The sequence below is a fragment of the Corvus moneduloides genome, chromosome 1 (assembly GCF_009650955.1).
Source record: "Corvus moneduloides isolate bCorMon1 chromosome 1, bCorMon1.pri, whole genome shotgun sequence".
NCBI classification, from domain to species: domain Eukaryota; kingdom Metazoa; phylum Chordata; class Aves; order Passeriformes; family Corvidae; genus Corvus; species Corvus moneduloides.
This window is the reverse complement of record NC_045476.1, coordinates 116,436,768-116,504,062: the sequence shown is the minus strand read 5'-3', so window position 1 is coordinate 116,504,062 and position 67,295 is coordinate 116,436,768. Positions and strand designations below refer to the sequence as shown.

At 42.1% G+C, this 67,295-nt stretch overlaps 1 protein-coding gene and 1 long non-coding RNA gene across 5 annotated transcripts; both read left to right on the top strand.

Annotated features, from left to right (window-relative positions):
• Nucleotides 1-10,999: 10,999 nt before the first annotated feature.
• On the top strand, nucleotides 11,000-23,903 carry AQP4 (aquaporin 4). 4 transcript variants are annotated; one of them, XM_032124066.1, is made up of 5 exons: nucleotides 11,008-11,517; nucleotides 15,720-16,134; nucleotides 17,058-17,222; nucleotides 17,576-17,656; nucleotides 19,374-23,903. In XM_032124066.1, exons 1-5 carry the CDS (start codon nucleotides 11,444-11,446, stop codon nucleotides 19,650-19,652), a joined length of 1,014 nt encoding a protein of 337 aa, XP_031979957.1. In that variant the 5' UTR covers nucleotides 11,008-11,443; the 3' UTR covers nucleotides 19,653-23,903. The 4 variants fall into 4 exon arrangements, with proteins under 4 accessions (XP_031979972.1, XP_031979957.1, XP_031979968.1 ...); XM_032124077.1 differs by lacking the exon at nucleotides 11,008-11,517 and adding an exon at nucleotides 11,613-11,692; XM_032124081.1 differs by lacking the exon at nucleotides 17,058-17,222 and having other exon boundaries at nucleotides 11,000-11,517.
• Nucleotides 23,904-35,432: 11,529 nt separating this feature from the next.
• LOC116450821 lies at nucleotides 35,433-55,256 on the top strand. The gene is made up of 3 exons (XR_004242983.1): nucleotides 35,433-35,444; nucleotides 39,996-39,998; nucleotides 55,171-55,256. It is a non-coding gene; the product is annotated as an uncharacterized LOC116450821 (long non-coding RNA).
• The last annotated feature ends 12,039 nt before the right edge of the window (nucleotides 55,257-67,295 follow it).

Genomic DNA, 67,295 nt, shown 5'->3' with positions numbered 1-67,295 from the left:
AACAGTCATATTACTTAGCTTAGTAAGACTCTCTTAGATTGGTTACCATAAAAATACCTGTTTTAAGGGAGAACAGTTGTGCTTTTGGCAGTGTAGCTAACTGCAGTGAGTCCCACATGTTTCTTCTATGTTAGATGTAGCTCTGCTTGTGGCTGGAGTGACAGACTTGGACTTAAGAGATCTGGATCTTCATCCAGGTTCTGTAACTTCATGCACTTGTTGGACAAACATGAAATGCTCTCTGTGTTGGGGTCCCCACTGGTAAAGTGGTCCTGTAAGTAGAAGGAAATTATAACATGTGCCTTCTCCTAAAATCATTAAACTATGTGTCTAAAGAGCAGTGGTTAGAAATTAGGTTTTAGTATGGAATTTAAATCATAGGATATTCATTGCCTTTCCTTATGTTTTACTTCCAATGGCTTGGAGGAAGCTGGGGACTTCCCAGCTTTGCTCCAGCTGAGAAACACATCATTCAGCTCTGTTCTGGGCAGTTGGCAGCCTTAAGAATGCAAGCTCTGTTTCAAAACACTGTGCATCTGTCAAGCCTATCCAGGCACTGCCTCAGCATAAAACCAGTGCCAGGATGTCTGACCAGAGGAAAGTGTCCCTCTGGTTCCTTTGGGAGAGCAGACAGGGTGAGAATCTCACTGTCTCAATTTATTCTGAGCCCAGATGAAAGAGAAGCTGTTGTATTTTGGTGCAGTAGCTGTAAATAAAATGATGCTCAGCGAGAGGGTTCCACAGAAGCAGTGGATCCCATCCAGGTATGCAAAATCCTGCCTTGTCCTAAACACCAGAGCTGCATGACCCAGTACCCAGGGCCATGCTCCCCCAGCCCTTTTTGAGGTCCTGCCTCCACTTGTGACAGTCTCCAGTTTACCTGGAATGCTATAACATCTCAGGATGTATCTCCTGCCAACATAGCCACTGTTTTTGTGACCCTGTGGAGGCTACAAATAACATGGGGATCGCATTGAGACAGACTATGTTGCTTTCTTCTTTTTGTCTTCAAAAAGTGATGTGATTAATAACTGTGAGAGAGGGAAGACTCCTTACAAAAAGAAAGGGAAAATCTCAAGGCTGTGACCATGATGGTTTTTTTAAATATATGTAATTGTCGCTTCCTTTCCTCTGTCTCCTCACATAGAATTTCCCTCCCTCTCTAATTATATCAGCACAACTGGGTGAGACCAATTGCCAGGTTGCTCCCAGCTGTCAAGTGTAAGCCACCTCCAGTCCAGCACATCTATGTTATCATGGCACTGAGGCTGCACTAATAAGCCTGCCTGAGAGTATGGTACTGTCAGCCACCATCTGTGCACACATATCTGTCTTGACCTTGTCATGTAGAAATTCCTTCTATCTCAGGGTTTGGGTTTTTTCTCTCAAATTCCTTCCAGAAGCCACAGTTTCCACAAAAGCTTACAATACTGCTCGTTTCCCAAGATTTGTAAATTTGAAGTGGCCTGTATAAATTGCATTCAAGAAAGAGCATCCTGAGACATAAGGTGTAGGAGCAGAGCAGGTTTATCTGGGCATTTCAGCACACAGAGAGGTAAATCAATACTCAGTGGATTGTAAATACATGTCAGGAGGATATGAAATGCTAAAGGTTTAATTTTCTGAGGGTAGTTACTTGGATGTAAAAGCTGGATGTCTGCAGAGTAGGACCTGCATATTGAAGTATCTCATTCTTGAGAAAAGCAGACACACACAGAGACAGATTTTTAAGTTCTAGGAACAATAATAAGTTACAGTTCATCTGAGAAACAATGTGTGTTCAGAAAGCTGAGTTCAACTACATAGTTCCCTCTCTACGAACTTTCATAAATGCAACATAAATGCCTGCACATGTTTTACAAATGCATGTGCACACACACAGTGTATGTATGTCAGTCTTATAACACCCAGACAAAGGTTTTGCAAAAACAGTAGTGGGAGCTACATAGCTTAAGTTCTGCATTTGACTTTAAAGACCTTAAATGTGCATGAAAACACAGGCACATAAACATTCTGTTAGCAAGTTGCAGAACCACGTTATTCCAAGCAAACCTTACCTACTTGCAGGGACTGTGAGTTTTCCTCTTGCACAGCCTTTTTGTTTTGCTTCTTTAGCTCGCTTGGGACAGGATGCTGCCAGGTCTATGGGTCTGCAGTTTGCCAGCTGTGCCTGCTTCTCATCATGGGTACAGCTACAGGTTTTGGGAAGAGGTTTCCTGGTGGGACACTTGGTGGGGGGGAAGTAGGCAGGGGTTTATAGCATCTGTCTGCTTTCAAGGAAGTTATGGTATTACCCCCTGTAGTGCACTCCCAGCCATAGACACAAGCTGTCACCTTTGCTATGACTTCTGCTATTCTCTTAAAAAAGAAAAAAAAAGTACAAGAGAAAAGGGACAGAGGAAAAACCTCTAATGAGAAGGGGAAATGTTAATTGTGGCTGGAGGTGACAATGCACAATAATAAATTGCTGCTTTGCTATTGTATCTCTGATCAAAGTTCTCAGTCTGCAGCAGAGCAAAAGCTCAGCTCCAAGGGAGGATGATGTTTCTCAAAATCCTCGTGATCCCTGCAGGTCCTCCTGAATAGCAGGGAAAACACAAACACTGAACCAAAGTTAGATAAAATTTTTTTCTGTCTCAGACCTGCTGCCAGCAAGGCTCCTGTTTCTCCCTGTATCTTTTTGTCTGTCTCCAGCCTAGTGGCTACAGTGGGTCCAAGACAACGCGCTGCCTCCAAGTACAGAAACTCCCCTAATGGAAGCACTCTTACCAAGCAGAATCTGGCCCAAATTTATTTTCTGCCTTGGTTTATTTAAAAGTTATGCTAAGACTGAAATTTTCAGCTTAAGCTCATGTATGGTAGGCTACTCAACCTGCAAGTTAGCAGGCAAAACTTTTTAGGCAGGCTGAGCCAGTACTGCTGCCAGGCACATCTCTGGGAGTTGCAAAGGCCACCTCTGAAAAGCAGGATGGCCCTAAGGGATACTCCTAAGAACCCAGTTCTTAGGAAGCCATGCCTAACAGACTTTTAGTACAAAAATATACCCTTAAACATACTTATATTTGGAAGAAGCAGAGTCTGTTTTGCCAAACCCATACCTTTCTGAGCATGAGGTGGAGAAAAAGAGGGAATATTTTGGTACATTTTGAGAGATTCTTTCTAGCATTTTCAATTTTACTTTCTGTGCCGCCCCTGGCCCCGAAGCACCAAGGCATTTCTTTAATTTACCAAAGGAAAACAAGCTCTACCCACTGACACATTTATAGCTAAAATCTGTTCTTTGTGCTGCCTTGGTTGCAGAAAACAGGCACAGGCTGAATGAGAGAAGCTGGAAACTTGTTATGTAAAATCTACAGCTTTTCTAGTGCTATTATGCCTTGACCCCTTATTTTGGCACAGTAACAAAACCACTGAGACTGGACAGTTATAGGGTTTCACAGGCTTTTTTTTTTTTTTTTTCCCTTTTTGGCCCCATCACAAAACCCAAGTGAATCAATGGTGTGCCCAAACTTCTGAAATAGTCTAGGACTTTCAGTATCTTCTACACACAAAGAAACAGTGGGGAAAGATTTGTCTTTTATTTATTCATTACTTAATCAGGGCAGACTACTGTCTAAAAATATCTTGCTCAGGATCACGATAGAAATCTCTCACACATTTTTCCAATTACTTGGGCTACACTATGATCCCTACTGTTTTACATTTGCATTGTTTTCTGTGTGTGGCTTAAAATCTCTGTTTTTCCTAATAAATTACACTTGCCCGTAACTCAGGCGATCATTTTCTCCTCTGAGACTTGATTTTTGTTCTGTCTCAGCATCATCACTTGAGTAAACAATAAAAGTAATAAATAACTAAATAAATGAAAAGGGAAGGGAAGGAAAGGGAAGGCAAGGCAAGGCAAGGCAAGGCAAGGGAAAAATAGCTTTTTTGGCTACAGACTACAGGGACTTTATATGCATTTTATACCTATTCATGATTTTGGAAACTTGGAAGTATCTACAATTTCTCAGGTATACAGTCAACTCTTTGAGGCAATGCACATGGGATCAGGGTGAACTTCTAAGAATGAGTTACAAATTTCTGACATTGCACAGCAAAAATTGCATTGTGACACTGTGCGGGAGCACCCTTCTGTGCCTTTTGTGCTAAACAGGTTTGGTTTGGAAGTCAAAGCTAATTTTTGAAGAGACCATCCTGCAAATTCCACCCTGCAGCGCTGAGGCCCAGGCTGGGCGGTTTTCCATCCCCTCCCACACCCCAAGAAGCAGCCAAGCCACAGTGGGAGCACGGGGGATAACGGTGCCGGTGAGGCGTGTAGCTGAAAAGAATCCCTTTCACTGGTGTGTTGGTTCTGCCACGCTGCGGGTAAGACAAACGTGCTCCCAGCAGTCGAGTGTGCTGGCTGACACTGAAAATCAGATAGGTATTGGACATGTTAAGCTGTACAATAGGGGCCACATTAAACCCTCAGAAATTTCCCTTTCTCTGCATGCATTCTTACGAAGTTACATCTGTTTTTAACAGGGATCAGACTATTTTGACCTGGCGAGGTGTCATAGAATCATAGAATAATTTGGGTTGGAAGTGGTCCTTGAATATCTTCTAGTTCCAACCCCCTCCTTTGGAGTCCCAACCTGCCTTGTCTCCTTTATAGATACTAATTCAGTACAATACCTGTCTGCACAAAAATAGTTTTCTCCACAAAATTATGAAATCCACTCTAAACAGCAACATATGGCAAAGCTATGTATCCAAAACATGAATGCAAGAAAAGAGATGAGTGATGAGTTTAAAGAGGTAAGCCATGAAGAATGATCTCAGACTAGTTATTCTAAATTAAGTCTGCAAATGACTAAAAGAAAAAAAAAAATCTTATCCCCAAAGTCTTCTGCAATAAATGTATTTTTGTGCTGTTCTTAGTTAAGGGGTTGAATAGCTCCAGTTGCCATTTCTGAGTTTGAAACCTTTCTCCTAGTCCAGTAAAAATGCAGCACCTGTATCACTAGCTTAATATGTTGGGGTTTTTTCAAGCTGTAAACACAAAAATCTGTCAGAAATAAAGTTACTGTTCTATAAAGGATTTTGAGAAAAATGTGCTATCAGGTTTTCTTTAGAAGCTTATGGACAAAAGAGCTTGGTCTTGTAAATATTCATATTCAGACATTCCTTTTTGGTTAGTTCAATGAAAGATGCACCACTGCATAGGAAAAGGATCTACATCTTCACATCTGTGCCCTGAGGTTTTAGCTTTTAGAAGGTATTAGTGTTGAGAGGGGAGACAACCCCTGTAAAATACATAGTATTAAGACAACAGTTACTATAGTAATCTACAAAGATAACCTGAATGATCTGAAGCAAAACCATATTTCTCAGAATGTGCTGCATAAGCCCATTCATGGCATACATTTCCACTAGATATATAAATCCTATTAATAGGAAGCTATGTATGTATTAAACATATTTTCATTATATTATATACAAAAAATACCTTGAACAAAGAACAAATTCCTAGCATTTGGCCACAAGTCAAATATACTACCCCACTGAGACTCAGCCTTTCCAAAGAAAAAAAAGAAAGAAAATGGACAACAACACAGGACAGATTTAATTCTTAAAATTACACAATTGTTGACAGAGGTAGCAGTACAGAGCAGTGTGTTTCAGTGTTTCTAGAGCCTTTGCTGCTATACCAAGTTAGATTTACTGACAGCATTACCACTGAACATTAGCCATGGAACAGTAAATGGGTTCAGACTTGGATGAGAGATCTCTGAAAGTACTTAATATACTAATCATGACAGCTGTTGGGGGATCTGAAGGGATCACTGTGAGGCCTTGTGTGCTTTAGGGTTTTCCTCAGCAGGTAGGTTTGGAAGTAAATATAGAATCACTGCCAGTAGAGCTTGAACATGTCTTAAATCAGTAGATTGAGAAAAGGATGGCCAAGCACAGCAGACTGGATTGTGCTCTAGTGTGATGCCTGTCAGACAGAATGTCTGCAAAATTGCATGCCTCAGAGTGAAACAAGACTTATCTACAGAATGAGGGCTATATCCCCAGAAGGTCTCAGGAGTTACTGTGGAAGAGCAAGAAAGAAGGCTTCCTCAGTGCAATACTGTGGCAAGAATGACTAATTCAATTCCCAGGTGTGCTAAAAGAAATGCCTTTACTTCAAAATATGCCTTCTGGGAGACCAGTATTAAATATGCATTTGAAAAAGCGTGTTGGAAAAGTGGCAAAGGCACAAACAACAGCTGAAAAAAAATAAAGTTAGTGAATTTTCTTTAGAGGGAAAGACTGAGAGCTCAGTCTGCTTAGCTTATCAAAAGGATGATGAAGAGATGAATTGCTCACATTATATAAGTATCTTCATGGGGAGACAGTAGAAGTACAAGAGGCTTTTTAATCTGGCAGATAACAGCATAATATGAAGCACCATATGGCAGAGGAATTCATACAAACTCAGTTTAGAGACAAAGACCATTTCAGGTGATGAAATTATTAGTCTTGGGAATAAGCTACCAAGGGAATGGGTGGATTTTCTCTCCCATGAGTTTTCAAATATAAGCAAGGGTGTTTTCTGCAAAATATATTTAACCAATTATAAGTTACTGAACTCATGAAATGTGTCTTGAGGTAAAGTGTAATGGTCTCCAAGATACGAAGTTAAAAAGAAAATGTTATGTTACTGTCTAGTCTTGAACCCCGCAATTCTTTGACTGAGGTTCAATTCTGAAGTGGTGGTGAGGGAAGAGGCTGAGCATTTCAAGCTGAGGAGCTTAGAAACAGCAGAAGGACTATAAGTGAGAGCAACACAGACTGGTCAGGAAAGCATGGCTGGATGTTACGGAGTGTTCAACAGTAGTGTTTGCCAAGCAATACATTTTCTGTGGCTGATAAAATCTGTGAGTGCTTAACTGAATTTCGGTGTCTCACCTAGCAAAGTTAGAGAAATCTCTTTGGTCCCTCTGGCTAAGGCTACACAGCCCCAGCACACAGACCACCAGTATGATGGACTGTCTTTCCCGCCGGCACATTCAGAGCTAACCGCATCCTGTCTGTGCTGCTGCTGCATGTCACTGCCCCCCTTCACAAGAGACCTTACTTCTCCATTTCCAGTTGACCTGGGGCTGTTCCCCTAATTTTCCTGTGCCCCCATGAGTGCCTAGAGCAGCCTCCCTGCCCCTTCACTCCAGTTCATCAAATCCTGCCTGGCTGTGCCACTGATGCAGATTTTTGCAACTGACATTGCAGCAGTTTGTGGCAGGAGGGGAGAAAAAGGTTTTTGTTTTGTTTTTTTTTTTTTCCTCCCAGCAAAGGGTCTGTCCATGCCATGTGCAAAATAAACTATTTCTAAAGATGAAAAGCCTCCAGGTGATTCCTGTACTACCTACCTCTTAATTTTGCTTTTCCAGCGGTAATTGAAGCCTATTGAGGTGGGGGAGAGGGCAAAGAAAAAGCAGTCAGTCCAAATTGTCTTGTGAGGGAGGTAATAGAGCAGGGCTAAGGAAGCTCAGCAGTCATTTAAGTGCAGAGATTCTTGTAAATCCTTTCTGAAAAGCCTGAATGAATCCCCCGAATGAATCCCCCAAATGAATGGCCATTTTGTCCCTTTTAGTTCTCCTTCTCTAGCACAGAACTCAATATGCAGCTTGTGGACAGACAGATTCCACAATAAATAGAGAAGGAGAGTAAAACTAAACCCACTGGAGCTTGGCCAGAAGCAATGTCAAATCTCTTGACTGATTTCCCAGGGAATTCTTGCTCTAAATGTCAGGAGAACATAGCCCTGCAGCCAAACCTGGACCAGACTGATACCAAGGCGTGACAAAATGAATGACCTAAGTAACAAGATTACACAGCAGGAAAATTAAAACTTCAGAAATGTGCAAAGATCACATTTCAGTAAGCGGTGTTTTATGTAAGATCCTTTTAGTGGACAAAGCTTAACCCAAACTTATAAAACATAAATTGGTGAGGGGACCGGTATTTATTAGTGGCAACAGAATGAAACTTTTCATCACTCAGAAAAAAAGCCTGAGAGTTTCTGCAAATGGTTTCTGAAAAGGCTCACAGCCCACTCTTAAACACTCTTGTCAACAGGAGCCACAGAAGGTCAAAGGAATTTGGTCTCCTAGGAGTCTGCACCACTTTGAAAACAGCAACTAAGTCTCCCATCACTAGGGTACTTCTACAAATCCTCTTGGAGTCTGCCCTGCCAGAGACAGCAAATGTCCCTTTTGCTGTGGTTACCTGCAGCCACTCATGTCCATGGGACTGGCAGGAGCCTAAACAGCTTTGTGATTTCTGATCCTCTATCAGCTGTAGTTGAAACTGGCTGGTGGGTTCAAGATCTGCTGAAAAGGGCAGGAACACCCAGAACGAGAGGGGAAGAGAGAGAGAGAAAACACAGGCATGTAAACCTCCTTGCTTTTGGAAACTAAAAGCCTGAAGTGATGCTGAGAGGAGTCAGGCAAGCTGAGGAGCTTAACAGCAACATAAGGAAGGATAGAGTCCAGATCCAGTGGGTAAAAGTGGAAAAGGACTAAGACACTGAGAAAACACAGAGTGTTTCTAAATTGTGTTCTTTTTTTAGGTTTTGGTCTTTCCTTTAGCCTGTTTCAGTCTTGTCTGACAAACCCCACAGCCTGACAGAGTTGCCCAGGATGGGTATCTATGAGATTTGCCATGGCAGCAAAGGGACTCTTCCCACATTGCTATTCGGAGAGGTGACAGAATCTAGTGCCGGGAGTTTCTCTGCCCCTCTCCCTCATACTGTTTTAGATGGAATTAGCTGTTTGCACATTCCTCTCTGACTTTGGCAGTGTGCCCTCTCCTCCATAACTGATCAAACTGAAATCCCAGATCCAGCACACTTCAACTGTCTGGGAAATTCTTGTTCACAATGGCGATGTCTCATGTGTTGCAGCATCTTCTCACCATGGCTTAAGTTCCTACAGAGATCTTTAATTCATGATGCCCTAGAAATTACTGTAGAAACTCAGACTTAGTGTTCAGTGAAGGAGAAGCAGAGGCACAGCAAGATTCCTCTGCACATTTCCCCCCACCCTGACGTGGATTAAGTTTTAACACCATCTTTAAATTTTTCATAATATTCTTTCGTAAGTTATTTCCTTAACTATGTTGAGCACAGTAGCAGGAGTATTTCTCTGTTGGATAGAAGTCCAAAACAAGTTAACACAGGTTTCATAAAGATGAAATATATAAGGGGGAAAAAAAAAAAAAAGCACTATGAACGAACGAAAAAAAAGAACCTATATGGTCCCAACTCCCAACACTGACGAATTTACCCCTGGACAAACTGGAGCAGCTTTCCTCTGATTTTCAGTGCCAGCTCAAGGGATGTTGTGCTTTCAGTAGAACATAGTCTGTTTGTTTGATCAGAGCTGGCACACTGAAGTTCGCTCCAGGTTTCTGCCTGAAGCATTGCCTTTCTCTGTTTTATGTGGCCACAACCTTTGTCTAATCCTCCAGAAGATCTCTCACAATAAGAATGGTAGCAGTGACAGAAGCTATTAATGTTCCGGCTTCTCCGTGTGGCAGTGATCTGCTCTGCAGATCAAAAAGAGCAGATATATGCTCTCTGCAAGTAAGGGAAAAGCAATGACCAGTTTTGCTAAGTGAATTTTGTTTGTGAACAAACAGACATGCCAAAAGAAGCAGAGTCTTCAAGGTGCCAAAGAACAAGTGAGGTTTTTTTCTGAAATCACTCTAGCAGGTTGTGAAGGGCTTAGATTGAAAAACCAAACACTGCAAATGAAAGAGCAGTGTAATGATGACTGTACAGAGCCACCTCCCCGCCCATCTCTTGACTAAGCTCAAGACATATGCAAATGAAGTAAAGCTTGAAAACAAAAAAAGCAAGCATCAAGCCTGCAGTTTCTCTTTTGCCATCAAATTGTGTCTTTGGGTATCCTTTTTGGCTTTAGAGGAGGAGCAGGCAAAACTGAGAGAAACACCTACATTTGTAGGTTATAATAACCTGTATTTGCCATAAACTGTTACTGGTAAGCATTTAATATATGGACATGACTTTTTTATTGCTGTGTCTACAAATTCGTCTAGGGCATCCTTAATTGATAGTGTTATACATTATACTTGCTTTTCACTGTTGTAAATTATTGTCTATAATCTCCTAGCAGAAGCCCAGAAGGACTTTCTGTTCATGGTTTCCCAGAGCAGTTCTTCAGATCTGACACTGTTTACTCATGGTTAGGATTATCTGGTACAATGTGTCTTGTGTAGGCTGGCTGATCATGCCAAAATTTGATTTTTCACTGTTGCTGCATGGATGCATGGCTATATCTTTAGTTTAACCTCATTTTACACTTGAACATGTTCCTTAAAATGTTTTCTATATAAATTATGCACAGATTCTTCCACTGCATGCAGAGGTCTGAGCCGGATTTTCTATATACTTTGTTCCATTCTCACCCATGTCTTCTTCAAGTGACAGTTTCTATGCATTCTCTAATGAAATAGCTGTGCCTAGGGCCTTAGGCAACTTTGTGTTTTTTCTTATTACATGAAAGGCTGTTTTTTATTGGATTGTTTTCATGCTGTAGAGGCACTGAGAAATGACCATGTGAATTTCCTCAACAGAGAGCATCATGGTCTAATTTAAACACTATTTTCCAGTGACATTCCACACTAGGCAAAACTTCATTGAATTTAGCAACTTCAGCAAACAAAACACAATATAAGAATTATATAAAGCTATTAGAAAACATCCAAGGGAGGGCTACAAAGATAGTGGAGGGTCTAGAGGGGAAGCCATATGCAGAGTGGCTGGGGTCACTTGGCTTGTTCAGCCTGGAGGAGACTGAGGGGACACCTCATCACAGTCTCGAGCTTCTTCATGAGCGGCAGCAGAGACACGGGTACTGATTGCTTCCCTATGGTGACCAGTGATAGCACCCGAGGGAACAGCATGAAGCTGTGCCAGGGGATGTTTAGGCTGCATACTGGGAAGAGGTTCTTCCCGGAGAGGGTGGTTTGGCAGTGGAACAGGCTCACCAGGGAAGTGCTCACAGCACCAGCGCTAAAGAGATGTTTGGTCAATGCTCTCGGGCACATGGTGTGATTCTTGGGGTTGTCTTGTGCAGAGTCAGGAGTTGGACTCCATCCTAGTGGGTCCCTTCCAACTCAGGATATTCTATGATTCTATGATTTTGTAACCAGTAGAGTTATAGTACGGTACTAACAGGCATTTTAGATGGATAAGACTCCCTGGCCGCAGAGCTACTAGGGCTTTTTTCCCTTCAATACAGCGAATGGCAGAGAAGAAACTGAGGAGCCTTTGAGTCCTTCGCATTGCGGGGCGGCCCCGCGCCGCAGGAGCACAGCGCGCTCGCCCCGTGCCTGGCCGCTTCCCTTTGCCCGGCAGCCGCGACGCCCCCGCGCTGCTCTGCAGGGGCACATGACCGCAGCCGACCCGCAGCCGGTGCTCCGGCGGCCGTGCCCCGAGCGCCGCCCGCCCGCCCGCCGCACCAGGTAGGGGAGCGCGGCGCGGCCGCCGCACGCTCGGGAGCCGTCCCGCCCCCGCCCCGGCCCCGGCCCCGGCCCCGGCCCCGGCCCCGGCCCCGGCCCCGGCCCCCGCCCCGGCCCCGCCGCTCACCCGCGCCCGCCGGGGAGGCATGAGCGACGGAGCGGCCGCTCCGCGCCGCGGGTGAGTGCGCGGCCCTGCGCGGGGCGCGGAGCGAGGGAGGGAGGGAGGAAAGGCAGGCGGCAGGCAGGAGACAGGCAGGAGACAGGCAGGAGACAGGCAGGAGACAGACAGGCGGGCGGGGACAGCCCCCCAGACCAAAGATGACTTGATGGGAACGCTTCGGCGAGGGGGCTGCGCGGCCGCGGGAGGGGACTGCCCGGCGCCGGCAGAAGTGCGCAGCCAGGTGTGGGGCTCCGAGTTGTTGCCTCTCTCCTGCGTTTTGCACCCAGAGAGGGCAACCAGGCAGCGGCTGCCCCTTCCCGAAGGCACTAAGGGTGCCTGTCGGTCGCTCTGGGGTTTTAACATCAGAGGTGCGAAGGGTACAGAGAGAAGAAAACGCCCTCTCTCTTTCCGCATGTTAAAACTTTGTTCTGTTGTCCACTTGCGGTACTGCAATGGAGAGTCGTGTGTGCAGAAAGCCCAGGCATCGCACAGCTAAAAAGTTGCGGTACTGAGCTCACGATGCTCCCCACCTCCTGTAGCCATCCATGCCAGTCGCTCATTAAACATCGTTTTGGAAAATGAGGCAAAATGGTTACAAGCAAGCCCTGCGACAGTGCATTTGTTTTGCAACAGTGGCCTGTCGCACTCCCCCCTCAAAGCTGGCCGGCAGGTGCCCGATGTGCATTCGAGCTCGAGCCGGCGGTGCCAGCTCAGGTCGGGCAGTGTGGGAGGTGGCTGCGGAGATGCCGCTGTAAATAGCCACTGCACGCACAGAACTCGTGGGTGACAGCAGTGTCGTGCGGAGTGGCTGGCCGCAAGCCTGCGTCCGGGATGCGTGCTCTGCTCCTTGAAATTATATTAGCTCGAAAACGAAGAATTTTTAAAATATTGTTTGACTTTTGTACCAAAGCCGTTGTTATGATTTATATTGTTATGCCTTTGAAGCCATAACCATGCCTGAAGCCCTGCTGGCAACGTGATCTGCAAAACCCACCTTGCATCCTATCAGACACAATTTATTGTGTAATCTTGTAGTCCAGACCAGAGAATTTCAAGTGTGGCCACATGTGAAATTAATGTGTGACCATAACAGGAAAGTGTGTTTCTGTTGTATTTTGGATTTATCTAAGGAAATCATGAACAACAACTACTCCAAGAAAAACTTTTTTGCAGCTTTGATGGCAAATCTTAGCTGCTGAGAGGTCCCATTTTAGTTTCAGACCTGTTACAGCCATCACTCTCTCTCATCTCCAGCCTTTAAATTTAACTGCATGCTGAACTTAATAGTGCATGTTCAAGACGGTTTTGATTTCTAAGTTGCTGATTGCCTTTGGATTTAAGTGAAAACCTGAACTCAGGGCTCAAACACAGTATTAAGCTTTTATTAACATTCATGGGGGGTTTCGCTGTAGGGAGGAAAGGTGTGCAGTTTGAAAGAAAAATTTGACTCTAACAGCTGGGCATTTTGCTTGGTGTTGAAATCACAGAAAAACAGACTGCTTCAAAAAAACATGCATGGATTAAAAATAGATGTTTAGATCATTAATTGTCAATATGGCTGATGGAGTTCTATGTAGCATGATGTTCTAGAAAAGCAAAAATTTATGTTGATGAGCCAGCTTCTGTGTTTGAAGCTTTTGGCTTGCAAGTAGCATTTTTGCATTTTCAGGGCTGCAGATAAAATTGATGGAATTGACTGGATGTGGTCTCAGCAGGAGAAACAATATGAGATCTGTCCTTCATAAGTGGTAGCCTCCTTCCAGTCAGGCCCACCAGCAGTCCAGTAGAAGGTGTGATCTTCCACATGCATGTGCACACACACTCACTCTTAAGGTGATTTTCCAAGATATTCCATGACTAGTGAGGAGCCAACTGCATGATCTTAATGCAAAATACACCTTTTTCTGCCCACTTTCCGGGATGAAGGTGGGTAATTAATTTGCTGATCTCACTATTCTCTGAGTACAGAAAGAGATGGTCAGGCACACTTGAACAAAAACATCAGGAGTCACCACGCTTCTATAAGCCTTCATTCCCCTCATAGTGCCCTTGGTGGTCGGAAATTTTTCGAAACTCTTGAATATAACACCAGGGCTTGCACCAGGGAAATCCAGGTTGCATCCCAGCTGAGCTGAGGGATAAAAGAGTAGATAAGTGCTGCTTCCCTTGTCTGTGCACCCAGGTTTCTCTTCCATGGACTTCACTATATGTGTCATCTCTATCTTCACCTGGAACATGCCCAGGGAACTGGGAAAATGAGCTTTCCTCAGTATGGGTATAGCACCTCTGTCTTACTCAGGTCACTAAGATAAGTTATTAGTGAGGGTGCAGTAAGAGTATCAGAGGCAAGCCTTTAAGTTTCAGTGTGATTCTGGGCATAGGGTTCAAAGGTAAGAACAGCCAAATACCTGTGAGCTTCAGCTTTGAGGGAGGCAATGATTTTGGGTTCATTTTGTACAAAAATGGTTGGTCATTAACTGACTGTTAATATGAGATCTTACAAAAACATCTTTCCATTTGTCTTGAGTTCGACCTAAAATCAGAAGATTTGGGGCATTACTTTATTCTCTTTTGAGGTTCTGGCTTCACTTCTCTAGTAGAAAAAAAACCCTCCCAAGTGTCTCAGATCACTTCACAAGCACTTTACAAGAGCCGTTTTTAGGAGAGAATGTAATTCTTGTTCTCATCTGAGATTCTAGAGAACTGAGATAGAGCTCAAAAGGCCTATCCAAAATACAGAGTAAATTAGCATAGGAAATGAGTCAGGGAAACAACTTATTTGCTCCAGTCACAGCATTAAATTGCTTTTCCCTAACTCGCTGGAACTGTTAAGAAATTCATGGGCCATTCCTCTTGCAATGACTTGAAAAGGGCAGACATGCCTTTTATGCTTCTTTCTGATGTAACTGGTATTAAATATGCATTGTAGCTCAGTTACCTTAGATAACTGAGCATAAATTCATCCATCTTCCACTTGAAATTCTGTTCCCAAATGTAGCAGCTGAATAGTCTTCCTTTTGTTTTCTGCTATTTGGATGTGTTGGATGTTTCTTGCTTTTGTTTTTAGAGAATAATCTTTTTAGCATTCCTTAGAAACTAATTAAAATGCTTCCCTTTTGGCTTTTTCTCCTAATTTATTAATACCACAAATAACTTTTCTTTGGTGACCCACTTTCATAGGTATCTGAACATCTAGCAAAATTGTAACTCATCAGGAAGGCAGTGTAGACTAATAAATAACATCTCCAGACAGGAAGAAAAGCCAAGACACTTCTTTCTTTGCCGTGCAGAGTTTTACACACCACACATACAGAAAATATTGCTCTATTCCCCGGCTCAATCCAATGCCTTTAGCCCAAAAAAAAGTACTTTATTGATTACATGATTGATTTAAAGGTCAGAATGTAGGATTGCATCTATTCTCCTGCCTGAATTCAATTTTCACCCAATATCCACAGTGAAGAAACTGCTCTTTGCATAAATATAAATTGAAATATTGGTCTGTGTGAGTGTTCAAGCAAATAAACTTTCTCTTCTAGCTCCCAGGGCAACTCCTCAATACAATGCTGTCATCAAAACCACTAGGCTTTGACTAAGACACTGCTTTTTACTGAATTATCTTACCTGCTTTGTGAAAAATACAGATTTGCATAGAAAAAGAGGATACTCACTGATTTAATGAACATAATGATCAACAGGCCACTGGAAGTGGTAGATCTATACAGCTTCTAAATCAGAGGCCAGCTAGCATAGAAGAATACACTTTGTTTAATAATCATTCAAAATACACAGACGTGGCTTTTTGGGAGCTGAAATTATACAGAGCTACCACAAGGAGTTATTAATTGCCCTGTGTCCTGCAGACATTCCAGTGTTGGGCATGTTTTAAGGACAGTCTGCTCCAAGAGTGTAGCCTGTGGTTGTCCCAGCCCAAGGATACTCAGTGTTGCTGCCTTCTCTCTGAAGTCTGCTGAAGAGCAACCCCTAACAGGAGAGCATAAGGTGTATTTGGTGATTTCTGATGAAGATTTGCTTTCCTTTTCAGTAAGTGTGGACGTCTCTGTAAGTGTGAGAGAATTATGGTGGCGTTTAAAGGAGTCTGGACTCAGCCCTTCTGGAAAGCCGTTTCGGCAGAATTTTTGGCCATGCTCATTTTTGTCCTCCTCAGCCTCGGCTCCACGATCAACTGGGGTGGAGCAGAGAAGCCCCTGCCTGTAGACATGGTCCTTATCTCCCTCTGCTTTGGACTCAGCATTGCCACCATGGTGCAGTGCTTTGGACACATCAGCGGAGGCCACATCAACCCTGCTGTGACCGTGGCAATGGTCTGCACGAGGAAGATCAGCCTGGCCAAGTCCGTCTTCTACATTCTTGCCCAGTGCCTGGGAGCCATCGTGGGCGCAGGCATCCTTTACCTTGTCACACCACCCAGCGTGGTGGGAGGCCTGGGAGTCACTGCGGTAATCACTTCTCCTCTGCCTCTTGAGCTAGGCTAGCTTAGACCCCGAGAAAACAGAATCAGTGCCACACAGAATGGGGAGAGCTCAGGTACAGATTTTTAACAGCTTGCTGGTTTATTTGCAACATCTAGACAGGGCTTAAAGCTCTCCTTAGGATGGGTTTATGCAGTGTAACAGCTCTAGCTGTTCTTTTCGTAGAAGCTCTCTTTCCTAGAACTTCCCCAAATCTGATGACAGCAGGTAGTGTTAATTTACATACAAAATTTAAATAATATATGCATGAAATGCCATTTTTATATGGTCTGGGGAGGGGGGAAATTAATTCCATGCTATTATGATAGGGATTGAAAAAACATCAATTTAAAATGACATACTTTTGAAATAGATTGTGGCTTAGATTTCAGCTTTGTTCTAAACTAATAAGGAATGCCATCAGTTAGCCCTGTTGCAGGACTTATTAAAAATGCACTTGAGCCACACACTGCTTAATTTTTAATTGAAATTTAAATTAATTAAGTCAGAGCTAATTAATGAATTTATAATTGAATAGTAAATTACAGTGCTCCCAAGGAAAAAAATGGTGAAAGGGAAGTGCAGCATTTGCAAATCCCTGTGTAAAAATAAACTACACTTCTGCAGTCCAACTTTGAAGTTACAGTTGGATATTACTGTTAAGCCTTCTATTCTCAGTCCAGCAGGGATTTTCCATGGTTCTCAAAATAAAAAACCATTTTAAATTAAAAAAAAAATAAAGGGAGAAGAGTGAAGAGGGGGGAATCTGTACCTCTAAAAGTTCACTGCTGACTTTCATTTTGTAGTATTTAAAAATACCATTCATTGAAATACAATTTATGTATGTGATGGTTTTCTGATTTACAAAATCACCTTTTCTTCATTTCTGGTGTTTCTTTCCCTTCTTCCAGGTACACAGAGATCTTTCTGCTGGGCATGGTCTCCTGGTGGAGTTGATAATTACATTCCAGCTGGTTTTTACTATTTTTGCTAGCTGTGATTCAAAACGAAGTGATGTCACTGGTTCAGTAGCTTTAGCAATTGGATTTTCTGTTGCAATTGGACATTTATTTGCTGTAAGTTAATGGTTTCTCTTTAAAAAATAGATCCCTTTACTCTTTATGACTACTTCAGAAGTAAATGGAAACTTTTGTGACCTTTAGAGCAGTTACAGCTATATAGCTGCTGTATTCTATATGGATCCATGCCAAAGCCCTTTGGCGTCTCAGGAGTGTCCCCTTGGGTAGGGTGTTGCACCAGAATTTTCTGGCTGTTCATGTGATGACTTTGTTAACACTGTGTTAAGGCTCAGGAGAGTGATGATAGCTGCTGTAAAGAGGAGGAGCCATACAAAACCAGGGTGTCCCATAGAAATCAAATCACTGCCTTCCAGACTTTAATAACAGGCAACATTTTCTCTCTGCTTTAGATCAATTACACCGGTGCCAGTATGAACCCAGCTCGATCATTTGGACCTGCTGTCATTATGGGCAGATGGGAAAACCAATGGGTAACTCTCCTTTCATACTTCCTTCACCATCGCGACAAACAGTGATCAGGACTTCTTATACATCATTCGCTTTCCGTTCTCTCTCCTGTCACATGCCATGGTGACCATCCCCGAGGAAGACAGGCCCTGACCTGCCCCAAGCTTAGGCATCATCATGCTCCCCACCTGAGACTGCAGTGCAGCATGCAGCATGTTGGAATAGTACCTTACTATTCAGGGGCCATTTGGTAGAGGTAGTAGCTGCAGTAGAAAGGAAATCATATGGAAAGTTCAAAACAAAAACAAAGAAACACAGTGAGACTGAAAGAACTGAACTGCTGGAAAGAAAAATCCTCCAAGGCAGATTGCAAACCCTGCTGGTCATGCTGGTGAGGAGTTATGGAAGTAATTCTGTCAACTTCACGTTTCACCTGGTTCTGCAGCAAACTGGGGCAGATGTATAAAATGAGAACAGGGACCCACTGTGATCTGGCTCCTGGGGGAGAACCTGCCTTGGCAATTGCCTGCTGTGAGAGATGAAGGAGTTGCAGTCTGGAATTTGCAGACCAGGCCAGATGTTACCTGCTTCAGTTAAAAGTGTCAGCTTAGCCAGGAGCAGTTGTGCAGGAAACAATGTTATAAACAGGCTATGAATGATGCAGTAAATTTTTATAGCATCCCACAACCCAACTTACAAAAAAACAATTCACATTTTATAAGGGAGAGATGGATCACTGCTCAGCCTCACCTAATTATAGACAGGGAAATCACTTCTAGGGACACTTTCAGTGCTAACTGGAAGAGTTGCGTATTACAGTGCATATAAGGATTTTCTTGATTTTTAAAGTATGAAGCCCACATTGCTCCCGCTGCAGCTAATAATAGAAATAGCATTGTCTTCAGGGCCTAAGGCTTCAATTCTGCAAACATGATACCATGTGTAACTTTGTTCCCAAGAGTTATCCTATTGAGGCAGATTTACCCAGTTATCAGTGAAGGCTTGCTCATATGAAAAACTGCTGTAGTTTTTCACAAGATTAATTATCCATACTCTGAGGAAGCCTGTAATTTATAACTAAAGCTATAAACAATAAACAAATGTACCATGGAGAAACTAGCAGGAGAAGCTTAGTTACTGTCCTGGCCACTTGGAAAGACAGCCTTTTCTCCTCCTCCAGAGCAGTGACATTGGCATGCCATTGACAGGAGCCTGTGGGCTTTGGCACCTATTAATGTTACTGCAGTGCTGCCTGCCATGATGAAATAGATAGGTACCTACAAAGCTGTGTTATGTCCATTTTATTTGCTTATTCAAATTAGATTATCAGACTGCCTGTTGTGGTTGACTGCCTGTTGTATTCTGTAGGATTCAATGCCAAATTCAAAGTATTTTGGAAACATGAGTCTGAAATACCAAAGCAGAACTGTTTGTGTGTACACTAGGAAGGGTTTTGTTTCCTTGAAAGTTCATTTTCATCTTGGTTCAAAATGTAGAAAGAAAATCACTTTTCTAGGTTAGTGTTTCCTTTGTGTGTCTTCTTGCAAACAGTCAGTATTTGTGATGTACAGCTGTCAATGAGCGACGAAAAGTTTAGAGGAGGCCTCCTGTAAATAGATAGATCTATAAAACTTGACAAAATTATTTCACTTTGAAGAAGTGGGCCTGCTTGTCAATCTCCTTACTGCTGCTAATTTAAAAGTTTAATGCCTGGGGTTTTTCCCACCTCTTTTTTTGCAGGTGTACTGGGTGGGACCGATAATCGGAGCAGTCCTTGCGGGTGCTCTGTATGAGTACGTCTATTGCCCAGACGTTGAACTCAAGCGCCGCTTCAAAGACGTCTTCGGTAAGGCCACCCAGCCTTCCAAGGGGAAGTACATCGAGGTGGACGACAACAGGAGCCACGTAGAGACCGATGACCTGATCCTGAAGCCTGGCATAGTTCATGTGATTGATATTGACAGGGGCGAGGACAAGAAGGGAAGAGATCCATCCAGCGAGGTGTTGTCTTCCGTATGACTAGCAAGGAGCACTGAAAGCAGAGAGCAGCCTGCTAGCACGTCCACAGATATCCTTCCACCCATTAAAGAAACAGATCTCCTCTAGACTGAGCATCTTCCACTTCTTGAAAGGTATGGTGTGGGCAGCTGCATGGAGTGGTGTCACCAAACCATATGCCTGCTCAGTTGGAAGATTAGGACTTTGCTATAATTAGGATTCCCCATCTATTATTCCAAATTTAGACTTGTTCCTAGTATTTTCCTTTACTTCCTTCTGGAGCAACCCCAAAGTCAAAAAAAGAGATGAAAGCATTCTCCTTTAATAAATCAGTCAATAATGAGATGAAGATAGAGATGTGTAGCATTCAGATTGACAGTTAAGACATATCAGGAAATGCCTATAGACATGAAGACCTACTTATCAGATTGTTCTTCTGACACTTAATTGGCTGTTGTCAGCTCTGATTATAACATCTTACCCACAAAGCGTTCTCTGCGAGGTTCAGAGACAGCACCAGCACTATTTAAGAGTTTTATCCACAGTCAAGCAAAGGAGTATTGTTTCCACTCATGTACATCACTACTGCCTTGCAAACTACCTCTGAAAAAATGATACTTTAACAGGCTTTTAAAAAATATTCTGTCAACCCATCAAATTTCACTCACGTGATTTGCCGTATAAATACATTACCTTCATCCCCAAGAGTAAATGTGCTGAAATGGAATGTTGAATTGTACAGTAATAAGGCTGCAAAACAGTTGATAGTACTTCATGCTCCCTCTTGTCATTGTCTATCTGGTGAAACATTCTCCTGGGGTTTGACTATTGACCATTTAGTGTTAGCAGACTCTCAAGGTCATGCAAAGAATATAAAGGCTTTCCTGTTACTTAATAACTCAAATAAGAGATATCAGAAGAAAAGAAGGCATATCTGTTTTCAGTGCACTTGTTTGAATACACATTTCTGTGCTAATTTATGTAAACTAAAGGTTTAAATTACTTACCTATTTTCTTATGAGATGGTTTGAGATAGGGTTTTTTTAATTTATTAGTAATGTAGAGGACTTTCAACTTTTAACTGTATTGAGACACTGATTGAGAAATATTTTTTTATAACAGGTGATAAAAATATGACTGCTTCTGGCTTTTTGTTGTAACTGATGCCTAACTATTTGAACAGCATCCCTGCTTGTTCCAGTGTTCATATAGTCATAAACTACACCTCTGGCAAAGGTTTCTTTATCTGTTGTTAGAAAAAGGTTCAAGTGCTTGCAGGGTGTTTTAGGGGGAAAAGGACATGAAATATGTTTGATAAACAGTCTTTCCCCTATAGAAGTATTTTGCAAGACATAATCACCCCAGCAGAACATTTCTGTAAAGCTGTTACTGACTTACTGCTTTTGTTTCTGATCAGTGGCTTTGAGTTTTACAATATGCAGCTGCAGAGCAGTCAGGAGCATGGTATTATTACTGTAATTATGTAGTTTTTATTTTTAAATTGAAAATCTACCCCTGCTTATTTTGCAATGAGAGGGAAAAAAGTATTAGTCCTGACTGTGGGCTCTATTAGCCTCGTCTGTTCTTTGACATACTCTACATGCAACCTTTATTACAGGGAATTAGATGTTTCTAATGAGATAATAAACCACTACAGCCCTCCAATCTATGCACTATGATCCAATGGCAGTTCCAGTATCCCAGCTTGCAGCACTGTATAATCCCAGCATGTCCTTTTTCAAGTTTCACATTCTTTTTGTCTTAAACCCTGTTACTGTGGCACAAGTTCCCTGCACTGAGCATGAGATTCATGACTCCTTCATGCATTGGCAGATGGACCATGACCTCTCCCCTGCTGCACCCAGGCACAGCAGGTAGCGCACAGGGGCACAGAACAGGGCTTCCTCGTGTCACCCAGGGACAGCCCCACTCCTGACACATGAGCCCTCCCACCAGACGCTCCCTGTCACGTACCTGTTGCAGCGTTGCAGCAGGAGTCTGGTGAAACAGCTGATATCTGTCCTTGGCTGTGCCTCAACAGTGGCAGCATCACAGTTCAAGGGCAGGAGCATGGCTGGGGGCCTGCAATAGACAAATCTGCAGATAAGAGCTCCTTCCCACAGCAAGGACTAAATCTCCCAAGGAAGGGCAACACAGGCATGGTGTTAGACCTCTGCTCAGATGGATAAATACCATGATAAAGAGATTCAGTGAGAAAGATCAAAACTTGTTGGGAGATTTGTCTAGGCACTTAGTTGGGCATTATTTTTAATATATAGTTCCAATCCTGTATTTGTTAAGTGGACGCTTTGGTTAAACCTTTGGCATGGCTTGAAAAGGTAAAGAGTAATACACGTAGAATTGGTGGATTTTTAAGCAAAGGTTTGCTTTTTTTGTATTTAAAGACACCCCTTACTTTGTGAATTTTGCATGTTACTGTGTTATTTAAGTAGGAAGCTGTGATTTGTTTTATGCTTAAGGGTCCTTTACACAAATGGTTTGATGTGTGCTTTCCTCACCCAGCCTGATTCTGCTGCTGAGGTGAGCATAAATGTGAGCATAGCACCAGCCACCTCTGTTAGGAGGATCTTTTTCCTGAAACACTTTGTATTAATGAAGTGTGGCAAACACTCAGAACCAGTCCCAGAACCAGCAGAACTCCTTATTGAGGATAAGATCTGAGACTTCTGAAAAGATCAGGGAAGAAAAGGGAAGCTAAAATAGAGACCACCAGACAATAAAGGTTGATGCCATGCCATTAGACATTAGCCAGAAAGCAGTGTGTGGTAGGTCTGCTCCTGATCCCACAGACTGAGACTCATGGGGGAATTTGTCATCGACTACAGTGGCAATGATTCTGAGCTTTTTTGGGGCCCGATGGCTTCTCTCACAGACTTCACTGTGTTTTTTCTAAAATCAGAGGCTTTCAGCAAGATACTTAATTTTGGAAGAAGATGTATTCAACTTGAGGTTTATGACCCACCCTAAAGTAAATCCTCAAGCGTGGCTGTAATCACAGGCAGTTCTGCCCCACCACAAGAGATCATTCATATAAGGGAACATCAGTCTTCAGCATCTATTAGGACTTGGTTTAGCACAGGGATATGTGCTCCTCTAAGCTGTTTTGCAATGGTGTCATCACTGTACAATAGTCACATTTGATTAAATAATAGACTAGCATGACCTTTTTATGGATTTGAAATACTTTTGCTTTAGTATTTTTTTAAGATATGTACTTTGATCCTATTTGAGTGAGATTTGTGTTCTAAAGCTCTTCAGCTCTATATTGCACCTCATAACATACTTGATGTCCTCTTAAAACTTTTCTTGCTTTTGGTGGGAAATGGTTTTTTGTTGTCACAGGAAGTCTGCCAGGTCTGTCATCATTTTGGGGCCCCAAAAAATTGGATGAGTCTCACTCCTCCATGATGGCACAATTGTTTTCAATGCTGTATTTGCACTTTAACAATCACCTTCATAATATTAAGTCCCTGGGTTTCAGAAAATAAAGCATGGAAGCTAAGGGTGATTCCATTGAAGCACACAGATACCTTTTCGATTGTGTGTACTCTGTGGAGTTCATCACCCAAATTCTAACTATTCTCAGGAAAAAAAATAAAAAGAAACCCTACAGCATACAAGTTCTCATCATAACCCTTCTGTTGAAGTGATCCACCTTTCAGTGGAAGTGAAGGAGTGAGATTCATCTCACGCAGTGTTTAGGCTTGTCACGTGTATTTGCATATCAGATTTTCAAAATGTGCTCTATTTCTGATTATTAAAAATTGCCATAGTATGTGCTTAGAAATCTAGGTGGCCATCTGCCTTTCTAGTACTTGATGGCAGAGCAGTTGCTGCTGTGCTCTGAAACATCTTATCTGCTGTCTGTGTAACACCTTCAGGATATTATACACCATCCAATATTTTAATCTAATTAAAATATGTGAGAATTTACATTGTGAGTCTTTCTATTCAAGGTGAGAGGTGAAAACACCATGCACAATTTTTTGTATCTCAATTCAGCCTGTGTGTAACTGAGTTTTTCAAGGACTTTCTAAGTAGACAATATGTAAATATAGACTGAAGGATTTGCTACCCACTTATATGATCTAAGTCACCCTGTTGCAGTCTGAAATTCAGGACAAATGAGGTAAAACAAACTGTGTACATGGATTTTTCCACAAGACTGCTTATTGTTTAAATGCTTAGTCACCATGATATCAGAACTAATGTAATAGGACTTAAAATTTCCGTGTATAATATTTGGAATAATCTACTGAAAAATACACTATAAAATAATAATACATGATTATCTGGTTCCCACATGTATTCTACTGTATCTCACACTACTGTTGGAAATAAACATGTGTCAAAAAAAAAAAAGAAAAGGCATCTTGTGATTATTGGAAACATTTCATCATCCTAAGCTCGGGACTGAAATAGAAGGAAAACCCTTGAATCCAACCCAGAGAACATGTCTAAGAGGAGCCTGGAAGTGTGCACAACAGAGAATGAATTATTTACTGTGGAAAAATATTCATCAGAGAAGAGAGGTGCTTGTGCAAGAGATTTAATATCTTTAAGGAAATGAGCTAAACCAGTTAAAGCAAAAATTATGCTGGTATGTTGTTACGGTTTAAGCCCAGCTGGCAATTAAGTACCACACAGCCACTCGCTCACCTCCTCCACTCCTAGCCCAGTGGAATGGGGAGGAGAATCAAAACTAAAACTTGTAGGTTGAGATAAGAGCAGTTTAATAAAAAACCCCACAACATCGGTGGGTTATCAACATTATTCTCATACTAAATCCAAAAACACCGCACACACCAACTATTGAGAAGTACCAACTACTCTATCCCAGCTGAAACCAGGTCATATATGTACATCACTGATTTTGCCAGATGGTTTAAAAACTCATAGGACTAGTGGAGAGCTAAGGTTTTGAAAAGTGATAGAAATTATACTGGCACTTCAGACCCCTTTCACTAAAACGCAGCTTGTGAGACCAAGCTCCCACAAGGAACTTCAGCAATGAAAATCAGATCCTGTGGCATTTACATTTCTAGTTGTCTAGCTCTTTGCTTGGAATGCAAAGTTTAGCTCCTATGACATTAATGGAAGTAAATTAGGATCCTGAAGATGACTAATATGAAAGCACATCACCTGGGATAGTGCCTAATCAGTTGGAACAGCTCACACCTGAAATTTACCCCTTGCAGTGCTTCATCTCTTGCCTTCAGCTTCTTCAAGCCCCAGAGGCACCTCACAAGAGGCTTAGGGGAGTGTGTGTCTGTGTGTGTTGCATATAACTTAATACACACGTGATTTGTGCCTTACTGAAACAGGTTCCCACGGGAATTTAGGCAGAACTAGTGAAAGTGTTTTGGTGTCACAATCACATCAGGAAGGAGGCACTCTGACATCTTGAAACATGCACGAAACAGCAATATAGGTGTCTGGAGAGTTACAAAGACAAACACATAGTGATGGAGCTGTCTGCAGTGTTAAGATGAAGAGGAGTGCTGGGAAGAACAGAAAAGCAACCATGTGGGCAAGGGAGATCTTGATAGCACACCTCTTACCCAGGGGTTACTGGCACTGTGGTATCAGGGGATTAAAACATGGTCCCCATTGTATGAGAATGTGAATGAGGCTTCTGAATCTCATCTGAGCCATCCAATGGGAGAGGCTGAGCCGTGCTGGGTGAGTGATGTCCTTAGTCTAGGCTTCAGCGGCGGCGCTGGCTGCAGCAGCAACAGCTACAAACAGCAAATGTCACCCAGTCGTCTGCTTAAAAAAAGAAGAGAGTAGGTACTTCAAATATCAGCTTCCTTTTAAACTCTCATTTGGCTTTAGACTCCTTTATCTGTTGTAGATTGTAGTGTATTGCAAACGTTATACACTGCTTTATTTATATCAGACTGATAACCATTATCTTGGCTATTAATTTCTTTTGACCTTTCTTGCCTCATTAGGAAAACAATTCTTATAAGTACAAAAACTTGTGGCATAATCCCACTAAAAAAGCTATTATAATGTTCTTTGGAAAGGCAAAAGAAGCTTCTATTATTTGTCTCTCACCTTGCCATGTGGGTTGGGGAGAGGCAAGGGCTTTCTGTAGGTGTGCCTGGCAAAAACAGTTCCCACCTGCTATTCTCCACTCATGCACAGTGATGACCTTCCTGTGAGGTTTCATCCTTATTTCCCTTTTGATGTGAATCTTCATAAAAACCTCTGGAATGCAGAGTATGCCTAGAGTTTATTAATAGACATGTGTCTATTAAAATGTGCACATATGTGCATATGTGTGCACATGCCTGTGTGTGAAAGGTGCAGGGAGGCACAACATGGCACAGCCACAGTGTTTACCTCTTCCCAGCAGTGGACAAGATCAGTGGGCCATTTGAGACTGCTGCATGCCCTGCTGGGATCCTAATGACTTGGTCATTTATTTCCATGTATTTCTGAGTCATATGGCTTTCAGCTTGAAATGGGGTCATGGCCATCTTCTGCCATGGAGCCAATTGGGTTCTGCTGCTCTTCCTCCCAAAGTTCGTTTGCCACAAGCCTTTCTTTCCCCACATTTCAACCATTTTAAAATTTATTACCTTAGACACTTTGGAACTTTATAGCATGGGAAATATTTTACCATTATTCCACTATACCTTAGGGTTAACTCCATTTATTCTGTGGGAATTGTTTCTTTATTTTAGAACAGCAAATCTCAGGGCATTGGAGAGTCATTCATTTTTCCTCAAAAATTTCCTTTGAGAGTTCCTAGTGATATCTCTGACATTCTGTTCCAGTACTTAATTATTTCCGTTTGCATGCTATCTCAGCGCCTAGCTGCCTTGTGGTCCCATATTCAGACAGGAATGCATGCATATTTTGTTTTTGGTTTGCCTTTCCAGCTGAATGAGCTCATCAGAGCTGGAATGAGATGGTTTAGTCTCTAGATCCCCCTTCTGTGAGCTTCTTCAAGCTGCTTCTTTGGACTTGGGGCCACTTTTTCTGGTCAGCAGCAGAGTTACCCCAGAGCGGGGGCATTTCATCTGCTTTGGCTTGCCAGAGCTGTGCAGTACATAGGCTAAATCCTGCCTTGACTTCCAGAAGAGATGAAGTAGGTTTGCACCAGCCAAACCCAGTCTTAGACAATTGCAGCAGAGCAAACGGTGTCCCAGCAAAGAAGTAATCAGTTTTGAAAAGATGGGATTTGGGCTTGTGGCCAGTCCCTGGGCTCTGATTTGCAAGAAAAACATCAATAGGAAAACTGGAACAATGGCTGATTGTCCCTGTAAGTTCTGAACATATGTGCATGAATATCCAGTAAGAAAAAGCCTAATGCTTCATGATTAAAGATGACAGAGCAGGGACAAAATGAACTCTGGAGATCAGGAAGATGTACATAGATGTTGGACTCTGCTGTTGTTTGCCCACAGGTATTGCTTCAGAGAAACAGCTGCACAGCATCTTCTTAGGGCTGAGTCAGACCAGCTGTACAGGGTAGGATGCACACAAACACAAATGTTTCAGACACAAGGCTTTTTTGTTTTTCTCCCTCCTTCCACAGCTGCCCAGCATACTTCAGATTTACTGGAGGCAAACATTGCCAGGGCATGAATGCAGAAGCTTTTCTAGCCTCAAGACTAAGATGTGAGAATAAAGCTTTGTGTCCTCCAACCTTTTAGCTTTGAAAAAGCCCAATAAATGCCATGGAGGAAGCTTTAACAAAAGAAGTCAAAAAGTCCATCTGGATCCCTCTGCATCCTAGTCATTCCTAGAGCTACCCCTAGAGAAGCGATCCATAGGTTAATTTATCACTGTGTAAATAAAATATCCCCCCAACTTCTTTTACCACTAGCCTTTCTGAGTTAAAATAAATATGCTTTGGTAGAACACAGCTGAAGAGCATCTAAGGTTTATATATAGCAGCTATTGCTATTGTGTCTGAGTGGTGAGGAAAAGGTCAAGGCACAATTATTTTGTTATCCCCCTCGTAAGAAAAATTGTTCTCTGTGTTGGGGGGTTTTGGGAGGAGGGGGCAGTTTGGTTATTTTTCTTCTTACAGTGTTCTGGTTTTTTCAGCTTGTCCACATTTAGCTTTATTTTTTCTACAAGTTGAATCCTCAAACACTGTATGGAATTGAGTAGAACAATTCATTTTCTTTTTTTTTCCTTTTCTTTGTCAAAGAGGATGCTTTAACTTTTCTGGCTGTTTGATGTGTTTGCTCTGCAGGATCTGATGGCATCCTCCACTGCATGGTCTCCTTTTCTCTATATTTCCCACACAGACAACTGTGCTTCAATGAATTTGGGAACCTATGGGGACTGCTAAGGTTTTTACAATGAAGCTCCAAGCATCTGAATTTGTGATTCAGATTTTTCATTTTCATTTCAGATTGCATTTTTCTTAACACAGAAAAATTTCCATGAGCTCTCTTTTATGATGTACCAAAGTGTTTCTTCTGAATCCAGCCTTCTTTAACCAATTTTCTCAACATTTTGCTAATTATTTAGATTTTATCATTAAACTTACATATTTGAGAAAATTGCTTAAATAAAACTTGGTTTTCTTATGTTCTTCTCCATTTGTCTCTCCTTTTAAGTGTCTGAGGGGCCAGCAGTTTTTGTGCCAACAACGTAAAAAATTGTGTAAAGGGAGAAAATTCACATTCAGGCAGTAATACATGGCAGTGCTGGAGGCTTGGGTGATGGAGGGAGCCTGAAAAGTTGTCATTTTATATCCTTGAAAACACAAACTTTAGTCAATAATGAAACATCTCAGGTTTAAGCATTAACTGGGAAATGTATAATCCTAACAACATGAGGTGAAAACCAAGACACTAATTTCCAGTTTTGCAGTCAGAGGGTGGGAAATCCCTAAACTTTCCAGTGACCAGAAGGAAATTCTATAGCTAAAGCAGGTTTCAAATACTGAGTTCTGTAGTTCTAGGAATGGTTAAAACTATTTTTACTATTACATTTATACGTGTATATATATATATAATTTAATATTCAAATTTACATGCAGATGCGTGTATATAATGTAAATATTATCTATCTATATATATCTCTGTGTGTATACACATAAATAACATATATATACATATATAACAAACGGCTAATAAGTCTTTAAGTGCTCTTTAAGTGTTACCCCACCGATTTAACAGTGAACTTTAACAGGAAAGATAACACAGGCACCCTGACTCCCATCTTTCTTTTCTGAACATTGGTATTGTCTCTCTTATGAGTGTTAACATCTCTCCAGCCAACATAAAGTGTTTGTGCTGCAGATAAATCTGGAAAGAGGAAGCCTTGTCTGCTCTCATGGTTGTTACACAGACAGTGTTTTCCTTGAGGTTTGATTTAACATGCAGCTATGAATGCTTTCTCTAAGTAACAAATCATTACACCTGCACTGAGTAAATATAATACAGCTTGCTTTTGCTGAAACATGATGGGTTTTTCTCATCTGCTTTGTATTTTCTTGAATGCAACCCAGGTCAGGAAGTCCTGAAGATCACCCAGCTAGTTTCCAGCCACGACTGTAGGTCTTACCAGATCCTTTCCTACAAAATATTAACAGAACCAATACAGATATTTCTTTTTCTTTTTCTTTTTTTTTTCTTTCTTTTCTTTTCTTTTTTTTCTCTCTGTATGTGGATCCCTAGTCTGCTTGAACCACCTCTGGTGGTGATAAGACATTGACAAAAATAACCACAGGGATATTTCAAATCACTTTTTTCTTTTCAGACCAAGTTTTACTAGTGAGGTTGATACTTAAGAGGCATCTGTATAACCCAGGTATGGTGATTTCTGTAGGTCAGCTATTTTTCTTCTACAGACCTACATAGGAACCTAAAGGAAGAGCAGTGCCAGAAATAAAATCCTGATTCTATACATTTACACTGTGGCTGTGCCTCTCCCATCCCTCCTTAATGGTGGTAGCAGGGCTGTAAAAACCTACTTAGTCACAAAGGTGAGCCTTTAGTTGATAAGACAGAGCTCCCTTCCACTGGCTCACTAGTGCCAGCTCTCCTGCCTGACAAGGCTGCAGGGGGTTATCTGTATTATCGAGCTGCCCTAGACCCATAGATTTGAGTTTGGGGTTGAAAGAGATTGTTAATGAGTGCTTGGGGACTGTTAACAGCTACTCTTAAATAGGAGGGAGGTTAGGTTTGTCTTGGTTTGGTTTGTGCTCTCTGTTTGGTGAGAGCAAGGCAAACAGACTTGCAAAAACATTAGGAAAGCTTTACAATAACTGGTGTGTGAAATCTGAAATACTGCCAGTTGTGCTGTAAAATTCAGAATCAAAACATTCTCTTTTTAAATCAGATGAGTTTTAAATTAAAAACGTTTTGTTTGCCACTTTTTTTTAATCTCATGTGATGATCTGATACAACTGTGAGAGCTGGGAACATCATGATCTGAGACTCCAGGGTTTAAAGAATACAGCCAGGCTGATGAAACACTTTACAAGTAGCAATGATGTTATACACTTGCATTAGTTGCTTGTTTTTAATGAAGCTATGCTTCTGCAGCAGATGAAGCATGCGAAGTTTCTCCACTAGGAATGACTCAGGGATTAAATGCTGTCAGGGGATTAGGTTGGTGATGCCTCTCACAGCAATGCAGAGGAGCTCAAAAAATCTCTGGATGGGGCTAGATCTGTTGGAAACATAAGTCTTGATCTGCATAGTAGGAGGTGGCTTAGAAGCTGTCTCAGACAATGGTTAAGATAAATTGCCAAGATGCTGCAGTAGTGGTAGTGGTGTGTTTCTGTGCAGTGTGACACTGCTAACATAAATTCGAAGGGACTGTGGGAAAATTGTTTGTGCTAAGAATAAAATTTGAATAAAAATAGATGGTGAAATAAAGAGCATGAAAGTAGACGCTTCAAAAGACATTTCACAGTGAGTAATATCTCACATTAAGAGTTTCACATTAGGAATTGCCCTGTATTTTAGGGCTTTTTCTTCAATTTTTCATCCTGAGTAGTCTCTCAGAACATTCCTTATAGCTTCTGTCAAATTCCAGTTGCAAACCAATCTCATAAGGGAAGCAGGAATTTATGTTGATAATTAGTAAGGCCAACTTGAAGATGAGCTCAAAGTCCCAGATGAAGCAATAAATTCCTCTAATCTCTGTTAAGAAATGGGATCTCCTTTTTCTGCTGCTCCTACTCAGTCAACTAATATATGGAAACAATGCTGTTGTGCTGGGAGGTTAAGTCAGGATTCTGTCCAGTGATAGCAAAAATAAGTTTTTCAAATTACAAGATGATGTGCTTTAACTCCTCGTTATCCGGAATTGAGGTTACCCCATTGGACTGTGCTCCATAAAGCATCCAGTCTTCTTGGAAGAAGCAAATGTCTTTAATCTTGATGTCAGGGCTCTGGAGCCAAAGTTCTGCGAGTCCTTTGCTCTGTCATCGACACAGACAAAGGCTGTGGGATCTTGAGAAGAACTTTTCAACACACTTGTTTTCAGTGACTGGTTTTCTCGCAAGCATAGGCACAATCAATCAGACACTTTGCTCTGGATTTGCTATCTCCCACAAAACTCGGGAAAGAGCAAATGAGTGCTCCTCAGTGGAAAGCAAACTTGGTTAAGCAGTCTATGTACTTATTTGTACCAAGCTGACAGGGTTTGCAGTGATGTATTTGAAGACCGTTCATGTGATCAGTCCTAGGAGCTTTGTTCAGGAGGTAGTAAAGGGACAACATGCTAGTGACACCCCACATAGGCCTTAGACTATTTTTTGAGAGGATGTCTGACCATTTCCACGCTTAGCTGGATAGAAAACCAACACGTGCCAACAGCATGCAATGTCTGCAAGCAGCAAGTGATACCCAAATATTTTTAGGGGACCATGGTATAGAAAAGTGGTTCCATAATCTTGGAAGTAGACAGTTTCATCTTCTTGAGAACAACCAGGCTGACAACAATATACAGGAGCTGTGGCATTTCCAACAAAGACACATGTGGCCTAACAGCCTAATCAATGCATTTAGGAAGGCTGTGAGTTTTGCTCTTTGACCTAGATGTTCATCACTTTTTATCACTTGCAATTCTGTACCAACAGATCAGATTATCGTCATTAGGCATTACTGTGGCATGATAACCCAGAGGTCAGGGCTTCTCTCTGCTAGAAGGGGTGGAAGCATAACAAAGTATGATCTCTGTCACAAGCCTGGCACTCAAACTAGAGGGCTGTTGGCTAGAAAGGTGATAAAACAAACAGCCCTGGGGAGTGGAGGTAACTGAAACAATGCAGAAGCAGCAGGATAACAAGGATCACATCCAACCAGCTGTTGTCTTTTATCCTTATGCCAAGTACCATTTGAATACAAAGGTTATTTATCCTTAATCTCTGTCCTGTACACTTATCCAAGTCACTTAATAGGGGGAAAATTGTTGAGTATATCCAAGGGACCCTTCTGTCAGAGACATATTTTTTCCCACCAGTTATATATTAATACTTTTTCACCCTACCTACAAAAGGACTTTGCTGTTCTTGCTCTGAAAGGAGTAGTTTTTTCATAGCCTCTGCTTATTTCAATTTTCCTACACCCTGTTTCTATTGAGCAACATAGTTTCTCTCTTTCCAGTAAGTTTGTGGCCTTCAAATCTTGTGGGGGTGGGGTTTTAATATGATTTTAACCAAAGAACACCTGCTGTTCTTGATTTACGTGTTGACCCCTTCAGCCCATTGACCACTTTTCTTATTTTTGTCTGCCCTCCTGATGCTGGTAGTGTCAGAATCATTTTAGATATATAAGGACTGGGACTCATTGCAAAAATTGCTGCTGGCGTGGCTCCAGGTTCTCATACAATCAGTGGTCTGCATCTCTTCACCCCAAGACAAGATGTCTCTGTATGTACCTGCTCTCTTCTGCTCACTTACTGCAGTACACTCTCCAAAGCAGTGTTGTGTGCTCCCTGGAGGTAATACACTTAGCAAGAAAAATTACAAATTCATCAAAACTGTGGCAAAGCATACTAACTTTAAGCACAACAGTTCTGCAAGCTTTGAAAATTTCCTTTAAAAGCAACCCAAGACAGACTGCAAGGGTGAAAGGCAGGGTGGGAAGGGAGAAGCCAGCAGGCAAACAGACACTTGGGAAACTTAATAGAAAGCCTCCTTCACTTTATTCAGTACAAAAACTGTACAGTTTCAGAGGGGAAGCAACTGCCACTTCTCATTCCTGCGAGAGGTTTGCTGGACTACGTGGAAACTACGGCTGCAGTGTGCCCTCTTATGGCAACACCAGTTGCTTTCTCTGGTTCACACAAAGGTGTTATGGGGGAAGGCAGGGGTTGCTTCAGTGTTTTTGTTCCTCTCTTTTTATTTTCCCTGAGAAAAGATATATGAGAAGAAAATGTTAACTCTGTATGCTGTAGCATGGCTAGAAAACAGGCTTGAAGCTTGTCCCGAGCACCAAGCAGTGCCTCATCTGCTGAAGAAGATGAACTAGTGAACAAAACTAAAGGAGAGGCTAAATATTGTCATTTGCTGATGAGACATGGCTTTCATGCCAAGATATATGTGAAGTGAAAATGGATTGGTGGTTAAAGGCACTGCCTTTAATGGATAACATCTAATTAGTTGACAGAATCTTTCTGTGCTGGCTCCACTGAAGGTTCTGCACATGTTCCTCTGCAGTGCTGCTGCATTTCGAGTAAGAGTGTTGAGAAATACATGGGGTCCAAGTAGCCAGGCTCACAAGCTGCAGACTGAGATGCAGACTGAAATGCAGACTGAAATGCAGAGCTCCAGGAAGGAGCCTGAGAAGGGAGGCCGTGAACTGCCAGCCTTTGGGATAACAGAGGGCGGGGAGGTGGGTAACACCAGCCAGGTGAATGGACACTGGGAAACACAGCGACATAACAAAGGAGATAAAGGCCATGAGCCAGTGAGGTGGATGGACACAGAGAGCAGGGGGGCAGGAGCCAAAGACTCAGGAGGATGAGGAGACTTCTGGGAGACTGTGAGGGTGTAAAAGCCCAGGGGCTCCTTGGCTGGGGATCCTCCTCAGAGGCACCAGCTTGAGCTGTTTCTGTGTTACTGCACCGTGAGTAAGCGGCTGTATGGAATGAGACATCTGAGTCTTTGCCATGGGAAACCTGGGGTTGAACTGGTGAGGAAATCTGGTCTGAATGGGGTGTGTGAGGAGTCAAGTGGGAACCCATCGGGACACTGGGGCCTCCTGCTGTGAAGGGGTTTCAGTCCCAGCAGTGAAAATCTCTGGCCTTGGGAGTGAGACTGCCAGATAGTTGCATGAAGGAGAAGTTTCCTTAACAAGAGGATGACTAATGTATTGTCATTATTTTGTAAATATTCTATTGTAGACCTGTTCTGAAGATTGCCTTCCCATGGCTTCTTCTGCCTCTGCTTCTGGTACCTTGACCTCCTTTGGTGTTTTCCCCTTGTTACTTCTCAACACCACCACCAGCACAAGCACCTTGGAGCCCCTTCAGTTCCAGTATAGCACCCCACAGCTCCATTCCCAGGAGGAATCTCCTCCTCTGCTCACTGAAGATGCTTCCAGTCTCCTGGCATTTTCCAACCCACAAAATCATAACTGGAATACTCTGGGACTCATACAGCTCATACTTCCACATCTTTTTTATCAGAACAGTCACATCAGTCTTGCTTATTTTATATTGCCCCTCTGCTCAATGAATGTTTAAAAGCACACAGAAATCCCTAAGAGCTCAAGGAAAGAGATGCAATTAGCATTAATGCCTTTTACTGCAGCAATTTGGCACTGTCAAAAAAAAAGAAGAGCAAGGGGCAAACTCTGTCTTTCCCCAACGTACTCTGACCACATTTCCAGTTGCAAAGCTGACCCAATCTCATGTGTGTGAGGAAAATAAATTCATTCCCCTGCCAGGCTCCTGGCTTCTCCATCAAAATAAAACCTGGCACCACATGATGGTATGTGCAATTCCTTACCAACAACACTGCATGCTCCAAGCAAAGGCTATTCCTGGGATGACCTGTTGTCCTGGGGTGCAGGTCATGGTTGTGCCCATGAGCTATGCACGCACACCCTGGTATTTCTGACTGCAGTGTGTTTGTGTTTCTACTTTCCCTCTGTCTCTTTGCCTTTTACATTTACTTCAGAATGACCATCCACCTTAACACTAGGAAAAAAAAAAGAAGAAAGGAGTCTAAACACTTTTTCTGTCAATCAGGCAGCCTCTGCTGCTGCTTATTCTGCTGCAGTTAATCTTCCTAAAACCCATCCTTCATTTTAACAATATAATAATCAAGCAGTTCCAATAACTCTGAATATTTACACTGAGATCGATGGTATTTTCCACGAAAAGGTGAAGTGGTCTTTAGAAAATAGAAACCAACCTGCAGGCTCACTTTGGATTTCAGCTGAATCAAACCCCATTGGAATTGGGCTAAAAAGCTATGATAAATCTATCCAAAATGTGAATATTATTTTGGCCCTGCTTGCCTTAGAAAGAAGAAGTGTAAGGTGATGTTCTCTAGACTTACATCACTTCTGCCCAGCCCCTGGGAACACAGTTCAGCGACCCTTAAATGTTCCTTTTGTACATTCTGTTTGATGATTTGACAGGAATTTTGTAATTAAGTCAGCTTCTGTCACCAAGTTACAGTTCTCCATGTCAGAAGAAATGCTTTTTCTGGTAGACAAGGAGTGAGGATGTCAGAATATGGCCCTTCTTATTAACCTACACAGAAGCAGTTGAGGGCTTCACTGTTTAACATAATTCCCTGGCTGTGTTTTTTATTCTTCAAACCTTGCATTTATTTGACTGCTTACAGCAAGGTTTGTGCTGTCAAGGACACTGCTGGTAGGGAAGCTCTAGGAGGAACAGAAAGGTTTCTGTGCCTATGAGATGTTTGTTCACATCCCCCCAGCTTAATACACAGCAAAAAAAAAACCCCTACTTTGTTTAATAAGGAACATAGAGCAGGAAAGGATCTTGTAGGCTACAGAGCCCAGTCCTCTACTGCCTCTCCTAACAATAGAATGTAATGCCTTCTACCCAAAACATCAACTTTTCTTAAAGTCTTAACTTCCCTAAAGTTCTGATAACCAGGTTTTCTGTAGCTGCTCTGATTGGAAGGTTGCTCCAGAGATTACGGGTCTCAAAACTAGAAAACTTCTCTGAACTTCCAGCCTGAATTCATTCATGGCTAGCTTACCCTCGCCTGTCCTTTACCAACAGACCTTGGTTAACAATGCCTCTTCCTTCTTCTGTTTCACTATACCCTGCCCATCCTTCTCAATGGAACTCCTTCTTCATCCTTGAGTCCTCCTCTTGGTTGCCTTCCCCCTCACCTGGCCCCTACACCTGCTGCCTATGGGGGCCATCCTTCATGCACAAAGCACAGCCCTCCACCCCTCTCCTCCCCTGGCACTGGACCTGTGTGACAGCCACTGGTGACCCCAGTGACGAAAGGAAGGGCCTGTGTCTCAGCCAGGGAGCTCATTGCCCTGCTCTTGTCTCTGCTGCCAGTGGCTCTCAATGAGCATTTATTGGCTTCCTTAACTGCATTTGCCTCTTAACTGCATTTGCCTGCCTTCATTCTTCCCTTCTTGTTTCAACACACATAGAAAATGAAGGTGTGATCACTCTTACTTGAGTCATTACCTTAAGGCTTCTGTTTTTCTTCCTTAGCTTCCCCTCCAGCAGTCCCCAAAATAAAAGAATAAATTCTAAAAGGATAAAATAATATAGATCTGTGCAGGAAACACAAAAACTCCCACCCAAATGAATGCCAATAGCTGCCAATTCTAGTCTCTTGATTTTTGCTTTCAAGGCTGGGAAACTCCCCATATATCTGCAGGGATATAAATGAGCTGATACTGTATAACACTCAAATGAAAATGTTCTATGAGACCTGAAGTACATTTTGCAGAATATGTGCAGACAAAATAAAGTCTATGGAAGGACTTTATCCAAAATTGAAAGCAAGCTTCTATCTCTTCTTAACAAAAACATGGAGAAAACCATCCTTTGTAATGCTCGATTTAAGCAGAAGGAAGCAGAGAAAATTAGGGTCAAATGGCATTTGAAAGCATACCAAGGTGGGGAGTTCACAGTGAGGATACTTGGACATTGTGGTTGAGCTGAAACACTGAATTGTCTCCACTTCCTCACTCATTCTCACCACTATCAGGTTCCCAGGGAGATCTTTGTGTCAACACTCAGAGCATCTTTCCCTCTAGAAAACATGACAGTTATTCAGAGTCCTGTCCCAGAGAGATGATGTCTCCTCTAATGAAACCTGTGTGGCAGCATGATGCCTGACACACTTCACCAAATTGTGCAGATTTACTTTTATTTTTGTTTTTACTAGAAGCAGTCTATGCACTTTCACAACCAGTGAAGCCTAGAGGTGCCTCTCTGTGTGTGTCCCACTTGTGCATGCTCTTTTCAAGCAAGGATCTGCTTTCCCCCAAAGACATTTTGCTGTGAAAATCATATTATAATGAAGCTGTATTCATTCATGATGCTGACAATGATAATTTATCTGAGGTTACCTAAAAATTTCATTTCTTTTAGTAAAGAAGTCTATGGATTTGAAGACTATGTCATCTGCAGTGACAAATCAATGAAAATGGAAATTCAAAAATTTATTTCAGTAGAGAGAAAGAAGGAAGGAAGGAAGGAAGCAAACAAGCACACTGTCATTCAGGAATACTTTAAACTATATTTGAAAATTTCTAGATTCCTAAATCAGCTCAATAAGAAAACGATTTCTCATATAAGAGAAAAATACCCTGCTATGATGGACATATAAATCTGATTATGCCCATAATGAACAGTAATTGATTTTCTTAAAGTGGGGAGCGGGGTGGAGGATTCTGGAAAGAGTAGTTTATTATGTTTAAATTCTGGAACTATCACTCTGGGCAAGTTCTCTGATTTCCAGCACCAACCAGGAATTGTATCATAACCTACCAGCCACTACAGCAGCTGCTATATTTAAAGCACCCCCGCCCTTTCATTGGTTCAGCAGTTAAAAGCAAGAAGAGACCAAGATTTTAAGAAAGTACGTGGGACAAATTTTCTGTGGGTAAATAAGGGAGTATGGAGGCGTCACAGCATTCCATTAACACTGCCCAGTGTAACTGCCTCCCTTGACGAGGGAGAGATGAGGCCAAGTGCAGTTCCTCCTCCTCTCTTCCATCTCTTTCCTGGCTGCCCCAGCAGAGGGATGCAGCAACAAATTTTAAACAAGCCAAATCAGGTGATGAGACAACCTAACAGCAGCACTGTTGTCAATTTATTCCACTGCAAACAGCTGATGCCTGAATAAAGTTATTTAAATCTTGCTCATCTATCTTTACATAATGCTTCCAAGTGCAGTACAGCCGCACAGTCTGGTTTAGGTCTGTGGAGGGGTGGATGAAGCATGTGGTGATGACCAGCAGCTACTCCTCTGCTAGCTGGTCATTAGGGGTGTGGATCATGCCATGCATTTGCCCTCCTTCAAATGCAGTTCTGGGCAAGAAAAGTCATACCCCCCACACTTCCAGATGTGACCTGCTTCCTGCCTGACACCAAGCACATCTTACTCAGTAGCTTTGGACAGCAAATGGCCACAGTGGAGTGCTGGTGGGCACTGTGGGTTTGCTCCCCAGACAGACACTCTGGAGCAGGCACTGCTTCTGTGTAACCTTTTGTAGAACGTGAATACAGCAGTTTCAATTATAGGCATTTTCCGATGGTAGAAAGGGATGAGAAAAGTATCTTCTGGGTACAACAGTACCCATCATCCCATAGAGAATGGAATAGGGTGTGTGGGATATCAGTGGTTTTGTAATCATTCTTCTAATGACTCTAAATCTCCATTTTAATTGCTCATGACACCATAAGGTGGATGTTGAACATGAATTATGTTAATTAAATATGGCTAGATAAAAATGGCTACAGAAGAGGAGATGAGAAGCTAAGGCTTGGAAGGACTCAGTGTACATGTCACTGCTCTTCCCAACACTTTGAGATGGCAAGAAAGCTTCACCTGTCTTCTGCCACCATGTAGTAATGTCAGTTAGAGGCACAGGGACAGGCGGGGTTTTATGGGGTGTGATCTCCATGGGGTGACTTTCACGAGTGATTCTGCCCCCACTCTGCTGCTGGCAGGGAGTCCCCTCACCTAGCCTGGTCCCTAAAGCCTGGTTAAGTGGTGCTTCATGTGTGTCTCCAGCCTTGTGTGGAAAACCCCAAGAGCTTATGGGGAGGTTTCAAAGGAAATGGGGTCCCTGGGCCCACACAAGCCTGCACAGCTGGGGAGAATAGAAAGCCATTTCTCCCCTCCCCTGCCATCCTGAATTATTGTCTGTGCTATCCTTTTGCTTTCTCACAGGGAATAGAGACCACCAGGAAACACATTTAAAAATCATCTGTGGCACACAGAAGGAAAGAGAGAAAGTTGTTGGTACATTTCAGCAAGCCTCGTTAAAAACATCTCTAGGCACTACAAAGTGCATGTTATCAATATGCATATGTGATGTCTCTGAGGCAGAGTTGCCTTTAAGGTACGTATTCAGCAGGACAACATTTTCCCATGTGAGGCAAGGAACAACAGTGAATCATATGTGTAGGAGGGAAAGGCCTTCCGGCTATGTACAGTATTTATTCCCCTTTGTGTCTTGCTTCCCCCCCTCCCCTCTTTTATTAATGGCTTTTGCAATTAGTGGTAACAGGGTATTGCTAGCTGGCAGAAAGCAGTGACTTCTGCAGTCGATTCTTTGTGGGAAACTGGATGTATAGGGGAAGGAAATGATGCTTGTGTGCTGGCTTTGCTCACTCCTCTGACCCCCGAGCAAGAGCCAGCCGACATGCTATTTGTGTCCAGCACTTGCCTCCGCAGCTGAATGTCACATTACTTGACCTCACACAAATACACATACAGATGTAGAAACACAGAAGGTGAGGCCTGCAGTGCACTCATTAGAAATTCCTACTGAAGATGTCAGCAGGGGGCCCAGAGAAGCTGGGTTAGATTTAGAGGGAATCTGAAGGAAAAGTATGCCACCTTGCTCTGCCTGCAACCACAGGTTGGGTGGGGTTTTATTTCTCACCCCACAAAAGAGGGGTTCCACCCCAGAACCTTTAGTGCTGGAGAGCATTGCAAAAAAAAGACGGCAGATGCTGCAGCATGGGTGATGAATCCTGCAGTATTTTGGGATGTTAGCTGAGTTTCTGGTGAGCTGATGGGACAGAACTGGAGTTCAGGATCTCCCTGAGTGCTGGTGAATAATTGTCAATGGATGTAAACACTGACACAACGTCAGCACATAACAGGTTGCCTATGGTGTCCTGGTTTCAACAACACACTACAACCAAGCAATTAGGAGTACCCAGGAGGGCGTAGCTTTCTCGCAGTTCCTTCTTCTCTTTGCCTTCTCTCCCTGCTTTCCCTTAGTTCAGCTACATGTAGATTTAGAGACTCCTGCTAGAGCTGAAATGTCTTAATGCAATACACCGTACAATTATGGGAGTAGAAGTGACCTAACAAATTTTAACTCTGAATAGAGTGAAAGAATTAAGAAAGAAAAATGAAAGCTGGCATCACGGGGCTGGCAGTGCTATAATTCCCAAGCACTAGTAGCAGGATATCTCTGATTGGCAGGTTCTGCTGCTTTCTCCCTTTTTCATTCTTGTTGGAAAAGCAGAGGGGCGCTGACTAAAGGGGAAAGGCTAGAAAGGAAAACTGGCAGGTGAAGCAAGCAGGGTGAGGCTCATAGGAGAAGATGTGAGAGGGGTTGCAAGAGGGAATCAGGGGCAACAGCTCATGGATGAGAAAAGAGCATCTGGAAAAGAACTGAAAGGTTTTGAGGCACCAGTGAGTGGAACTGGTTGGCAGTTTCCTGTCAGAGAGGAAAAGATGACATTTTTTTCCTGTGGAAAATGCCGTTTTAATAACTGTCTATCAGATAATAATTCTTTGAGAATTTTCAATTTTACCTGACTCTTATTTTAAATTTGTGTTGGAGAGCAATTGTCACGCAGCTGGAAGCTGACATTTCTGTCAGGCTCTTATCATTCACGTTTTCTACCTAGAGGCAAAGAGCGTGAGATCCTTCCAATCTGGGAGCTACAGCTGGGCTGACGGGGAGGCACTGAGCCTGGTGCTTGCTTCCAGCCATCTGCCTGGAAGCCTCACACCATGGCAATTCTCTCCCCCTAGGCAAAAGTCAGGCTGACAAGAGCCTTTCAAGACAGCAACCAGCAAATCAAATAAAGCCTTTGTTCCTTCAGATTGGAATGTTTCCCTTTTCCGCCCAAACGAGACATGGATGTACAAACAATTTTGTGAGAAAAGTCTGACTCTACAGATGACCTTAGAGAGTACAAAGGTCTTTTGGTACCTGCTTGCCTCTGCTTCCACTAGCTAAATTTCTTGACAGACCAGTTATTTTATCCCAGAATTTCACATGGTTTTAAGCAGGACCAGTTGCCCTGGGGAAAAAGGCTCCCCTGTACAAAATTCTGTCCCTGGGAGTGCTCAGAAACAAGGAATATGCTTGACTTCCTGTCTGCTCTGCCTCCTCAGTGTGCCTATCACAGGCATTTGCTCTGCTCTTACTGTGATTGTTGTCTAGCTGGCACAATTAAGCAACACATTAATCTAGTAGAGCTTGGCATCAGTGCTGGTATACACATCAGGCAGCAAATTTCACTTGCTCTGTTAGGGACCATTATCCAGCCCACCTGACTCCTGCAGGGTCTGTCAGATTCTGCAGAGGGCCCCACAGACCAAGATCTATGAATGGCTGACCCTGCAGATTGCTTCCCACTGGACTACAGCTGGAGCATCCTCTAAATAAAGATGACTTTGAGCAACTGGGAGAAAGCTTCTTCATGATACTTGTGAAAAAAAACGCCTCGGAGACCTTTTTTTCCATTCTATTCAGAATACTATGAGGTCTGGGCACTAAACTTCAAGAAAGAGGTAGGCCAAGTGGAGACAGCCCAGAGGAGAGCAACGAGAACAATCAGAGGTCTACAAAATGAGAAACAGTAACCTGAATAATTCTTAGTCTCCAGAAGAGACAGCTGGAAGAAGGTACTGAGAGATATGTTAAACAGGGTCCACTGTGATGGAAATGTTAGAAAATAATGGATCTCACTCCGATCAGAAAATTCATATGTAAAACAAGGAAAAATCTGGAAATTATAAGGATAAAGAATGCGTTGACAGGAGAGTTTACTGAGTAGATATCCTGGGAGATCTTCAGGAACAAGTCAGAGAAAGATCTGTCAGAAATGGCAGTTGATCCTGCCTTGGGTGGAGGGAAGGACCAGATGACTTTTTATGTCCTTTCCAGCATGATGTCTGTGTGTTTGATAGAAAACCATGATTTGGGTTTGCATGCTTTTTCTAGACACTTAAGTTGACCAAGAAGCAATTATGTAGAGGGAATCCAAATGTGTAAGGGGAAAAAAAAAAAAATTAGAGGAAGAAAGGTAGAGGAAGTCTGGACAGCTTCAAACAAACCAAACAGACTGTCTGAACCCTCAGCAGGGCAGACTCCAGGCAGCTACTCACTGGTTATGCTAAGGACCCAGGCATATGCCTGAGAGTTGGATGGAAATTGTTATGCAGTTGAGATTGATGTATGTGCTGTTTTGGCTTTGCCTGCACTACATTTACCTGTGTTAAATAAACAAAGAAAGTGCTCTAAGTATTGCTCTAAGAGTGAATAATAAGTGGAACATTTCTTCTTTTGTTAGTCGCTTGTGTCCTTGCTTATTAAGTCTCAGGCTGAGCAGCCGAAGGGAGTGTTTGTGACATAAATGCCAGAGGGGACTCCCACTGCTGAAAGCAAAGGGCAAGCAGCTTGAAATGTGCTACTTCTATTCCTGGAAGACCATGATGATCAGAAATACAAGCTCTGTGTCCTTTACTCCCTGCCTTTTCTTCTCTTCTTCCTGCTCCTTCTCCATCCCTTTGAATAGCATTCAGGAAGTTCAAAACTCATTTGTAATGGCAAACCAGTGACCAACAGAGAGAAATTGTTCTTTTGTCTTTTGCTAACTAAATTAGCAGAGATCAGTTTTGGACAAATTCCTCATTTTAGTTAGTGGCAAGATAAATACTAAGATACACCCTGCTTTTCTCTCTCCCTGAGTCTTTATATTCAGTTTTCCAATCATTGCACCAAGGTTTCTAGTCCTTGGAAAAATCTACAATATGATAATATAAGAGAAATATCAAGTCTGTCAAGATTCACTTGCCCTTTCAAAACCAAATCTGTCTCTCATAAAAAGAAAGGGAGTACTTATTCAATACTCGGAAAAGTAACCACTGCTCACACCAGACCTTCATGTGTCTTTTAAGTCATTTCCTCATTAAAGCTTCCTCTGCCTTACCAAATACCTCAGACAAAACCAAGCTTTGTTAGTCCTAGCAAGAAACATGAGTTCCTTTTCTAAGGGAACAGGAAAAGCACAGGAAAAAACTGTACCCCCTTTTCACATGCCTGTCAAGGTTTTTAGCCCTAGCACAGCTGCTGATCACAACTGCTTGCTATCACCCTCTAGAGAGAGAGAGCAAGACACAGTCTTTCAATCTCTACCTGAGACTTCCCCAGAAACTCACTGGAGCCAGTGTAGATATTGTAAAGCGCTCCCTTTGCAAAGCAACGACATGACAGAGAGCTGATCTAACGTGGAATGAGCAGTGCCGTGCTTTACTTTATAATAACTCACCCCTGCAATTATTGCCAGATGTTTGCAAATGTTCTGTAAGTCTCCCCTCTAATGTTAACTGATCCTCCCAAATCTTTCTCTTCAAAGACTGAGGGTGATGGTTAGCTACAGCTGGCAAAAAAAAAAAAAAATAAGAGAAGGGGAATCATATAGCACTTTTCCTTTTGTTATTTCTGCTGTTAGTAATAGAAATGAAACCACTTGAGTAATAGGGAAGTCCACAGTGCTACTGAGACACGATAAGAATTTGATTTTCAAGTCTCTTATCTAAATTATATACCTCAGCCTCAGTAATCTGAGCTGCCCTTCTATTTAGTCATGTAATTGAAAAAACTGGTATTTCATTGCTAGTGTATGCCATAATTTTGCAAAGAAAGGGAACCTATCTGTTTTAGATAATGCTTATTAATACACAGATTAAGTGTCTCAGATAAAAATATGATGACACTGTTCCCTAATATACTTGTATTTGTAGGCAGCAGAATGAGATGTATTGACCACTTCATCCTTCTTTGGAACAGCTGCTGGGAGATTTACCTGCAATTACCTACTGAAAATGAAATAAAAGATTAGTAGAAATGAGATGTCACTTTGGACTTACAGCTCCTGTTGCCAGGGAAACCTTAGAGTTAACATCCTGATTAGGGCAAAAGCTGCTGTAACCCAGCTGAACCTTTGTCAGCATCAGTGGCTGGCAGAACTGCAGCTCCTGTTTGTCTGGCCAGGGACAGTGATTACCCACTGTCATCTCCTGGCTGACTGAACAGCCCTTTCTGATGGTTCCCCATCAGACATCAGCTTACAAAGATACATAGCAGGGACTGTGTAACTGAATTACACAAACGCAACACCAGTGCAATTAGATGGGTAAAAGGGAAAGACTGATGGAGGAGGGAGATTAATTATGTTTAATCCCCACTACCCCTAGTATAAAACAATTCAGAGCCATCCAAGCACCCCGTGCCTGCCAACAGCTTCTACAGGAACACATTTCATGCAGGAAGATCAACGATGGAGAGACATCAGTCAAGTGAGAGCTTGGCAATAAAACCTGCAAAAGGACTTGAAACAGTGGAGCAAGGCCAAAGAAAATGAAAAGTATTCTTATATGTTTGTGCCTGGGCCTCCAGAGAGGAAAAACAGGTGGTTATGCAGAAAGTAATGGAGGTGGGAAGGGAAAAATAGTGTTACATCCTCCCTGTGGAAGGAGGTGTTACCTCCTTACATTGTCCTGAGGAGGAGACTCCTTTGCATTTATGGAGTGTCAAGGGGGAATAAAGTCAGGAAATCTTGACTCTACCACCTTCCCCCATATTGGGGAACTCTCTTTAAATATCTCAGTGCCTGCACAGCACTCCTGACGCTGCAAGACATTGAGAAAGGCGCTCACTCGGGTAAAGGCAAGGAAACAGGTTTCAGACAAGTTCACAGGCTTCAGAAGATCAGTTAATGCTTTTTATTTGTGGAGTTTGAAAGCTGCCATGGATTAGCCTGTCAGCACAACAGAATTAATTGCAGTCAGCACTTGGCTGGATTCAATGAAATAGATGCTGTTGTGCTTTTGTACTCTTGTGCTTCTGCAATTCTGCTTCAAGTCTATTAGGGGGTCTGACTCTTAAATACACGCTAAATCTCAAAACCACATGAGAGGTACTGTAAACTGGTGGGTCATATTCTTTTCCAAAGCTTTTGCTAATACAGTGCATTGCCCATCATTTCAGCCAACACAAATACTGAACTTGAGCTACGTGCAAATTACAGCGTAAGTCTATAAAATTATATCATATTTATATTATTAGATTACTTTGTCTCTGCCCTTTGGAAAAGAATCACCATCCCTAGGAAATGCAAATGCTGCATGATTAGTTCATGACCAGAAACACCAAAATCAAACCACTTCATCAGTTCTTTCTTCTTTAATGTTACATAAGCACTGACTTTTAAACATAATCTGGGATTAGTATCTTAAATATGCACAGACGTTCTTGCATTCTTCTATCCACAGCTTCAGTACCAAAAGAAGCATTACAAATGCCAGGACTGTAGGAGTGTCGAAAGGAAAATTACATTAAGTGCTCAGGAAGTACTGCTTGTCTGTGTGCTTATGACACTTATTTCTTACAGATTTGTGAACCTGAGCACTGAAATTTGATGTGTTCTAATAGTTGAATGCAAGTTCTTTTTAGCTGCAGTGACTTCACTACCACTTCCAGCAGCCCACCACATCTTTCTGCTGTAGATTAGACCATGTTGTGTAAAGTATGGCAAAAAGGAGGGTGGGTCTGTTCCTTAGCCATCCAGGTGACAGAAAAATGCTGAAATTACACTGAAATTCTCCCAAAATGTCCCAGGCTATAAACAGTGCAGTGCATTTCAGCACTTGCAGCTATGGGAGGGCTCTGTTCCTAAAGTGAGAACTCAAATATTCAGCTTTTTACTCAGGTGGAAAACCCCTTTCTGATCTCAATAATTCTAAGCAAACTGCCATCCAATTGCTAAATTTGATAAAAACAATTTCTTTTATTGTTTTATAACTCTGCTTAATTAAGGAATATTTTCATCTCAATTATTTTTTCATTAGCTGCAGGGAAGAGACCTTTCTTTGGAAAATTGTGTGTTTGTGTGTGTATATATATAAAATATTTATGTGTATATATATATGTATATTATATATATGTGTGTGTACATATATGTGTGTATGCATATATATGTGTGTGTGTGTATATATATATATATGTTATTTTTTTTTCCAGTCTCCAATAGTTATTTGGCCAGCTCATAGCAGTTTAACAGCAGAAACTTTGATACTTCTGAGCACAACAAAACCTTTTATAAAAGTACAGAATCAAAATATTCTACTTTGTAATGTATTACAATATATTCCACTCATAGCCATGTATCTCTTCTGTCTTAAGAATTGAAGGTGCAGTAGTAACAAAATAAGTGAATCTTGTTATGTATGGAAACAGAGCTGAAGGGTTGCTGTTCCAGATATAATAAGAGGATTTCCTTTGTTCTTTTTCCCATGAGTTTTTGGAATTCATTATTCGTTCAGTGAGAAGAGAGTCCGAGGCATAAAAACTCTCCTTTAACCCAAATGTGTGAACACATAAAGTTGTTTTTACTACCTCCACATTATACAAGAGCACCTCGGTGCTTGTCACACCACCGTTTTGGTGGGTTGACCCCAGCCAGCAGCCAAACACCCACACAGCTCCTCGTTCAGTCCCCTCTTTCACTGGACCTCTTCCCTGATATTATGCTCTGAGAAACCTGCAGGCGCTTTTGCTCTGAGTGGCCACCCTTCCTTGTTCCTGCCTATTCCTCCGGTAAGGATGGATCACAAAGGGCCTCTCAGATCCACAGCTGTGTACCCACCACCTCGGATTGGCACCCAGCCAGAACCTGCTCGCCCTCCTCTCCCAGCACAGAGAGAAAATAGAAGGAAACCAATAAGACTCATGAGAGAAGATTCCCTGTTCCAGTGATGGTGCTGGACATGCTGTCCCAGAGGAAATGAGGAAGGCAGGCCACTGCCTTAGTAGACAAATGGCTGAGACAGAGACCCAGCTCTCAACTCCAGTAATCATCCCAGTAGGCAGAATGAACAAAGCTGAGGTCCAGGGATCCAGCAGTCATAATTAAAAGACAAAGAGAGGATTTGTAGCTGCATTTTTCCTTTCTGGAGTATTCAAGTGCCCTTTTCCTGGGAAATATTCACCACCAAAAAGCTGGGAAGTAGTGCCAATATTAGTAGCATATGTACTTTGTGGATGGAGAGTATAAAAATTGCCAGTAGAAGACTGGCATTAACATAAACTATTTCTAACTCCAGGCAGAGAGGAAGTTCATCATTATGTGCCTATCCATCCACGGTGCCTCATGGCATTTAGAGCAGCAATCTGAGCTGGGATAGAGCCTTAACTAGAAGGGTGTCATGTTAGCCGAGGGTTTTGTGATACTTCCCATAGTCTACAGAAGTAAGAACTCACGGAATATTTGCTCCTGGGGTGGCTGCTCATATCAGCTGCTGATACTAGAGAAACTTTAAGAACAATGAGGAAATTCTGAAGCACCAACAGAAAAAGCATCTGCAGAACTAGGAAAAGAGAGAAAGAAGACCACAGCAAGGCACAGAAGAGACTAAATATCTCTAGTGAAGAAAATGCTTCAGCGTGTGCACCTTAGTAAGGAGTAATCAAAACAGGAGTGGGATTCTACTAGACTATTTTAGCAACAGTATGTTTTCTTTTCCAGATTAAGTTTATGGATTACTAGAATTCTCTAAAAAATAATCATCAGAGACAGGTGCTGTCTGAGTTAAATGAACAGCCATTGCACACAGAAGCAGCAACCTTGAGGAAAAACACATTTGAAAATATTCCTCACAAGCATTCATCAACCTAGAATTTTGCAGTTTTCATGTTCCTTCTGTCCAAAGGATAGCTTCTGGTAATGTCTGTCCTGGTGATGAAGGTAAAAGTGAAATTTATGCTTTACAACAGAGAGGAAAAAGACATCTTCAGACTACTTTGAGATTTTGTAGTCTTGCACCAAAGGCAAAACAAAAGCTAGAAATCCTGATTCCCTTGAAATCGATGGCAAAAATCCATTTCATTCAGTTATTTTAAGATTTTATACCAGAGGGGCATAAAAACACTGAGGATACAAAATATATGTACCAGTAGCCATCCCACCACAGCAATCCTACATTTAATATATGGGCTGTCATGTAGGTAGGTGACCCTGGTCTGATTCTACTGTGGCTGATCTAATTAGTTCAGGGCTAGTACACAAGTTCAGGTGTAAGCATAACCTAAGACACACAGAGCAACAATTAATATGCATTAAATAAACTTTTCCATGTATTGACATTTGCTGTGCAAAAACTATTCCAAAAAGAAAGCAGAGAGTGGAAGAGTTCTGCTTGTCCATGGGAAGACTCTTTCCTTAAAATCTGCTCTTTTTTCCAATAAAGTCTGTCTTCTAAACAGTGGAATTTGAAGCTGAACATCTGTGAAATGAATATTTTCAGTACATGCTAATTCAGAATGTGCTGCAGGCAAAAAAGGTGCAGCAGCTGTGAGCAGCACAGGTTCTGGTTGGGTGCCAGTATGAGGCAGTGAGTACACAGCAGACCTCGATTGCTGTGTACACTCTTAAGATCTGAGAGGACCTCTGCTGAGCAGTGCTTACTGAAATGATAGCCAGGAACACAGCAGGAAGGCCACTCAAAGCAAAAGTCACTGCAAGTTTTGTAGAGTATAACAGGGAAGAGATCAAATTAGAGAACCAAATCTAGAAAGCCTAAGAAAGTTCATGATGACTAATCCAAGGAGTTGAAAGATATATTGGAAAATATAAGCTTAGGAAACTTCCACAGAAGCCAAGGATAACTTTTGACCAGTAGGAGGACTGATTTTCTACTCAGCAAAAAGGCTGCACCTGGAAAAAATGTTTGGACCTGGGTATATGTGTAGATATAGATATAGATATATTTAGATGTGTGTGTGTGTGTGTGTGTGTGTGTTTACATGTGTGTGCATGTGAATGTGTATATATATATATATAAAAATACAAGGGATGAAGAAAAATATTGATAAAATGATTCCAGTGTCAAAAGTGCTCAATAATTATCAAATGCTTGACTGTATTAAACAGGCAGCAAGAAGTCACATCTTATTTTGAGGATCCAATGGCTTAGATGTCCTCTGTGGGTTAAAAGTTTCCGTATGTGTTACACATAGTACTTCAGTAGCGCTCTTTGAAAAGATTACACCAGATAAAAGTCAGACAAATGGTAGATGAAATGCTATATTCATTTCTACATGGATCCAGCTAACTATAATTCAGAGCAGAATTGTAGAAGAGGAGAGGACTGGGGAAAGGAAGGGCTGGAAACTGAAGAGAAGGAAAAGGGGACAGTGAGGAGGTACCTGCTGAAGATGAACAGGGCCAGCCAAACCCAAAAAGAAGACCAGCCAAAGAGTAGTGGCAGAGAGGTAAGAACAAGTCTGACTTGATTAAATCTAACTGAGGCAGGAGCTGGTCTTGCCACTGCAGCAGGAAACAAGGTGGCACAGGTCACCACTAGCCTGGAGAGCTGGAAAGACTGTTGATCACATTCAGTGCAACCGTGAGAAGAGTGTCCTGCAGAGCCTGTCTCAGCACACAATAAAATGGGGCACATGTACTCAAGTCCTGCTTATTAGGGATCCTGGCTCCTGGAATAAGCCCAGGGCAGAATATTCTTCTGAAACAAGAAACCACAAATGGTAAATATCTAGTGAATTAAAGCCTTCCTGAAAAGGTGAGAATGAAGAGCCAGGGCTCTTTTCTTCTCTCTAGTAGGACAATACCAACTTTCCCCTTGATTTGCTCTCAATCTGGGTAGGATTCCTGAGCATGGGAACTTAAGAAGCACACTGTAGTAGTTTCAAGTTCTTTTGGCCTTGCTCTTGATTTCTTGGGTATGGAGAGAGATGACAAAAATGGCCTGAGACCCTATGACATGTTCATGACCGTCTCTTCCATGTTTGCTTCTGAAGCTGTGCCCTTCTTTCACATCTCAGGGTTACCATCCACTCGTGCAAGGAGCCAGGTGTGCAGGAGCTCTCCTTTCTGCCATGCTCCTGGAAAGATCCTGGTGCAGAGACTGTCATTCTGCTGCTAGCCCGGCTGACAGTGTCCACTCATCTTCTCTGCATTTGAGAGGATTTAACCACAGGAGTTAATGTGAGAATAAAGAGATGCTGTAATGGAGGTGCCAAACACAATTCTCCTCCTGTGAGCTAAAAAGCCCCAGCTGCAGAGGAGGCACAGTGGGGGTCTGACCCTTCAACATCTGCATGTATCAGGTATGTGTACTCCCTCTCTGTCTTGACACCCACTAATTAGTTCAGGGTGCTACTTTCTTACAATAAGCAATGACAGGACTAACAGAGGGGAGAAGGGAGAACACTTTTTCTTGACCAAGCTGAAAGCAGTCCTACGCAAACCTGAGTAATAGAGATGAATATGCATGTGCTAGTTTGAATATGTTGTTTGTCAGCTATTTGCCTACATGCATTTAACACCCCCAGAAGGCCTAAGGCAGCAGCCATAAACTTTCTTCCACTTGCTTTTTGCAGAGATCTTACAGAAGCCCCAAAGGAGTTACATTACTGGCATTATGATGATATCTGTGAATGACTGATAGAAGCATATTGCTCTCCAAAGCACTGGTTGGCTTAATGTAAGCAACAGTGCAGCTAATGCATGCTGGCTTGTGTCTAATCCTGCTAGACTCCCAGCTGCAGCCTTTAGCAACTCAGGAATCTTGGCTTCTATTTGTTACGTAGTCATTTTCTTTTCTTCTGTACCTCAAAGGGTGATATAAGCTGAGTATTGGGGTTAACTGTGGTATTTCGGTACCTACATACAGGTGCAGATAACTGACAAATTAGGGAAGATAATTCTGATTCCTCCATCTTTTGCATCAGCTGTTTAAGCTAGGTGAAAAATGAGTTTAATTTGGATTTGGCTCATCAACAGTGGTGTACATAATTTGTAAGCTGAAACATAGCCCATTTCAGCTCCTTAACAGAAGAAAACATTTTATTTCTAGGATGTGGAGGGCTGGGAACAGAAGAAAAGCAAAAGGGGACAGTGTAGAGATAGAGAACAGGAGAAGGGGACTCTGGCCTTAGTGAAACCATTTAGTGAAGGGTTTATACATATGTATGGTTTACATATAAGTAGCAATTTGGATAAAATCTTGATCCTGTTGAAAGTAAGAGTTAAAGCAGCTTCTATATGAAATTAAGAGAAAGAAAGCATGAAATCTGATTTTTATACACCATTTCCATGAAGGCTACAGTAAAGGTTTAAAATTCTACAGCCATAATGGAGACATGGTAGCAAAGCACATCTCCTGAGAACTATCAAGGAACCTTTGTCCAGGATATGCATCTCCAGAAATCCTTGTGTCCCCTCCACCAGCCTCCTTAGGACACAGCATCTGTCTGCATGCCTTTGTGAGAAGGATCTGTGCATTTTTAGCTCTGGGGCTCGTTTGGAAGGCTGATAATTATTGAGACTCTCATGTTTCTGTCTCAGTGGCTTATCCTGTCTCCCTTTAAAATGTCTGACTGTAGATGGATGCTGACTATATGGGGCTATCTTGATATGAGTGTTTCCTAATAGACACCTGATATCGTGATAATTTGAAGTCCAACACCAGTGATGGTGCCCTTTCCCTTTGACAGCAGAGGGGTTTCCTTTTGCTAAGTAGCAAACTAATGAGCATGCTGAGAAAAGAAGAGGGAAATAGGGAAGTCAAACTGTGCTTCTTTGGTAGTTTCATGCTGAGACCCACAGAAAAAGAAATGTAACACATGAAGAATTTGTGAAGTAATAGATGAAAACTCCCAATGAATGGCTGTCAGATAGAAGAGTTTGGGTAAAGGATATAGCTAAAGAAGGAGAAGGAGGGAAAAGGGATTGATGCAACACTACAGACCATGGGGAATTCTGAGTTCTGCCATAGTTTGGAGAATCATCAGACCCTAAAGCCCAGTGGAGGTAGGGGTTGATTGAAATGGGGACAGGGGTTGATTTTCAATCTGCTAATTGAGAAAAATTTTGTCTTCACATCAGTATTCTAGAGAAGGTTTCAAAAGCATTTCAAAAGCATTCCAGAAACTCCCACAAGGTAAATAAAACAATTCCTCTGCCGCTGGGGAAAAATTTATATTTTACAACACTCTTAATGGCATGTTACAGATGGGAGCAAAGCCTCTGTTACCTGAATTCCTAGATGTTGCACTTTCTACTGGAAAAATTGGTTTAGAAACCACAAATTTAATCACTTTCCGAAAAAACCTTTCTCATTGCAGAAGTTTTGAATGCTGCACTGTGTACATTAGACTCCATCAGGCAATTTGAACAAGGACTTTCTTTTCCTCATATCCTCTCAATAAAATGCCAATGTAGCCTCATAAACAATTGCAGTATTTAAAGTAAACCACTTGGTACTGTATACTCTAATGCATTTTTTGCCTGTTTTTCACTTTTGCAGTGAAATGAAATTGTGTTTGCATGCTGTTAAGGTTGGTTTGGTTTCTTTAATTTAAATTAAATCTTTTCAACTCCTGCCATTCCAATGTGCCAACTTTTAACCCAGGAGGATGGTGAAACATCTGCAGAAACTCAAATATTAGCCAGACTGATCCCCTCTGTACAAGGCAAATGAGCATTCTGTAAATACAAACCCTGTGTGGTGATTTCCAGCTTCAGACTTCTCTCTTCTTTGCACTGGAAATAACTTTAAGAAAATTTCACTTATATGTGTACAATCACAAGCTTTGCCCTGGGGCCTGCAGAAGGTCTACAGAAGGGATCAGTCTCTTCCAAGGTCTTTGTTGACATTCTGCAGTCAGCATCCCTTTCCTCTTCCCATGGGTCTCTCACAGAGCATTGCAAGTGAAAATCATGCCCAGAAATCCTCTGTTATGCACCTGCTTTCCATTCTGCTTTTTTCATCATGGCCAGTTGGAGACCAGGGTATCCTTTGACTTATTCTTCTCTTCATTGAACTGTTCTAAATACTTGTTTTATACCTTCAAATCCAGGTTCTTGTCTGTTCTCCGGCATTTCTCAGATCATCTTTAAACTCTCTGTAAATATTAAATTGTATAATCCCAGTTATAGCTGCCCCTCCCTTTATGTGTATAGGGAAGGCAGTTTCTACTGCTAAGATGTTAAAACAGCTGCAAAGACTAAGACTATAATTGCAATATTGTCACCTTTAGTTAATAAAATGTTTGGAGTAATTAAGTAGCAGTAATGTACAGTTTAGGAGTAAATGTTGGCTCTATACAGCTATTACACTTGTATCTTAATTTTTACTAAATTCTGTATTTTGGGAGAAAAAAACCAAATTAAATGTCAGGGCTGCTGTTTGTAAAGTCTTGGTGAATGGGTGTTATTATCTTTATTGCCTCTATTCTTACCTTCTATGTCTTCTACACCTTCTGCAGCATCTATATCTGTAATACGGGTATTTTTTCTAACCCACCAAGGCTATGAAACTTAGCACGTAGAGTTGCAGCACTATGCTGTAAACAAACATTTCATTTACACAGAGGTTGCTTTTTTTCTTTTTTTTAATCAAGGTCCTTAGGGAGTAACTCTGGTGCTCATTTTGCAAAACATGCTCCCCCGAGGTCCGTCAGGCAGTGTGCAGAACGCAGGGAACTCTGCCCACGGCGAAATGCCACAGCTTCAGAAACAGCTGCCGAGCTCCGCAACACGATCCCAGGCCCTCCTGCCCAGCAGCTCCCTGGTCTCTCCCATTTGGGATGAGAAGCACCAAATGGAGCATGCAGAATAGAGAAGCTGGATCTTTGCTGTGCATCTGGTCCCCAGATGGAACTTTCCAGCCTGCTTCCTGGAAACACTTTCAGGAAGCAAGTGGTTGAAAGAAGCGAGGAAGCATCTGTACCACGTCTTGGGGACAAAAGAATAAACTAGAGTAGACTAGACTAGACTAGACTAGAATATTTCAGTTTGAAGGGGACCTACAATGATCATCTAGTCCAACTGACTGACCACCTAAGGGGCGTCCAAAAGTTAAATTATTGAGGGCATTGTCCAAAGACCTTTTAAATATTGACAGTCCTAGGGCATTGATCACTTCCCTAGGAAGCCTGTTCCAGTGTTTGGCCACTTCCTTTGTAAAGAAATGCTTCTTGACGTCCAGTCTGAACCTTTCCTAGCATAGCTTTGACCATTCCCATGTGTCCTGTCACTGGAGAGAAGAGATCAGTGAGGCCATGAAGATTTTTTGCCTTTTCTTTTATACCTCTGTTATACCTTTTTACAACTTTTATATTCTTAGTGCTTTTTGCCTACATTCTTAGACTTGTTTGTTCAGCTAGGAGACTAAACCTTTTAGAAGCTTCATAGGTAGAGGAAGTGTGCCCCAGACCCCAAGGTCCTCTCCAGAACACATTCTGTAAACTAAGATAGAACCATCCAGGAGAAGGTTCCTTGGGGAGGGGGGCTCACTCAAGCCTCTCACTGGGGAATTTTAGAGAGATATGGTAATTAGTAAGACCTATAATGTTATACCAGATCTTTTGGGGGTGTGCATTGTGGTGTCCATTTGGGTGCATTTGATCTGGATGTGGTGCACCTAAGGATCCTTAAAATAAATACCAAGGTAAGATCCCTTTTTCCCCTTCTAACCGTGTTTGACTCTTAATTTTAAGACCAAGAAAAGGCATCACCAGCACCTGCGTCTCCACTTTTCCTCCTCAGGAAGCTGTAGGGAGCAATGAGGTTGCCTCCAGACTTCTTTACTGCAAACTAAACAAATCCAAAGTCCTCAGCCACTCCTCCTAGGACATGCCTTGCAACCTTTTCACCAGCTTTTTTGCCCTCCTCTGTATGCAGTTTGATATGGCATGGAGACAAAGTTGTTTTAGCAGCAGTGCTATTTCTCCTTCTTCTGACACTGCTCTTTGATCAATGGTAGAAGAAAGCAGCTCTCCATGCGCTTATTTGATGTTGGCTTCTTCCTGAAGCTTTGCTGTTTACTTTGAAAAAGTCACATCTTTGCAGCAAAGGCAGAGATGAAGATGTTGCAGCCTGCAGCAACCAGTGCCTCATTTCTTGAGTTAGTTTCTCTTTGGCTGCCAGTAGATTTCTGCCTGAGGAGCCCTGAGGTCCAGCATTATTAGTGGTATCATTAGCAAAGGGTGGCACTGACTTGGTGGAGTACAAAGGGATATTTTTATATCCTGAGTTATGATGCAATATGAACCACAGAATCACAGAATCATAGATGGAAGGGACGTTTAAAGGTCATCCAGTTCAACTCCCCTGCAATAAGCAGGAACATCTTAAACTAGATCAGGTTGCTCAGAGCCCTGAGCATTGAAGCCTGACCTGGAATGTTTCCAGGGACGGAACATCTACTACCTCTCTGGGAAATGTGTCCCAGTGTTTACCATCCTCATTGTAAAAAATTCCTTCCCTAGATCTAATCTGAATAAGGCAGTGACTGATGGATTGAGCAAACCGTATGTTAACTGCAAGCAAAACAATTGCTGCTATCATCTTCAGTCTCCATTTTAATACTTGTGCTCTGAAATATTCACACAAATGTGTGCCTCTGTTCTACTGCACTGCTGCATGCAGGAGAACAAAAGCTGGGATAAGGATATCATTTCCCTCACCGGAAAAGTGTGCTTTCTCAGCAGCTCCATAGAACTTGGACATTGGTTAGCTCATAGTAAGATGTTAGAAAGCTTAGAGGTCTGCTAATGGAATATCAATACTGCAAACCTTGCAGGTTGAAAACTCAGGATATCCACGCAAAGGATCCTGTGGGATTGTTCTGCTTTCTTCTGAAACCTCACCTGGCCACCCAGATTACTATTATTTTAAAACTCCCGCATCACCCTTTCCTGAGAAGGAAAACCTTCAGTAAAATCCTCTGGAGACATGGGGTGTTTTCACTGTTTGGAGACTGCCCCCCACTACTTTCAGAATCAAGCAGTTTCATGTTACATCTGCCTCCTCTCTTATGAAACTCCATCTTCTCTGCTATCTTTCTACTAGCAAGACAGGCTGTGATAAGGCATGGGGCACATCTTCCTTTTCATTTTTACCACTGCTGGCTCCCAGGAGCTGGAGGGGAATGGGTAGGACCTTCCACTTTGACATCACATCATCCTTCCACCTTCTGTAACACCAAGAGAGGTGGCATGATTTTGGGCACCACTCTCTCGATTGATGGTGACCAATGGCAGCATCTAGTGGCCCAAGCTCTGTCTCAAAGAAGATTTTGGTCTGAAATCTTCAGACATGAGGAGTTTTTTTGCACTTTGCAATGAAGTATAATTTCCCCAAAGCCACAACAGTTGTGAAAGCATTCTGTTTGGCAACCTTGGTGAACAGAGGGGCTTTACAGCTGGGTGAGCAGTTTGAATGGATCACCTCTTGCAGGCAGACCCTGATGGCCTCCATGAAATGACCCAGGATCACGTTGATAGTAAGCACCTGAGAGATGTGAACAGCAAGAGAAGCACAAAGCTGAGCAACCCAGCAGTGAAATAGTGTGTGGTAGCCATCGGTTGCAGGCTCTCCTGGGAACAGAGTTGCTACACAGAGGTCATTGGTTATGTATGTGGTCAATGAGCATCTCTGCTTGGTGTGCCTAATCATCAGGTGAGCCCACAGACCAGCTACCTGCCTGGACAGAAAAATATATGCCAGAATTAATATATACCAAATAATATATATACCAAATTTTGTCATGTGTTTTGGGAAGGAGTCTGAGTATCAGACTCTAGTACCTTGTATCAATGTGGGCTTTCTGCTGTTGTCTTCCAAGGGTTGCTAAAGGAAAGACTTGCAGATACTCGTGAGCCTTTCCCCATTTCTCTGGACCTAAGAAATTATGCAAAGAAATGTTTTTAATTCTATGCCTGGAATTCTTCTGGGGAAAACTGCAGATTTCTTCTTTGAATTCTTCCAGTAACACAGGCACTGTGTATGTTCTGAAGCTGTTCCTTGAGAACATTACTCTTCTGGAGAGACAGCAGTTTCTGCCTGCTGTTTACATTTGTCTCTGTTTAAGGGGAGGCAAAATTATGAATTTAAAAGAAAACATGAAACAGCTTGGGAGGTTCTGGCACCTGCCACCACTAGGCTGAAAATGTAGCTCTTCCTGAAAATTGTCCTGAATACTAAGCATTGGCTGTTTACTGTAAGCAAGGATCAGTGTGGTTTGGCAGATAACTAATCTCCTGATTAATTATCTCCTTTACCTCCTACTTACCTGCAGACCACCTCCCTCCCCCTACTACCTGATTTCTGGCTCTATCCTGTTAAATCCACACATCTGTTTAAAGAATTTATGCTTGTTTTCTGTGCATAGTTGTTTCCAGTCAGAAAAGGGTCTGCTTTGTACTTACTCAGATTAGGTTTGCATATGTGAATGTCTGGCTTCCTTGGGCTTATTCTGCATTTTTTCCTCAGTACAGAGCAGTTTGGCCCTTTGACACAGAAGGGTGAAGCATTTGCTTCTCCTGCCTTGCCTTATGTAAGTATGTGGGCTTAGGTGCAGTTATTTTACAAGGTATTTCTCACCTGGTAGTGAGTTACTGTGATAACAGGGTCTGTTTTTAGCGTTGTGATACAGGACTTCATCTAAACATGCCTATTCAGGCAGATTCAAGTCTCCTTTTAGACTGTTGGCAAGTTGCCTGATGTTTGGGCTGTTTGGATTTTTTAATTTGAACAAAATATTTGCCATGCCAAAATAATCTGCGGGTGCCTGACCCTGAAAAGCTGCTGCCCTCCTTTGAAACCCCTTTTCCCAGCTGCCAAGTTGCTCCAGGATAGGGGCAAGGCTCTATTCAACCACAGAATGGACTGGCTCAAAATGACCAGAAACTGTGCAAAGAGGAGATTAGACCAATTTAAACTAATTTTATGTTTTAGATGTAGCCACAGAACAAAGCCAGAGTTCGAACTGGTCACAGAAATCACCTGCATGTGGAGGTCATAGCCTGTATGGAGCTTTTGCAATATTTTCCAGAGCAAAGAGATGAGGGAGCACAGCAGATGGGTTTTGCACGGAAGTCATCCTTTACAAAGTGCAGAAGTTTGTGAGTGCTGGATTAACAGATACAAACCTGTATTGCATCAAGTTATCAGATTTGTCTCTCAGTGCTTGGCTCCCTGCCTTGGCTGCAGCTTCTGTAAATTACCTGGAAGTTTTGAAGGCATTAGTGCCTTTCTCTGTTGTGTCTGTAACAACATTAAGGCTGAAATTATTTTCTTATAGATTTAAAAATAATGTTGTAAGTACCTGCTTCAAATCTGGCTGAAGTTAATAGGAACTGGCTTGAGTGAGTTTCAGTCAAGGTCTGGGGATTACAAAAAGTTGTTCAGAATTGCCTGCATTTATTACATTATTACGTGATTGTCTGAGCTACTGTAGGTGGGGGGCCCTAGCTAAGACAGTTTTCAGCTGCTAGCAGAGCTGCTCCCTGGGCAGGGGAGCGGTGCTCAGAAACCAGTCCGAGTTTTGACACCACCAGACAGCTCAACTCCTGCAGTACGAGGTGTGAGCTCCGCAATCGCAGCACATCACAGGGCAGCAGCAGAGACCCCAGCCCCAGCCGCCTTTTTCCCCTTGGCCATCAGAGAGGGTCGGTGAGTAGTCAGGTGGCATTAGCCTGTCCCAAGTCCTGGGCTGCCCCCGGGGGCTTCTCGCTGTGCTCCAGCTGTCAGCTGTATCCATGCGTGTCTGCAGTCTCATCGGAGCTGCAACAGGTGCCTCAAGCGTCAGCCCCCTCACCCCCGGTCTCCTCTGCAGCCAACAGGATTGAGATGAGCACTTTCGAGGAGCAGGAGTGTTATGGTCTGGTGCCTTCCAAGAAGTTATCACTTTGCTAGAGTATCCCAGCAGAGAATCAGCTCTCTCCCGGGCTGGTCGCCAGACACACATACAGCACTGATAGTGTCTCTGCCTCAGGAAATTCACTGTCAAGAATTTATAGCAGGGCTACTTAATACATTTTTATAATTTTCTGCTGGGTAATTTTATCGTTATGATTTTGTGACTAGGAAGGGAGCATGGAGTTTTTTTCTTTGTCAGGCTAGTCTTATACATAATACCACCTTCAGGTAAGGAAACCTCATCCTCTGCCTGGAATATGGGAAGGATAACCAAGAAAGCAAATAATTTGGGGGAATACAGAGAGATCTGGAAGCATTTACAGAGTTGGGTATATAAGCCAAAAGATGTAGAACTTACCAGAGCCAAAGCTCATAAGACTTTATGGCAGTTCTCTGACAAAACTCCATCTCTTCTGGAGCTTGTTCAATTTGCAAAAGGTGAAGGAGCATGTAGCAGCTGTGATGACTGGTTTTGCACAGCTTAGTGCTCATGGTGGTCTCTGCTCATCTCCACCTGCTGTCAATCTGAGAATCTGTGTCAGGTTTTGCCTGCAAATGTCTAACTTAGAAATTCCACGTACAAGCTTCCTAACATTGCACTCCTAATGTTTTTCAGCCAGCCCTTCTCCCAAGCCTGGAGGTTGCTGACAACACCTTTACTTCAAAACCTAATCCTAGTACCTACACCTCTCTCCAGTTCTTGTATTTCTGGATGTGCTGAAGTGATTTTTGTGCTGTTATTTTTGAAAATGTGGGATAAGGAAAAAATACCTTGCACATGAAAACTACAGTTGACCCTCTGAGACTGACTGCTTTTCATATTCTCCTTCAAAGATGTACTCTCCTAACATAAGCATGCTCAGGAGAAGGGAGGGAGCAACAAATCCCACCATGAAGCCTCATATTCCTGTTCGGTAGGAGAGAATCGTTCCTGCCAGAATATGAAGCAATTCCTGTATCCCTGCCAAAACAATTTCTTGATGTGCTCTCCCTAATATCTCATAATGAACCACAAACAAGCTTTTAAAGTAAGGATAAGGACCCACATGCTTATAGTGTTCACAGACTGTACATCCAGGGAATTGAAGAAAGAGCCAAAGAATAGTACAGCCAAAGGGGTACAGAGTGTGCTTTTCAGCACTTTACTAATTAAAACAATGGGTCTCCAAATTACGATATTTTCACTTTTTTGGATATTTAAACACTCAGATGGCATAAAGGCGTTCCTCCAATCAGTGTTTTGGAAGAAAAGCCCTGATCCTGAAAGAGATGCACATAGGTGCTTCCCTTCCTCCATGAGATCAGTGGAGATTTATGCAGGAAAAAGTCACAGGCAGGCCCTTTGTCTGAAATTGCCTAAGTCCTACAGTGATGAGGACTGTGTATATTGTGATACAGAATGTTTGACCTACAGCAGTATCTGTTAGACACACTTGGCACCTACTTCAAACCTGCTGAAATCAGGGTGCACCTCCCTATTGACTTGAGTGACCTTAACTTTCTGTTGTCCCTTTTTTTTAATATCTTCTTAAAAGTTTTTTAAATTAGACTGTTTCTTCTTGTAATAAAGCAGATTTTAAAAGGAAATTAGTGGATACCCAAAGCACTTATCTAATGCTTTCCCTCCACATATGTCAGTCACAAGAAAATTTGAATACGTGTGGGTTTTATATCCGTTTTTGATCACTGGGATAGAAGAAGCACACAATGTCCAGGTAACTCACCCAAGGTCAGAGCAAGAAAATGGTGTACAAAGAAATTCCAGTATCCCTAATTTTCCAGGTTGTATCCACAGGAGAATGTTTCCTTTTATATGAAAGGAGGAAAAAAAGCTTTTATTCATTCATGTGAAAGAGGGAAACAAGTATCCCCGAGGATGAAAATAAATTGTTAGTCCAAACTTCACAAAGTTTTTATGCTGTATGATTTGTAATATCCAGCAAAGTTCAACAGCTGCAGCATTATATAATAGACAGAAATTAAAAGTTATAAGCAAAGGGGGAAGTACAGTGTGGGAAATGTGGGAAAAAAGGAGGAATTGGTGTAGCAGAAAGCTGCAGGCAAAAGCATTGCAAGGGACTGGAAGCATGAAGCCTCTTGCACCAAGATGTGAGTTTGTATTAATCTATAGCAACCACAGTTACTCAAGTTGAAAGGTATACTGTGCAAACACATATATACAGAGGGAGCAGCATGTTAAAATACAGCCTAGGTAGAGTTTGAGGCAGCTCCCTATTGCTTTAGTTCACACAAATAGTTCCAGTGGAGTTGTTGGTGCTATCTGTGAGACTAAAAAGAGAAAAAAGTCTCTGGGGCCCAGACCAAGTTTTAACTTTGTCAAATGCTGAACAGCTGGAACATATTTTCAAAGGACATTTTTTTCTGACTGCTACTTCCAAGGGCGTTCTCAGCAAAAGTCTATTTTGTTTCTTTTCCTATTTTAAAAATTTCAGGCCTCAGCAAAAGCAACAAAGTGACAAAAGAGAATAGAAACTGCTGGAAGAAAAAAGCCCGTTGTGGTTGATGCACAAGCTGAGACGCAGAGCAGTCTACCTTTCCTGAGCCAGGAGCCCTGTCAGTCCTCCTCTTGCTTTTTTCACACGCTGCCTGCCAGTGACGGGCGAGGTCCCCAGTGACCGGCGAGGTCCCTGCTCTTGTTCTCTGAATGTTCCCACTGCACAAATTACACACAGCGTAATTTCAGGTGCTAATTGCTCACACAGCCCCTGCTGCTGCATGCACACATGGGTGCAGCCCTTTCGAGCACATCCCAGCAATCATCAGTTGCAGGAGGGTGTGAGGAGGGGAGTAAGATACACTAGGCACAGGACTCTAGCAAGAAACCTGGATGGAAAGGAATTGTTACGTGGAGTCAAACCCAGAGAACATGAAGCTCTCACTGAAGCAATGGAAACCAGCCTCTGAGGTAGGGCATGGAACTCAAGGGAGTTAGGTTCAGTTTTACAGTAGTTCAGCCCCAGATTTGTTTGCTTCTGGGCTGAGTAGATACATCAAAACATAGGGGCAAACAAAGTCCATGAAAATCGCCTGCCTTGTTTCTATACAAGGTATCTTCAACACCAGCATTTCTCAGAAACCAGTAGCTGCTGCAGGCAGCCACAGAAACCCCAGATGAGCTCCTCTCTCCAATCAGTTGCCTGGTGGGAGAGGCTTATAACTGGTGGAAGTGTGTTGTGAATACCCGCCAAGAGCCACATGTTTCTCTTATACTAGATGGTATTTCATTCACTTTTCCAGCAGGAATTTCTCTGAGGCCTGAGCTCCTTTTTCCCGTACGAACAGAAGGTTCCTCATTGCCCTACCTGGATAGACAGCTGGGCCTGGTACACAAACAGCCAAGGCATTTTTTTCCCTACTGAGACTTACTCATGCTCTGTGCTTATGTTGCTTTCACAACAAACTTCAGAGTGGCTGTGTAGAATATGATTTGGACATGTGTCTCTGGAGGTGCATGGGGAAAAAAAAAGCTAATGGACTTATATCCTGGCATCACTGACTGCTCTCCCCCTTAAAAAAATAAGCTAATAGCATTTTCAGTACATTTTCAGCCACTTTTGACCTCGCTGATCCCAGAGGGAAAAGAGCTGTGGATAACTATGCCATTTAGAGAAAGGCCTGTTTCTGAGCTGTAGCAGTGCATTTAGAGGAAAGGTTACAAAGCCAGATCACATTTTATCTAAAAGGGGGTGTTACCTTGCATTGCATGCAAGCAATTGTGATTAATCTAAACAGTGTGGGAATTCCACCCTAATCTAAGATCACTGTTGGGCATTTTTGTGAAGACATTTGTTGTTGCACTCAGATTGTGCTGTAGATGTTTACTTGTTCCAGATTTTCATTGAGGACCTCACAAAAGCATTGCACATGTCAGAAAAGCACAGTGACAACAGCTCCACCATATAAAGATGCTTTACACAGAAAAAGGTTGGCAGCTTAAAAGGCCAAGTTAAGTGAAATATAACCATTGTTTTCTTTCTATTCAGAAGTCCCATAATTGGGTTTATATGGCTTAGAAGGTTGGGCAAAAGCCCTTTATTGTCCTGTTTCACTTAAACATTTAAACATGTTCATACTTATGAATCCTTACATGGCTGACAAGCTGAGACAGAGTGTGGGACTATATTTGGGCTGAACTTTTTTAATGTGCCAAATATTGGATTAAGCACTGTTTTGCTTGAGAAAAGGGACAATACCTAATCAGTTCTCCTGAGAGTGACTGGCATTAAAAATAGTCTATTAAAATAATAGACTAATCCTACATGAACTTAAAACTTGCTGTTCCTGCAGTATGATGTAGATTAGCAGAGGTCCAAAGCAGATAGAATGTGTAATTCACACTGCCTTGCAATTGCTCTCAACACATGCAATAATTTCTCTTCCTTCTAAACTGTGTTGACTTTTGTACAGTTGAGTCTCATATGAATGGTACAAATAATTCAGAAAAGACTGAGCTGGGCTGTTAATTCATCAACAGAAGGGAAAAGATATGGCATTTGCACAAGAAAAATATGTTGATAGCATAGTTGCAAAAGCCTTCATATGCTCTAAAATAGAGTCACATATTCACTTGTACCTGAATACAAGAAAGAGGCCTAAGAAATTATTTTATCCCCTCAATCTTACAGCTTATTCCTATCAGGTTCTTGTATACTGAAAAAAGGTTTTCAGGCTTAGTGGATAGTTTAGTGGATCCTTGCAAGCTATAAATTAAGACTTAGAATTATTTATACTTGTTCTAACAGCAGCACTCTCCAATACACCAATCACATCCAAACCACAATTAAAATCTTAGTTGCTACCCTGCTCTAAAAGCCACTCAGTTCTTCACAGTGGAGATGAGTGCTTGGGGATGGAGAGACACCAGGTTCTAATCCCTGTGGGCCTCTTGGTCCCTTTGTAGCACTGTATGGTGGCACTGTGACCCCGCAATATCACCATGATGCTGAGACTCCAGAGAATCTTCCCCTTGACAGCTCACAGTCTTCTTCAACTATCCCATATCCCCAGAGCTTAAGGAGTCCCAGGGACTTGGCCCATGGGCCACAACATACAGGCTTAGCATCTATAGCTCAAGCACAGCTGGAAAGAAATAAGAAGGGTGAGAGGAGTCTTTTGGGGGAGTCCCTCAGCAAGCATTTGAATAAACTGATGAAGAAAGCCCATTTGTACTGGCATGCATAAATAACTTGTAGGAAAACAGGAAAAATAAGAGCAAGGATAAAATGCGATATTTCATGATAGTTGAATGTTAGCAGGGTGGTTCCACAAGATCTGTACTGGGATTTGTGCACTTCAAAATTGTCATAAGTAATCGGTATGCAAAGGTTAAAAACGAGGCAAGGAAGTCTGCAGAAAACAAATCATTGCTTGGGATAGTGAAATGTGCAATTGGCTGCAAACAACTACAGAAGGATCTCACAATACTGAGTAATAAGGCAATAAAATCACAAATTAAATTCAATGGGAATCACAAATGAAATGTCAATAAATGCAAGTAAGGTGCATGAAGGAGAAAAAACAACTATCTATATGACTATATACACAGGGATAAACTCTAAATTAGCTATTAGCTAGGGAAATTAGCTATTACCAGTCTAGCAAGAGATCTGGGAGTCATTATGGATAGTGCTCTGAAAAGTCAGCTCCATGGTAGTGAAGTGGCAAGTATTGCATGGGGAATTATTAGGGAAGGAAATGAAAATAAAACAGAGCATCCTTGTAAACAGAGCATATCTGCATGGTGAATTTGCATCTCGAGTACTACTGGTAATTTTAGTTACCTCTTTGGAACAGGCTGTGATAACATTAAGAAATATACTAAGAATCACAGAGAAATGAAGGAGGGTAAATAGGTCAGAACACTTCTACGTGGAAAAAGAGATGATGAAATAGATATATGACACAGCAAAGAGTAGGAATGGTCCTTTCTAACAGGAGCAGAAGAGGGGAGTAATAAGTATCTCCTAGGGGCTGACAGAAACTCTAGGAATGTGCCATATAACTTTTTTCTCTCTCCACCTCTCTTGTCCACTGTAATTTTTTTCCCATTATAGTACTGGTTTGAGACACAACATTTACCTTGTAGCACTGTGGAATCAAGAAGCCAGCAGAAGCAAAGGATCCAGCTCAGGCTGGGGTCCATGGGGCGACCTCAGAGCTGAACACTACCTCTCACCAGCACCCAGGCTAAGAAGGGCAGCTGCATTGTTAGGATGCCAAGAGCCAGGATGACAAGAGTGCCGTGGGATTGAAGTTTTTCTTCTCTCTGCAGTGCAAAGATCAAGTACGAAGGGGAGACCCTGGTCTCAAGGGGAGATCAGGTGTTTTTGAAGAGGCTCCTTAGAAGTTCTGGGAGCAAGCTAGGCAATGAGGAGTTAATTCTAGAAGCTGGTACAAGCCTAGGACTGGCTTTATTGAGAATTGGCATGTGAGGACTTGGTGAGGGGACAGAAAGTTGTGCTTCAAAGAAGGACAGAGTGAGCTGATTGATGGGCTTTATTTGGGAAAGGTCAAAGAATAAAGTTAAATAGGCATCTGTGATGGGAAATGTTGAGACGAAAAGGTGAATAAATAGTCAAATCTGAATTCTCAGTTTAATTATGGTGTAGAAAATCATGGATACTACAGAGAAGGCAAACAGGAAATGATTATTCAAATTTTTTTTTAAACACCCTGAGTAATGATCAGATGGCAGATTTAAAGCAAATTTATAGAAATACTTTTTAATGGACGAGTGGAAATCACTATGAAATGTTATGGAGGCCAGCAGGATTGAAAAAGAAGCAAACAAAGAGACAATGACAGACCTGGAAAAGACAATGTTGTCAGATCATTCTTTCAATTAGTACCACCTGTACCTTCTTCTGCTTTCAAAGCAGAAGTCACTAAGGTCCACCTTGGAGCCTTGTCCGTAGGGTTTGTCCACTACTGTGCATTAGCTTCCCCACATGGAAAAGCACTGACTGGGTGTGGGTATAATTTGTACCATCACAAAGCAGATAAAAAAGCAACATCTCTACACTACAAATTAGCCCTTTCTGGCTTCTTCTACACAAAGCTGTAGGAGCACCTACTGTAGATCTTAAAGCATGTGTAATGGAAAAAATACTGCTTTTAAAGGAGCCTCTCAATCTCAACCTTTGAACTGGATTTCTTACAGTAAATTACGTTCTAATTTTGACACTGACACCAAGGAGAGCAAACTAGGCTGTAGCATGACTCTTCTAAAAATATACCTGTATATGTTTGTGTGAGGGACAGTAGGAATCAGAATCACTTCCTTGGCAATATATCCCAAGTTCTGGGAAAAGAAATTGTCTTTGCATAGAGAATAAAACCAAGATTGTTATTATTTCAGCTTTTCTAGCAGCTGAAATCATTGTTGTGACTCAATTAGCCCATTTAGAAAAGGAGAGGTAGACAATGTTCTTCTTTCTCTGTGGGGCAGAACTCACGTATTTACAAGAGAAGTCTTCTTGAGACAGCATGTGGTGTCTACATATTTGCCGCTGCAGTTTCCAGGGGAGACAAGCTTGCCTGATTTCCACAATATAGCCATGACTTGTTTCCCATTGAAATTCCTTTAAAATAGACAAGTAGGCAATTACCATGTAAGAGATAAATGGAATATATAGTTAATGTCAAGATATACTCTTGCTGTATCATTATAACTTTCATGTTAATCCACGGTTAATGTGCCCATGTATTCTCTATTTCTTTGACAGAATTTGCCTGAGCTGCACAAAGCCTTTTCTCTCTCTGCCTCTCCCTCCCTTTTCCCATACTGGTGTAGTTATAAAGTAGGAAGCATGTTACAATTAAAGTGCCTCAGACCAAGGGTCTGCTCTAAAGACCAATTGCAGCAATACTGCAGCAGAGCAGGCTGCCAGTGACTGAGTAGGAGGAGTTGGTGATGGGTGGTATTACTCCAAACATGACCCGAGAGAGGAAAAGGCAAAGCATAGATCCTATACTCTTGGAGGGGTAGTTCAGCAAACACTCAGTGAATGGAAACCTGCTCTGCTTGTCCTCTGCCAGGCAGCAATAGGAAAGCTGCTGGAAATGCCAACACTGTTTTGTTTGTTTCCTTCCAGGCAGATTTTTCCACAAAAAATAAGTTTTGCACCTGCTTTAACATAGGTTGTTAGAAATGTGAATGAGGCAAATTAATTCTCTTGTGTCAGATAATTCAGCAACCAGGGAGAAAAATCTATGGTTTTCAAATGCAATACCTTTTCGCGAATTGCTGGAAAAGCACATATTCATTGGCTCCACCAATAATCTGAATCTTGTTTAAACTAATATTTCTCCCACCTGCAAAAAAGCCACAGATAAATTTAGTGAATACATGCTATTCATGGAGCTCTTTCTTCCCAGAAAAAACGGATGAATCATATGAAGTTGCTGCAGTTTTGCTCCTAAAAGCAATGTGACCCATTAAGGATGTTAGGAGAGTTAGAAGAGGGTACCTGGTTC

Excerpts from the sequence above, each read along its gene's own strand:
- AQP4 (XM_032124066.1), top strand. The coding sequence starts at position 11,444 with ATGACCGCAGCCGACCCGCAGCCGGTGCTCCGGCGGCCGTGCCCCGAG. Across the intron at positions 11,518-15,719 it reads CCGCCCGCCCGCCGCACCAG|TAAGTGTGGACGTCTCTGTA; the intron begins GTAGGGGAGCGC and ends TTTCCTTTTCAG. Across the intron at positions 17,657-19,373 it reads GCAGATGGGAAAACCAATGG|GTGTACTGGGTGGGACCGAT; the intron begins GTAACTCTCCTT and ends CTTTTTTTGCAG.